The sequence below is a fragment of the Megalops cyprinoides genome, chromosome 1 (assembly GCF_013368585.1).
Source record: "Megalops cyprinoides isolate fMegCyp1 chromosome 1, fMegCyp1.pri, whole genome shotgun sequence".
NCBI lineage: Eukaryota > Metazoa > Chordata > Actinopteri > Elopiformes > Megalopidae > Megalops > Megalops cyprinoides.
In genome coordinates, this window is record NC_050583.1 from 44,805,442 (window position 1) to 44,871,960 (window position 66,519).

General features: G+C 40.5%; 3 protein-coding genes across 3 annotated transcripts; all 3 read left to right on the forward strand.

Moving 5' to 3' along the window:
* Window positions 1–11,898: 11,898 nt before the first annotated feature.
* Window positions 11,899–19,941, forward strand: LOC118784103 (keratin, type I cytoskeletal 17-like). Its single transcript, XM_036538120.1, has 8 exons — window positions 11,899–12,415; window positions 13,519–13,601; window positions 15,182–15,338; window positions 17,178–17,339; window positions 17,878–18,003; window positions 18,398–18,615; window positions 19,187–19,209; window positions 19,713–19,941. The coding sequence occupies exons 1-8, from the start codon at window positions 12,074–12,076 to the stop codon at window positions 19,808–19,810; spliced, it is 1,209 nt and encodes a 402-aa protein (XP_036394013.1). The 5' UTR covers window positions 11,899–12,073; the 3' UTR covers window positions 19,811–19,941.
* Window positions 19,942–33,110: 13,169 nt separating this feature from the next.
* On the forward strand, window positions 33,111–44,683 carry LOC118787180 (keratin, type I cytoskeletal 13-like). The gene is made up of 9 exons (XM_036542687.1): window positions 33,111–33,518; window positions 35,197–35,279; window positions 35,685–35,841; window positions 36,083–36,247; window positions 41,060–41,185; window positions 41,348–41,568; window positions 42,669–42,679; window positions 43,215–43,259; window positions 44,556–44,683. The coding sequence occupies exons 1-9, from the start codon at window positions 33,111–33,113 to the stop codon at window positions 44,681–44,683; spliced, it is 1,344 nt and encodes a 447-aa protein (XP_036398580.1).
* Window positions 44,684–54,320: 9,637 nt separating this feature from the next.
* On the forward strand, window positions 54,321–58,044 carry LOC118775597 (keratin, type I cytoskeletal 13-like). The gene is made up of 8 exons (XM_036525590.1): window positions 54,321–54,847; window positions 55,724–55,806; window positions 55,942–56,098; window positions 56,194–56,358; window positions 56,617–56,742; window positions 57,057–57,277; window positions 57,372–57,418; window positions 57,744–58,044. Exons 1-8 carry the CDS (start codon window positions 54,431–54,433, stop codon window positions 57,848–57,850), a joined length of 1,323 nt encoding a protein of 440 aa, XP_036381483.1. The 5' UTR covers window positions 54,321–54,430; the 3' UTR covers window positions 57,851–58,044.
* Window positions 58,045–66,519: the final 8,475 nt, after the last annotated feature.

A 66,519-nucleotide genomic window follows, 5' to 3' on the forward strand; every position in this document is an offset into this window, starting at 1 on the left:
CAAGGTAATGATGTTGGTAGCCTGTGTGTTGGCTATTTAGCATGCTAGTTAGCTAGCCAACAAGTCGCCTGACTGAAAATGAACAAACTTTTGAACCTGTTCAAAAGCAAACGCATGTTCGTGCGAGAGTGTCTCAAATTAAACTACTACCATACTGGACTTTTTCAAGCCAACTAAACGTTTTCCCCAAACTTTCCATTCTAGTTTATTATCACTTCATTATCTCTCCTATCTTTTATTTTATTTTGCAGAGCACTGTGTCCTGTAGTCATGGAAAGGTGCTATACAAATAAAGATAATCTAGTCTATTGCTGAGGGAGAATATTTCTGGTAACTGTAATTGAAATAAAAATATAAAAATGTAATTTGTAGTTACACATACTTGGAAAAATACAGTTGTTAGTCTGTTTTTATGGACAAATAACTAAAATCTGTTAAGGTAATTGTTCATTAATATGTTCAGCTACTACTATTATTAAGCATTACCTGTGCTGAGGGAGATACACAGAACTAGCGCATTAAGAGCTGTCTTCAGCTGACTAGCGGTTTTTCGTTTGTGGGTGGTTGTATGCCAAGCCTGAAGAACGAACAGCAGCCTCTATTAAAGGCGATTCTCAGAACCACCCCATTATACAGCTGAAGATTAAAGAGTAGACCATGTTTTCAGCACATGCAGGAGCCAAGTAAGTAAGTAAAAAAATACTGGGCTTATCACTTTTTAGCCTCAACTTGTTATAGGGAACGCCCCACCAAACAAAGCAATCAGCAGCCACTTGTGCAACACAGCGTGCCAATAGAATGAAACCTAAAAAATGCACACGTCTGATATATGTCAAATGCTTCAAGCCTCCTACTAACCAAAGCTAAAAGTGCATTTTGCTTCAAGGGTATTAGGTGAAATGGTGAGACTACGTAATTGCTCTGTAATTTGAAAGTATCCCAGAGGTCACCAAAGACTGCTCAGTAAAACACTGCTCAACTGATGAGTAGTGTATCTATATGGAACTTGAAATTAATTTTACATTGCCTGCATCAAATTCTGTTTTTTTTTTTTTTTTTTTGAAAATATAACCACAGAGATAGTATTTAGGTGAGTGCACCACATCATGACTGCTGAAGCATATTCAGGTTAGATTTAGGTGGAACCACTTTCCCTTTTAATTTTCTCATGGAATAACGTGCATTCATTGTTAGAATTATAATTTTGTAAATTTTGTATTTTATGCTACTTTATGGCAACCCTGCACTTGTGGGGAATATAATTTGTGTTTATTTATTCACAGCTTAATTTCAGAGACTGTGACAACAGCCTTCAAATGTGTGTAGACACGCCCATTGAACTGCTTTAGTTAGGAGTGTGGTTGAATGAATTCAATGTGATTCATGATGACTTGTTATTAACTACTGATGTTTAGAAACATATATCAAAGAAACAGATGTTTCCTTGATCACACTGTGTCACACAAAGTCTGAGTGCATATATTTCTTGAAGACCGCTTCTTCATTTTATTTTTTTTATACTACTTTAAAAAAAAAAAATACATATACTTACCACTGTGTAACCTTTATTGAACCTACACCCAGTCTCAACAAAAGCTGTACATTGTGAGCTTGACAAAGCAAATATGTATGATAAGGCTGCTATTGAGAAAACACTTGTTACAACCTTACAACCTACTTGTGCAACCATGCATAACCTGGTATAATGGGCACAAAACCTGGACTTCATTGGCAAACAGTAATATAAGATGATTCATCTTTTACTCTTTTTCCTATATCTGGTTGGGTTTGTCCAGAGAAAACCAAAGGAAGCTTTCAACCCACATTGTCTCTTCCCAACCTTTAAACATAGTGGTGAATCTGTTATTGGGGTGCCGGCAACCGTTATTACTCTGCAAGGTAGAATTACATCAATGATTAAGAAGGACTTCCATATTCCATTATGATAACAGTCCTATACACACTGTTAAACTGTGTTGTATTTTAACAGGGTGTTGCTTAGCATTGCAAGGATTCATGTAGGGTCATACGGTGATCACATGATTGTTTGTTATTGTTTTGTTTTTTGCCTTGGTTAGTTTTGCAGGTGTATTTGCTAGTCCAGTTAGCCAGTTGTTGAGGCCTCTCAGCTGGGTGCTCATCCACTTGTTAATGAACAGCTTCTTACTGGGTGTGTCTGTGCTGTAGCAGCAGCCTTGTCTCAGCCTGGTTGTACAAAGACTCAGTTGTACAAATACAAGGGAGTCCGTTTATGGGACTCCATTGAGAGAGGCCACTGGTGGAGGCCCTGCCATGCTTGCTCATGTACGGATGGTGGTGTCCTTGTTTTTGTAATGTTTCATGTAATTTTTTTGGTTGCACTTTGTGCTTGACTTTAGGAATCACTCTGGATAAGAGTGTTAAAAGCATTGCATTTTGGTCTGTATAAAAATGTCTGCTGACAAAAAAACAGGTAAAACAGTTGAAAACTTGTATAACAGCATTCCAAGAAGGACTGAAGCTGCTCTGAAGGTAGAATGCAACTAAATACTTACAAAGAGAATGTTTTAATAGGTCAGTATGAAATGATGTCACAGGATTCTTTAATGTTATTGTATCTGGTGTTAACACATTAAATAGCAAGCAGACATTTTACTTACAAATCACTTGTGCTGCGAGTTCAGTCACATGTGAGCAGCTCATTATTCCATATAATCATGCTAGACCCTTACAGTCATTTGGTAGCAGGCTATCTGATTGTCCCCAAACTTTCAAACATTAAAACAGGCCCTGAAATCACAGAATGACTTGTTTCATCATGTGTGGGAATTACACTCCCTAACTCACCGTTTCATTCCATATTAAAAGTGTATATATTACACCCTTTCTTGTAGTAACAGTATCTTCCAGGGCATGATTTTATCCCTAACTGTACTGGCACAGGTTAGCTACTACCAGGGTTCATTCAAGTCACCTAGGGCTGGCTGATTGTGATATTGTAAAGTGATCACACCCCTGGAATCAACCAGTTACTACATGGGAGCCTATGGGTTCCCTTTTTCTCCTCCTTCAGTGCTCACCAAGACTGGACACAGCTGGGATGTTGGATCAATTTCAACACCTACCTTGGTCTACAGCTACACAAGGTACCTTGTCTCCAAACATGACAGAGAGGCCCTGTTCGACTCCAGTTCTTTGATCCACATCCGGGGGGGGGTTCTCTTTTCCCTCACTAATTTATGAGTTTTTTAATACCCACACAAGAATAAATCACTTATATTATATATTGCTAAATTTAGCTGTAACCCACTCCATTGGAACATCTCGCAGTGAGAAACAGATTGGACAAGATGAGAAAAAAAAACTACGGATCTGTAGTTTACACCATTGATTTTGACTGACACCTGCTGTTGAACTAATTGCACAAACCTGTAAAAGTGCAGGTTTTCCAAAGCCAAGGGTGTCTCCTACTGGATGAAAAATATTACTACATTATACGGATTACTGTGTAGATACATGGTAATGTTAGCTTTCTATTAATATTACAAAACCATGCTTACCAAAACCAGGGTGGCAAAGGGCGAGCGATTCAGGAAAAAGGTTTAGCTTTAGCAGTTCGACAGAAATTGAGCAGATGGTGAGTCACTACCCCGTATTGCATCCTTGCATAAATGTATTCAGGGTAACATAATCTCACTGTCAAAACCAACCCCTGGCAGCCAGATAACTAAAGTCCAGACAGAAGGATGTGGTGCAGCACACAGTGGTGGTTTATTTACATGGGGCATGTGAAACGTGTAGGATAATGTTTACAAGACATAGTTTAACACTAATAGCTCCATACAAAATTGCAAAAGAAGGACTCTGGTAAAGCTGTATTAATATTCCCATAAATGGACAAATTAGCAAAGACATAGTTTCCGAAAGTGATAGTGTGGTCCTCTTGCTACTATAGTGTCTGACTCTTCTCCTACTGCCCACCTGCCAGACATCAACCAGATTATAAACTCTGTAAACCGCACCAAAAGGACAGGAACTCAGTATAAATTAGCCGGATCCCAAGCACTGTGTAATGCCTTATCCAGAGACCTCTCTACCTCTCTACATCTGGAGGACCTGCGGTCATCCAGAAAAAAGACACAAACAACCTGCAGCTAAGACAGTGGACTAATGTTGCACATGATCAGGGTTGGGGAGTAACGGAATACATGTAACGGTGTTACGTATTTAAAATACAAAATATGAGTAACTGTATTCCATTAGTGAAATTTCACATGTTCCAAACTGCGATTACTCCAACAGTATTGCACTATGCATATTATACATTAAATTGTTAAGCTACTCCTTTCTCACTCACAATGTATTTAGGGTGGCTCGTGCCTTTTCTAACTCATGTTGTCGTGTAATGTACAGTTTTTGAATTAACATTTACAATTCTGAAGAAACTGCGATAAAATGCCCTTAGATTTAACATGGGGGTGCCAAAATGTTAGCCACAACAATGCTAAGTGAACATTCTAAAAATAACCATTCAGAACCTTAAAAATTAAAAACAGTATTCAGAAAGTAATCCAAAGTATTTAGATTACGTTACTTACCTTGAGTAATCTAACAGTATATATCACAAATTACATTTTGGAATAAGTATTCTATAATCTGTAGTGGAATACATATTAAAAGTAACCCTCCCAACCCTGCACATGATACAGAAAGGTACAGGACCTCCTTCTAAGCCATCTTACATTGTAGCACAATATCCAGTAATGAAGTTATTGGCTCGAGTTAGTACTGTTGTAGTTAGCAGTGGCAAATTCCTGACTCTCATAGAGCACTTTGTCACTAAGGTGCTGGAATGTTGCTGGGACCCCCTGCAGGCCATAAGGCATTGGACAGAACTAGAATAATCCTAATGGAATGTGATCAGGTGGTGCAATTAAGGAGTGACAGGTACATACCAGTAACCTTTGTTAAGAGTGAAGATATTGACCGTTTCCCCATCTTGTTAACGGGATCATCTAAGTGGCATAAGGCAGCTGTCTGGTTGTCTTATTGGGTCTCCTAAAGTCGATGCAAAATTGTATCGGGCTATTAACTTCAGCACTGTGACCACAGGATTGCTCCAGGCTCTTGAAGATGGCTCAATCACCTGCATACAAATCATCGTATTGACTTTCTCCGTCATGATGATTTGCATGCAGGTGATTGAGCCATCTTCGAGAGCCTGGAGCAATCCTGTGGTCCCAGTGCCTACGAGGACACCTGGGGGAAAATGACTGACACACAATTTGAAAGCCATGCAGGTGCAAATGTGCTTCGGTAGCTAGAAAGCTAACCAGCTAAGACGCATGTTTGTAAAATAAAAAGTCTAGTAAATGAATTAGTGTTCAGTTAACATTTATCATGGTACCACTTCACATGTTGTTGGGAAAATTGCTTAACACATAAAATGTTTGTTATTATCATTAGGGTTTACATTTATGTGAAGGAGTGTCTGCATTGTTTTCATCTTGGATTTCCTGGCATGTTCATGCCACTGGCTTCAGATCAGCATTTTGAGTTGTTTCTACCTGTAATGCCACTAATTGTAAAGCCCACAATTTGCAGAGTTGCTTGGAGGGTAAAAGTGGAAGTCACAACAAACCCTTCACCCTTGCTTGACCTCATCTCCTATAGTATTTTGCCATGAGTGCAAATGGTGGACAGTGCACTCCCACCAGGAGAAGTTAACCAAAAAGGGCGTGGGAGGCAGATTAGGATACAACTATCATTAGAACTGTGATCTGATTTGACATATTTTTCTGTCTAATCACTGCAGTCATACATGGCTCTGACAGCATCTGCCATTTGTGCTCTAATTTTGGTGACCCAAAAGTGCACAGTCTTTTAAAACATTGCTAAATTTTGCCTCAGGAGCTTCATATCTTTCTTAAGACATTGTGTGTCTCCCTGGTACTGGCGGAATTGTCACTCATTTAAATACCTCAAGATTAGTCAGTGCCACTCATTAACCAGCGGAGGGCAACTTATTAACAACTTTAGCTAACATTTGTCACAGCTGTATATGAACTTTGACTAGCTCAGATTTAGATACTTTCCAGCAGTTACTTATTGACAAACAAAATAATGATAGCATAATTCCATTAAAAGTGTTGGAGTCCAACCTATTTAGAGGATTATTGTGGGTTACTGTAGCGAGAGAAGTGGGGTGACTACAAGTGTGTGTGACGCTGTCAGTAGCAGGGAGACTAAATTAATTTAATTTAATTTTTCCCCAGCAGTACACTGATGCTTTTTATATATGTTTGATTTTTGAGGTAGTGCCTGCTTTTCTTTTCTATATGTAGAAAAGGTATAAAACATGAATTTGTAATGTACTGTTTCATGCAACCTGAGAAGCAGTGGACCTCACATTCACAATGCTCTGCATTTTTGCAGTACCTGTTTTACAACACATTTGGTCACCATAGAAACACCCCTTAGGTGGCTGTGTTGCATCACACAGCTATGTGTTGTGTAGACATGGCACAGGGCAGATTTACATGCAGTGATCAAGATCTGGATATTTCTACACCATCACCACCACATCTGAACCATCCTCACTCAGACCCAGACCCAAAACTTTCTGATAACATTACAAAAATGCCATGACAACAGTACATTTTAGCTGGGTCAAATCAGTGCAAGTTTATTGTGCACTGTGAATATTAAATTTAGTGGGTACTAAACTAGTGGCGTACATGTGAATATATATTGTGTGTCTATCTGTGTGTACATGTTTCTGTGTCATTGGCACATATATGAAGGCTCTTTGAGTTCTGAAGTTGTGTTATATAAGAAGCAGCTCTTATATAATTGCTGCTCATGTGATATTCATTGTTACCTGCATGAACCTGTGTTGTGTCACTGAAGAGGATATCTCGACTTAATTCTGTCAGCAGCTGCTGACAACAATGCCACACTCCAGCATTTGTATCCCTGTCCCTCTCCAGAAAGGTTGTCAGTCTTTATATACTGACTTTGTCAATGAGCCGGTGCTATCACACTGTTCTGTTTTGTTTCTTTGTTAATTCAAACATCAATAGCAAGCAGGACAGACTTCAAAAAACAAACTGACAAATTGACTTCACTAGACACATCAATTAAGAGCTCCTATGAGGGATTCCCTCCAGAATTCCTCAAATGAGTGTCACAACCAGAGGCGTCGTTAGGTCTGATCATTCGGGGCTATAGCCCCAAACATTTTAAGCCTAGCCCCGAGTAGTTCCGCCCTGAAAAAGGAGGTGTTTATAGCAAAACAACAGACAGACTGTGTAACAGAGAGGAACTTGATTTGCAGCATCCGAAGGTGTGAGAATATTTATTCATTATAAAGGTCGATATAACCTCCCCAACCTATCGATGCCGATCTCTCTTCAAAAAAAAAAACAAGCCCCAGGCAAACTTGACTTGGCCCCGAATCTTTTCAATAGCTAGAAACGTCCCTGGTCACAACATTTAAAATACTTTTGAACATATAAACACATATGTAAATAATATCATTTGTCATGGCAACTTTCTATAAGTCCTACATAGAGAGCATTCTGTCATTTTCAGTCCCCTGCTGGTTTCAGTCCCTAACTGTCAACAACAGAAGAAAATGCCTCCAGAATACAGAACACCTGGAACACTTGTTGAGTCTCAAAGAAACCCGACAACTTTCCACGAACAACAAAACTTGATAAAAACATAGGCCATCCTTTTACATAAGACATACTGCCTCCACCCAAATACGCTTGGGATGCCATCTGTCCTTCCAGTGTTTTTGTAGGAGTAATTACTTCCAACAAGTCATTTCACAGCACAGCACTTGAGACAAAAAAAATAGGGCCATTGGCTCCTGAACCAAAACTTTTCAGATAAGTTTTATGAGCCAAATCTCCATTCAAATGTCAAATAAAAAAATAGAAAATTTCCAACAAACTACATACTTACTTTTTGTATTCCTAATTCTTTTCCTAGATCTGTTTCTCTTCACAGTATCTGTTTTGTCTTGCTCCTAAAGCTGTGGTTTAACCTGCTTCTCTGTCCTTATGACACTTTACTGGCAGCAACTTCCATAAATATGGTTGTTGACTATGTACTGTAATCTTTTTTTTTTTACATTTACCCACTGGATTTTCAGCCAGTTCCACCAGCTATTTAAACGTCAAGAATACTTGGCCAGTCAGTGTAGGTTTTCTTGTACCTCCTTTAGCTTTATGAAAGCCAGCATTTCATGCAGGGCTTGAGCGCTTTGAGTGAAGGTCCCCTGAGCTGATTCTTATTATATCCTCCCACAAAAACCCACAAAAACTTTTCTCCACCTTCTCCACCCTCCTCTCCCCTCCTCCTCCTCCCTCCCCCTCTCTCCTCTCTGCCAATGATTTTAGAATTCGCTTTGAGGAAAAGGTGACCAGCATCCGGGACTCCCTCGCTCCCTCAACAACACCCTTGATCACCACAACCAACTGCATCAACCACCTGTCCTCTTTCATGCCGCTCAACGATTTGGATGTGCTTCAATTAATCTCAGACCACCATGCCACAACCTGCTGCTTTTGACACAGTCAACCACCAAATGCAAATCTCAAAGCTGTCAGAGATGGGCATCTCTGGGACCGCCCTCTCTTGGTTCAAGTCCTACCTGACTGATAGATCCTCCCAGACCTACTGAAAAGGTTCCGCCTCTGCACCCACCCCTCTCACTACAGGATACCCATAGGGTTCAGTACTTTTCTCTTTCCCTCCCTCTATCCCCCAGGTCAACGAAAGGATTTCCACATGCCTGGCTGACATATCCAAATGGATGACATCCCACCATCTGAAGCTGAACCTCAAGAAGACAGAACTGCTCTTCATCCCTGCTGGTCCTTCCCCCCTGCAAGACCTCTCCATCACCATTGATGGCACCACAATACCATCCTCTCGATCAGCAAAGAGCCTGGGTGTCATCCTCGACAACAAACTAGACTTCAAGGAGTACATTGCTCGATTCCTTCTCCACAACATCAGGAGGATTTGTCCGTTCCTGACAACATACGCCACACATCTCCTTGTCCAGGCCACAGTGCCCTCTCACCTGGACTCCTGCAACGCTCTCCTCGCAGGCTTCCCAGCCTGCACCACCCAGCCTCTGCAGCTCATTCAGAACGCAGCTGCCCGACTAATCTTCAACCTCCCCAAATTCTCCTATGTCACACCCCTGCTTAAATCCCTTCACTGGCTTCCTGTCGCAGCTAGGATCAGATTCAAAACCCTGACCCTGGCCTTCTCTGCAGTCAACAGGACAGCCCCTGCCTATCTCCAAGACCTCATCCAGCCCTATACATCCGCCCGGCCCCTACGCTCAGCAGCAGCTGGACGTCTTGTTCCTCGCACTGACAGACCGAGAGGTTGCAACAGCACGTTTCTCCTCCATTGCTCCCCAGTGGTGGAGCGAACTCCCTATCCCGCTACGGACAGCTCCATCACTCCAATCCTTCAGACGTGGACTCTATCTGGACTGACCAGTATCTCACAATACCCCCCCCCGCCCCCGACCAGTCCCTTCCCAACTCCTGTCTGCTGTCATCTTTCAGCTCCCCATCTGGATTTCTGTTTTTTTGTTACCACCTTTACTCCGGCACTCATTGCGCTGTTTGAATTCGGATCTTGTTAGTTGCCCTATACTCTGTAGCTGTATAAATCAGTTAGCACTGCATCCTCAAACAGACTTTGCTCTCAGTTGAGAACTACTGTCTCATTGTGGAACTGTACACATCCTGTCCCCGTACTGTCATTACTTACTTACTGTATGCACTTTTGTATGTCGCTCTGGATAAAAGTGTCTGCTAAATAAATAAATGTAAATGTAATGTAAATGCTCTAGATTCAGAGAGACAAAGAGCCGCATGCTCATCTGGAGCCACTAGTTGCCTGCCCATGACTTCACCTATTCATTTTTCTGCAGCAGTAGAGAAAGCGAATTGAGGAAGTCTGCCTGAACGGTCACATAATGTAGAAATGTGGAAACAGATAAATACATGAATAAATAATTAAATGTAGAAATACATAAATAAATGTAGAAATATTATAAATAAACATTTATTTATGTATATAATTGTTTGTTTACTCATTCATTCATTCATGCATTTTTAAATAAATCAGCTATCCACCTCCATAACCTATTATCCAGTAACAAGCAAGCTTTTAACATATCGAACAGAATGTGCTGTACTCGTTATTAGCGATCCTCGGTAGCACTGCATTCCGTCGATCACGCATGACCTGTAGACAACCCTGAAGAGAGCTCCTGAATTGCACAATCACAAATGAAAGTTCAAGCACTTTAGGCATGCCAAGCACATTCAGAATACAGGCTTTCTAATCCAGAAGACATTACTGACTCCAAAGAATCAAAACTGTAGACGAGGAACACCACAAGTATTCTGAAGTAATTACCTATGCAACACTCGTGGCATTACGTCATGGTTGAGTGTTTCTGCTATCTTATCAGGGTATAACAGACAATAGGTCATTTTTGTCAAAAATAACTGCATTTTTATTACATTGCATTAACCTGTGTCACTTGTAGAATTACACTACATTACATTCATTTAGAAGAGGCTCTTATTCAGCACAAGAGTAGTCATCATCAAGGACAGCACACACCCCCAACACAGTCTCTTCACACTCCTGCCATCAGGCAGACGCTACAAAAGTGTGAAGGCTAGGACCACAAGACTAACAAACAGCTTCTTTCCACAGGCCATCAGGCTTGTGAACATACACTGCACTTTCCAATCAACCTAACTCTGAACTCCAGTGAACTCCCTTACAGCGATAAGTGCAATATCATATAAAACACATCTCAGGAGCATATGCACAATGCACTCTATGTCCACTTTGCACAATAGCGCACAACTATATGTTTACATATTTATAACACACTGGTGTACATATATTTTATATTCTAGTGTTCTTTGTGTGTACAGATCTTTTTATATTTTATTTTCTACTTAAAATAAAAAAAAAATTCTTTATGGTAGTATGCCAAAGGAGGACCAGCAAAGTAAGAATTTCATTGTATGGTGTAACAACACGTTTTCACTGTGCATATGACAATAAAAGACTCTTGACTCTTGAGAACAAGTGTATCCAGTATCAAGTTAAATGAGCAATAGTGTCAAACCAGGCTGACAACACTCCCAGACCAGTGAGTGTGAGCACAACATCAACAACTGTGAGCACCACAGTATCCATAATACATCGCAATACTACACATAAAACAGGCAGCAAGTAATAGGCCTACATGTAGCAGGTGTTAAGTGGGCACTGAGGTGGAAGTCTGAAGAGGTGGTTCTTCACAGTACGTCAGACACTGGCAAGTGATTCTGCTGTCCTGAACCCCATGGGAAGTTCATTTCACCACGGGGGGACCAGTACAGACAGGCATTGCTTCTGAGAGGAGAGATCCCGTCAGGAAGGTCAGTTGTCCGAAGGTTGCATAGCGTACTGATCTGACTGGTACCCTACATACGGTTTGAAGACTGATTGTAGGTATGAGGGGGCTGTTCCATTCACTGTCCTAGAGGGACAGGTTGTAGAAAAGTCGTACAGCTGCATTCTGGATTAACTGCAGGGGTATGATGGCACAGATAGGAAGACAAGCAAGGAAGGAGTTAGAGTTGACATGTATTGCAGAATGTAGAATTGCGCACTACATGTACCTGTTATATACAACAACATTACATAATTTGTTTCTTTTTTATGACTACATCTATACTATCTAGCTTTCACTGCAAAAGAAAACGACAGATTAGCGGAGTCACACGGCATTTCATGCACTGCAGGAATGTCAACAAGCCCGTTCATCTGTTATCTCAGTCCTTAACAGGTCAGTCGAATTCTGGAGCTGGTGGATGAACAGGTTGATGTAAGGGGGCTAGAGTTAGAACGGACACGCCCCTTAAAGAACAGCAAAAAAGGAAACACCCACCTGAACAGATACCGTGTACATCAACCAAACTTTTGGTTGTATTCTCTGATCCATCATACAACACGAACGGCTTTCTTCATCCCTTTAATCTTTCTTAAAATGTCGCAGTACCCCTACATCCCGTTTCGTCGAGCGTATAGTTTAAGTGGGATTGGTTCCTCTAAGCGTATGTCTGCTTCGACTTTATCAACGCCACGGTCATCCGTGCACGGCGGCGTGGGACTTTCGTTGAGAAACGTCGGCTCGATGAGTTTTGAGAACAATGACAAACTGGCCATGCAGAACCTCAACGACCGCCTCTCCACTTACCTGGAGAGGGTGCGCTCCTTGGAGTCTGACAACGCCAGGCTCGAGCAGACGATAAGGGAGTGGAGCCAGGGTCGTCCGGTGGAGCGGGACTACAGCGATTTTGAAAGAACCATCAATGAACTTCGCTGCCAGGTATGGAGAGAGCTAAGAAAAAAAAGAGCCATGCCATGCAATCCAGTACTGAAGGTGCAGATTGAGAAAAATTCAAATAACGGTATATACTGTATACTTTCTACAAAGAGGACAGTGGCATTGTGCAAATGTACACGTTAAGGAGCGGCTCCTGTGAGTGATTGTTAATTACACGTAGAAAGACCGCGCCCCCTATCCCTTAAGTAATGTTGTGCTGAAGTTCAAAACCCAGGGATTAATAAGGTATGGCTGTGTTTTTGGACCTTACACAAAGCAACAGTGGAAGAAAGATAGACTTTACTGTACACTAGCAACTCCGATCTTAGGTTTCCTGAACTGAGCGAATAAGCACCATGACTGTGTGGTTGCTGGGAAACGCTGAACAGTCGATTAATGAGTTTGAAATGCTGATCCGTGCCCGCCATTTACTTGGTATACCAGTATAAATTCTGTGTGTTTGTTTGGGTTTTTTTTTTTTCTTTCATTTTTTTATGTCCTTTCGTGGTCTTATGAGATTGTAAACGGACTATGTGCATAACAGCAGAAGATATGAAGGGTATTCTTGTGTCTCAGGGGGAGGTGGAGATAATATTGTTGTCTACACCACTAGTTATCTTACTAATACATATCTAGGACTATGGCAACATACATCTCCCATGTGTCCATGTCAGAAAGTTCAACCTTTTTCAGTTAAAGAAAGGACAGAGTGCACATTACATAGTTCTTGCTCAGTCTACTGTTATTACAAAAAGAGGTTACCAAAATGTGACACTTTAAATGGAGTATCGATAGGGCCAAATGTGCAAAACAAGCACCGGCTGAAAAACAGGCATTGATTTTAAATTGTCATTACTATGGCAAAACATGGACTGTGACATGAATTCCTTTGCATTCAACAGAATTGTATTAAAATCTGGTTTCTTGTGATGTTTCTACAGCTAATCCTATTCATCCTTTGTCCTTTCTTCACCATCTTATTGGGCCTGTCCATTGTAGAACCATGTCCAGTTATAACCTTAAAAGAGGCATCGGATTCATTAATCTGTCAACCTGGTTGACTCCTTGTATGCCAGTTTGTAAGATGACATTGTTTTATGTTCTAGGTCAGTACTGGGTCAAGAGGCAACGTGAAGACAATGCTGCAGATTGATAATGCTCGGCTGGCGTCCGATGACTTCAGAATCAAGTTAGTTTGTGTCGGTTTTCGCAACATCTTCTGTCTGGCTTTTTCTCCTTGGAAACTGAATTGGCACTGAAATCAGCATCAGGACTGAAAAAGTGATTGAGGAGGCTTTCTGTTTCTGTTATTCTGTTGTTATTTTCAACAACAGTTGCTTTGGTAACACTCAAGTAATGTGTCAATGTTCCTAAAATGTTATACAAAACCTTATATGTAAGCAGGGCTTTTTCTATGTAGATGTCATGAACTATGCTATTGTCTTACAAGCTCTTTGAGCAGTTATTCCCAATATTAAAATGGTGCATCCAATCTACTGAAAAACATTACTTATAGTCAAGTAATATAAAAGGCATAGTCACATTTTATTATCCCCCCAGTGTCAGATGAATTTCATAATCTTCTCAGTTCCTTTATATTAGTTGAGCAGAAAACACATATTCTGCTACAGTGTTACTCAAAGCACATTCAATTTCGAACTTCCGCAGAATTTGTCAAAGAGAAAAAGACAGAGTGTGCAGAAATATATCTGTTCATCTACCCACATCACACTGACATATCTTATTTTCGGCCCTGTGCACTGCATTGTGGTAAATGTCTATGGTCTTTGGTTGAGATGTTTATGTGACGAAGTGATTTCAAAACATAAGATGCTGTGAGGTGCTAGAAGTTAGGCCAGAGACCAGATTCCAGACATTGAGATGATGAGTCCTGGTATAGGTAGAGTAATACATGCAAATATTTGAACATATAAATTTAAAAGATCTGCTCAGCAGGTGCCCTTATCCAGACCAAATCATACTCCAACGCTATACACTTTAACAGCAGGAGCATTATTAAAGCTGTTTATCTTATCAACCAAGCAAGGGTTGAACAGAAATGTTTCATCAAGGTGTTGACAACTTATGAAAAGTCTAGATCCCTAACCACTAATCCACATGTCCTACATTATTTTGAATGGCCACATGCAAAATGAGGAATTAAAATGTGAATATCTTATGTATGTATGGAAATTTATTTATTTTAAGTATGTATGGAAAATATTTTCTTATACCAAGATATTTTTCTTTGATAGTAATGTAGGACATGTGGGTTAGTGGTAATGGATCTAGACTTTTCATGTACAGTTGCCACTACTATTCTGCATTGAGATTACAAAATTGTCACCAAAGTGGTATGTTTTTTTCTTCCCAATGGTTTGTAAAAAATAAAACAAATGTGAGAAGTAACACTTAAACAACTTGACATTATTCCTAAATCATCGTCTGTCTCACTCACTCAGCTTTACTTACTCAATTATGCAAATGGTGGTTCACACTGGTTACACCAGTTATCTCTGGGAAGTGAGGCTGTAGTTGAGGGGAGCCCCCCTGTCCTTTGGAGATTATGTAAATACAGTCAAATATCTCATATTTGCCCTCTGCAACTGTGATGTTGAAGTATGCAAGACAGTCTTTTTCCTGAATTCTGTCCTTTTTAACAGAATATGTTTGGACAGATTTAGAAAGACAAAGAAAGAGAGATACTGTCTCTTTCACAAGCATAAAGCGTGCTTGCTGGGTGTGTAACATTTGTGTTGGTGTCCACAGGTACGAGGCTGAACTGCTGCTGCGGCAGTCGATGGAGGCAGATGTGATGGGCCTGCGGCGGACGATGGATGACATGACCTTAGTGCGCGCTGCCCTGGAGGCACAGGTGGAGGAGCTGAATGAAGAGCTCATCCACCTGAAGAAGAGCCACCAAGAAGTGAGAATCTAGTGACACCTCACCTCACCCTGGCTCCACTTTGCTCCTGAATAGCATATTGGCAGCACTGCTGTAATTACAACCACCAACGGTTATGACACCACCTACTAGATTATCCAGCATGTGGCTAATTGCTAACTAGTTTACGATACATTATTACATTACATTATTGGCATTTAACAGACGCTCTTATCCAGAGCGACCTACATGAATTACTGTTTTTTTTTTACAAAGTTATCCATTTATACAGCTGGATATTTTTAGTGAGGCTGTGTTAAGTACCTTGCCCAAGGGTACAACGGCAATCAAGCCAGCAACCTTTCAGTTACAAGTCCTGCTCCTTAACCGCTGTGCTAACAATAACCATTATTTTATGGTGCTGGCTAGTTTATCTGCTACTTTTTCTCTTTGTTCAGAAAAGCAAGATATATTGAGAGATTATTCATGATTATATTAAAATAGTAACATGGATTTACCCATGCCTGTAGACATCCCAGTTGAAGGTTATCTTCAGAGGCCTCACAGAGGAGATTACCCACTCTTGCAACAAAGTGGTGGTAACACTGACACTAGTGCTGACGGTGTCAACAAGCCTGATACTACTGGTAATTTCTGAGCTCAGAGCATGAAGATAAAAATTTTACTATGGTGTAAATGGGATGATGTGTTAATCAGAAAACAGAAAAGAGAGTTATTGTTTTAAAGAACATGAACTACTAATAGAGTAAAGGGATAATTTACTCCACATTACAAAAAGTCACTTCTGAACAAATTGTGTTGCTCACCATCCGTCTTTCAAAATGGTCTACACTGATGCCTTGATAAGGAAATGTGTTCACAAACTAGTAAAGCAGTGCCCAGCCATCTGACAAACAGATAGCTGGATGTAATGTTATGATTTTATTAGCTAGCTAGCTCACTAGTACTTTGATCCACCCTGTTAAAACCAAGCACATTTTGTTGCCGGTATAATGCCTTTTCTCTCTCTCTCTCTCTCTCTCTCTCTCTCTCTCTCTCTCTCTCTCTCTCTCTCTCTCTCTCTCTCTCTCTCTCTCACTCACACACACACACACACACACACACACACACACACACACACACACCACATGTAAATGCAACTACCCTGCCTTGTAAAGAGGGACAGAGCAAAGCCTGGCAGAGGCAAATTAAACAAAAAGACATTGCCAAAGCAATAGACAGAGGGAAGAGGAACAGGAATCTACTCGTACCTGACCTTATGTCTCCTAGGAAGTAATAAATATGACCAGTTCTGTCCAGCTAAGGCTAGTTAACTTATAGGTGTTCTATACAACTGGTGTTCTATGTCTACATTGTCAGTAGCTGTCTACCATGGCAGCTCACAATTTTTTAGCATGTTGTTTTTAACCCAATATTCTACTCTAATCCTCTTACTGTAAAACTCTTCTCAAAATGGTGTAACACAGCAACTCAATTCTGACCAAAGACAGATGGCTGCAAAACCCTGTGTTTATTTTGTGGAAATTTCAGAGGACAATGAAATGCTTTACATTTTCACATTATTGGCATTTAGTAGCGACTTACAACAATTACAGGTTTTTACAATGTAATCTATTTATAAAGCTGGATATTTACTGAGGCAATTCTGGGTTAAGTACCTTGCCCAGGGGTATTTGAACTAGCAACCTTTTGGTTACGAGTCCTGCTCCTTAACCACTATGCTACACTGCCGCCCCACTAACAGCGGAAACTAACACAGTGATGCAGCTTCTACTCCAGCTTTTACAGTAGTTGCCACAACTGCTGCTGTGTGAGCCTAACAGGACCTTTGATGTGACACTGCGATCTCTGTGTCCCCAGGAGGTGATGGCGCTACGGACTTGTGCAGGTGGCAATGTGAGGGTGGAGGTAGATGCTGCGCCTCAGGAGGACCTATCCCGGCTGCTGGCTGACATTCGGACCAAGTACAAACGCATTACTGAGGAGAACTGCAGGGGGATGGAGGCCTGGTACAATGAAAAGGTCAGGAGCAGAAATACATATGGGTGGAGCAATCACATAGTTGTGGTGGAAGATATTCTAAATACAGTGAAGTCAATAGCAACTTGAAAGAAGTAAACCTATTAATTGTGACTCAGGAGGTCACTGTGACATATTGCATGACAAGCCAATAACTCTGCCTTACGTTTGGTGTATTGTGTTAACTCTAATGCACAATGGTCTTACAGAGATACTTTCAGGTACAGTACTGCCACTCACAGAGACCAACATTGTAGTTTAACCATAACTCTGTCTGTTGCTATACCTAGGAGTGATTCAGGATGTATTTTTCAGCAGACTTTTGCCAAATGAGGTCCATCTAAAAGAATCTGTCATGCTAAACCTTGCTCTACCCACTTTAGAGACAGAATGCATGGACAGCTGTATTTGAAATCTGAACTTTGGAGCCAACACCGCATGTGATTTTAAAAATGTGAATTTCATGCGGCAGCAGTGTTGACATGTTTTGGGGCTGGTGTGTTTCTTATTAAAAGTCTACTTTCTCTCTTTCCATGTGTAGTTTACCAGCCTGAACCAGGTAGTGTCCCTCAGTTCAGAGGTCCTGGAGTCCAGCAAGGCTGAGCTGTCAGAGCTGCAGCGCACTGCTGAGACCCTACAGATCGACTTGAAGTTCCACCGTAGCCTGGTACAGTATATTTATTCTACCTCACACTTGGACCAATCCAGCTCCTGCTAGAACCAGCAGGATGGCTTGGCTGTTGTTAGTGTGAGCACTCCCTCTGCCGGCACTATGAAGGATAATCAGTTAAGGTCCATTTAATTAAAATTGGAGATGTAGTGGCATCAGGAATTTTACAAATCTGAATTGACAAAAGACATTGTTTTATTTGGCCTTGCAGTCTGGCAAAATTTCTTTCAGCTGCATTTGACACTCAAATCAGTTTCGTTTGAGATGAAATGTTAAATCATTATCACTATTGTGATCATGTTCAAATTGATTCATTGCATTTTAAAAAATGACTGAGTTTAAAGTATAAAGATCTTTCCCCTATAGAAAGCAATCCCTCTCTGTCACTCAGAAAGCCACTCTGGAGGGGGATCTGCAGGAGGCGGAGCATAAGACTGCACTGGAGCTGCAGCAGCTGCAGACGAAGGTGCACCAGATGGAGGAGAAGCTGCAAATGCTGAGGGCCAGTATTGCGCAACAGTCCAACGAGTACAGCAGCCTTCTGGACCTCAAAACCCTGCTGGAGAAGGAGATTGCTCAGTATAGGAAGCTGCTGTCGGGGGAGAACAAGTGAGAGGAGGAGGGAGGGAAAAAGAAAAGCTTGTGAATAATTCAGACTGTAAAGAGATTACTTTTGTCCTTAAGATGTGATGAAAGGTGCACATTGCTAGGTTGCCTGATTTTTATTGCACACCATGCTAATTCAGAACAGATGACAGCTACAATTGTAAGAGAAGACAATTTTCCACTGTAGCAATCATTTTAGTGGTAAAAATAATAAAGTTTGTTGGTATATAGGCCTATATAAAGCTTTAGTATTAATCATTAGGATCAAAATTGCATTCAGAGTCCCAGTGCATATTTTTGTGACTTATTGCTGATTGCTCTTGTCTGTGATGATAATACAAACCGTTATGTTAAAATCAAAGCCTTAATTGTGAGCAATTAAGGAAAACATTGACAGGGCCTATTTGAGTGATATGTCTGAATACATCAGTGATACATCAGTGATCAGTGACCATTTCTTGACTATGGTATGCTGTGTTCATTCTCCTCTATTCATAGATTTAAAAAGAGTAAAGCTGTCAGTATGTGGAAAATTGTAGCATGGTAACATTTTTCTTTGTTCTTTTTCTGACAGAATCATCTTGAAGGAGACAGAAGGCAAGTGCCATTTCTGCATTCACTTTCAATTTAGTTCTGAAGACAAACTACCATGTCCTTATACATGAAGCAAACATACACAGAAAGCACATTAGGTCAGCACACGGGTTTAAGACTGTTGAAATGCAATCCATCTGGCTTTTATTACTGCAACTGATGTGTAGAATGTAAATGTGCATGTGCCCCAGTTAAGGGTATAGTAGAATTATTCTTAGGGATCAAGGGGAAATAAGAAAAAAGTGGAAGGGAGAATAGGGCTCTATCTACTTCATGAAGCTGTTTAAGTCCAGGATCAGAGTGGGTACGGAGCAAAATGCATGCAATGATTCTGTATGGTTTTAGGAGCTAAAATGAATATCTGCCAACTTTGAAAATACCATGTCACATTTTCACAGATTGCATGCTACTACTTGGCACCTGTCGACCTGGGTAATAGTAGTGGTTACTGGTCAGTTGAAGGCACTTTCACACAAGGGGCTCATGTTGTTTTTCTGGTCTTGCAGAGAGCACGATGACCTGTAAGGTGAGGACTATTGTGGAGGAGGTGGTGAATGGCAAAGTAGTATCCTCCCAGGTGGAGGAAGTGGAGCAGCAAATCTGAGGTCCTCATCTTAACACAATTAACTGTTGGGTCAATGAATAAGTTATGAATCAGAGGAAACAGATCTTGGATGAGTATCTTATTTTTAGTCAAATCCCTTTTCATTGCTGGGAACTTCACTATAAAAATTCTGTTACATACTAAGAATTTTGAATAACAAAATATTTTGTTATATGTGATAACATTCATACAACATATAGTAAACAAATGTCAGTTTTTTTTATTTTGGCAACTGATGAAAACTGTAGTGTTTGAGAAGTTGTACTGCATTGGTTATTAAAGGATTACTTTGGCAGAAATGATGCATGGCTGATGTGTCACTTCATATGAGTGAAAGCTTTGTCTTGCACTTGATGTTTGTGTGGATCTTCCCCATCTAAATACTGATTTCCCATATGTCAGTTCACTCTCTATTCCTGAGTGAATATGTACCAGAAAAACTACTGATTTTGATAACAGGAGACTGCATCCTAAGGCTGCGACAGTTGTATTTTCTGTGCAAAACACCCACTTATTGTTTGTGGTCCAGCTTACAGCTGCATGCTTGTTAACTTCAATAACTGCCAGTCCTGCTTTGAACCATAAACCATGCCATTGACATTATACACATACACACACACACAAATGCATACGTGCATAAGCGGTTTAAAATTTTGAATCGAGTTGTGTCCTGTACATGACCATGTGGGAGCGTGCAGGTACTGGCTAATGATTTCATTGGCCCTTCCTCTCAGTTAGACTAGGTACTATAAATGAGAGTTGAGAATGGTGAGAAGGTAGAACAGAACTAGAAGTTTTATGTAATTTTTGCACTCCTTTGCTAAAATAATTTTAATCCTTGTTTGAACCATTTTATGTGCCTGTTTGGCTGATTTTAATCTGTGTCTTTATTCATAATAAATTAATTTCTTATAGTCTATTCCTGTTTTTAGGGACCATTATGTGTGAGAAGCAATCAGCCAATTATAGAGGCAAATAGTTACCTTACTAAAGGTCACAGGAGCAGTGCCCCACCTGGGAACCAAACCTTTCTGCTAAAAGGCTTGTTCCTTAAATCTTACTTCAAACTATTACCCAAATGTTATTTTTAATGTAGCTCATGTTTTTATGAATGTCAAAATGGCTTCAAGACTGATTTGTCTTACACGACATAGTATTGCACTAATAAGAAATGCACTGGTTACTGCTGATTGCTTTTATGCATACACCCCTATGTTCTATAATGCCTGTGCTATTTGTGTGCTCTTTGCTTCTATTAATGTTTCTTGTCTTCTGTAGCACCTGATTTTTTCAACAACACTTCAACCACAGGATATAAAAAGCTACTTGCCTTATCTTAGCTGGTTATACCTTCAAATGTGTGAGCTGGTAATACCTGTTGTGAACTTGTCTCTCCTATCATCTTTGAATGTTAAAGGTGAACAAAAACTGAAAATTATTTCTGGTATGCTGAGTTTACTCTTAGTAGCTTGAAGTTTTGCTGTGCCTCTACCTTAGACTATTCTGTTGAGATGATACCTGTATTCATTATCACAGTTGGTTTTACTGGAGATACAGCAGCAGTACCCTATATTGGGCCATGTTTTGTACTTTTCACATATGGTTTTAGTAATCCAGTGGGTTTGGAACTTCAAGGTTTTTGGCAAGAACAAGAGTAACTTAGTATGGCTAAATGAATTATTGAAACAAAACTGAAAGCAGTTGTAAAACCTAAGTAAATTCCCAAAAAAGAACCAAAAAGGGTGATATCAGTATGTCTGGAATCATGCTTATGTGAAGTAATGAATGTAAACTGAAGACACAAGAATAAACCTTTCATCATACAGTCAACATTGTATTCTAAGCCACATATCTGCAATAGTTTGGTATTAAAGTCAATACTTTGTGGCAAGAAAGAATGACATTTACAATAAAATGGTAATTTATTATTAAACATAGCATCTTTGTTGGGTGAAAGTGGTTACCTTATTGTGTTACATTATCCAGCTGCCAAATTGTGAGAAATCAACAAAAAATTGTCCTGTTCGCTATATATTTATTTGGCCCTGACTATCTAGAGAAAAGTACATGGTCCTGGTCAAATATCCAGTCCTGGGTTGTCACAATAGTTATCAGTTAGCTAAATGCATTCCACACTCTCCACTTCAGCTCATGTGTGAAATGCAGTAGAGTTCATGGCTGTCCGATCCCTGTGATTATCTCCTGAAGGAGACGCACTTGTCTATTTAAATCTAGCTCCTCTGCCAATCTGCTGAACAATCAAGCACTCCTCTGTTTTTTCTGCAACTGTGACGTCAGCTAAGGCTTCCTTCTCTGAATAAAAAAAAAGCTCAGTCTCTAATCCATGCAGACTTTTTTCTACTTTCTCATCTCTCCTCAATTCTCCGGCTCCCCCACCCCTTTGATCTCTCGGCAGATGACTTTGCAGATCATTTCAACCTAGAGATTGTAAGCATTCACAGCTCCCTCCAGTCCCCACAGCCCTCATCTCTCACTTCTTCCCCCCCAACTTGCCACCCCTCCTCTCTGTAAATTCTGCCCTCTTTGAGATGCTGATGTTGCTCACCTGCTTACATCACATCACATCAACATGTGCCCGGGATCCCATTCCTTCACCTCTCCTGCAGACTGTCGCTCCCACTCTTCTTCCATTCATCACCGGTCTACTGAATCTATCACTCTCCATGGGCAGTATGCCGACAGCCTTCAAAGAGGAGTGAGTCAGACCCCTGCTGAAGAAAAGAACTCTAGACCCATCTGATGTCCAAAACTATGGGCTGGTCTCTCTCTCTTCCCTTTCTGTCTAAAACACTTGAACAAGCTGTAGCTAACTAGCTATCCCCCTTTTTCTCCTGGAATAACCTTCTCTTCCTTTTTTGGTCTGGCTTCAGGCCTGGTCATTTCCCAGAGACTGCCCTATTCTCCATTTCTGAGGCTCTTCAATCACCCAGAGCTTCCTCCCACTCCTCAGTCTTGAATCTTCTGCAGCCGTTGACACAGTGGACCACACTCTACTTCTTTCCACCCTGGCTACGTTGGAGATCGCTGACACCACTCTCCTTTGGATTGAATCCTACCTCTCTGGAGGATCCTTCAGGGTGTCCTGGAACAGTGGGTTGTTTAGACCCTGCAGCCTGTCTATGAGTGTCCCTCAAGGCTCTGTACTCTGTCCCCTCCCCTTCTCTATGTACATGTAATCTCTCAGCCCTGTTACCTCCTCCTATGGCTTTTCTTACCACTTCTATGTGGATGACATGCAACTCTTCCTGTCGTTTCTGCCAACTGACACACAGGTTTCGGCACATATCTCAGCTTGCCTGAAAGACATTTCACAGTGGATAGTGGACCACTGCCTGAAACTGAACCTGGCTAAAACTGAGGTGCTTTTCTTCAGCTTAGAGCCTTACCACCAAGACAGTGAATAGGACCACCCCCTCATACCTATAATCCCTCTTCAAACCCTATGTTCTGTCAAGATGACTGTGCTCTGAAACTATGGGGCAACTGACTGTCCCAACCCGACAGGTTCATTCTTTTCAGACATGATCCCTGTCTGTACTGGTTTCTCAGTGGTGGAACGAACTCCCCACGGAGGTTAGAACAGCAGAATCACTGGCCATCTTTTGATGCAGACTGACCCACCTCTTCAAACTGCATCTCAGTCCCACTTCAATCCCCACCCCCTAACACCTGCTACCTCTAATGTTTTATTTTATGTGTAGTATTGTGATGTTTTTTTGATTCTGTGTTCTAGGGACTGTTGTATAGTAGTATACTTGACTTCTGTCAGATTGCACAAGTTAACATGTTGAATATCATTAAGCTCACACTCACTGGTCTGGGAGTTTTTTTAGTCTGGTCTGACACTGTTGCTAGTTTAAATTTGAACGGATACACTTATGTTCTATTGAGATGGACGTTGCTCTGGATAAGAGCATCTGCTAAATGCATGTAATGTAATGTAATGTAATATTTGCACACAGCTTCTGAAAGGTATTTCACTTCACAATACCTCCTGTCAAGGTTTTCACTGGTTAGTGCCATGTGCTTATCTTGGGTAGGCAGGATGATGCTCCTCTCCTTGTAAAGCCTTATGGAAGTGCAAGACATCATTATCATTACAATCTATCCCTCAGACATATCCCAAATCCAATCCCATTGTTATTATGGTGTTCATCTCAGTATGGTTCATTGGTGTAACTATATTTTATAATGCTGCTTTTTTCTCATGAGTAAAGTGTAATTGTGATTACAGCATAAAAGGTGTGTCCTGTGATACCCCTGTGATCTTTGTGATATCCCTGTGATCTTTGCTTATATACTAAACACAACTGGCACCAAAATGACACCATCTGTTTAGAGTGAAATTTGTTCATTTGTGGGGCCTAGCCACAGATATCCAACTTACAACTTCCATCTGTATTGTTGAGCAGTGTTGTCATTTCTAAGCTCCCAAAACACTGAGCAATAAGCTAAACAAATCTTGTGGATAAACTGGCAGGTAAATGCTGCCTTGTTATATGCATTATTTTACTCTGAATTTTGCAATGCTATTATCATTGGGAATGGTGGGAATATGATTGTGTTGGGAAACAGAGTCTATTGGGAATTGCAAATGTTTTTAGCTGAAAATTGATTGCTTTTGCACTTGTAGCACTTTGCACTTTCTACTTGTCCTTTGTCTTTTTGTGTATTTTTAATGCTTATGTAATTTTTGTTTTGTCTGAAACTTGGTGTGCTGCTTTTCTTGGCCAGGTTTCTCTTGTAAAAGAGATTTTAATCTTAATGGGACAAACCCGGTGAAATAAAGGTTAAATAAAAATTAAAAAGTCATTCATTTTAGGGTTTTTGGTCCTCCATTGAGCAGTTGATTGTTCTGTAAAATATGTTCTGTCCACAGCTTACCGCTAAAAATAGTTTTCTCTCTTGAAGCTCGAGAGGGATTGATATGAAAGGCAAACGGAAGGGGGAGCTGCTTTGTCACTAACAGTGGAGCCAGTAAATTTCCATGTTTCTCCTTTCTCTGAATCTTGGTGGGTTGTTTTTTTGCCTGAACAGCAGATGACACCAAACGATAATTTTCGACTGAATACAGACTTTTGAAATGTAGGTAGACTCAGTTGGAATGCCATTTTGCATTCTTTGTAAGACAGATTCACATAGCTAACAATTATGTTTCAATTAATATTATTATGTTTAAATTAATAATAATTTAAAACCATCTTTGTCCAACCCTCTATCCTCATTCACATTTCATATATACTGTGCAGATATGAACTGTGCTGAAGTGTCAGAATATTGTTATTTATATTCAAATTAAAATTGAATAAGGGGAATAGTTTTGATTTTTAAGAACACAATCAGTTTCTGAATTCAATCATTATAAACGATGAGTGATATTCAGATGAAATCACAAATGCCACTCAAGTGCAAAAACTTATTTCATGCAGATGTCAAGTATAATTAAAGTGTAACAAAATAGATCCATGGAAAATCAGAGATGACTGAATCATTAAGACAGAAAGCAAGTGATGTGAATGTGATCCATTCACATCACATGTATTATTATAATGGTCTGTTGAATTTGATGACTCTTTTCACCTCTATTTTCCATGTTGATTTTTAAATACAGGTATAATGATTGTGGCAGTATGAAGAATGCCTCCCTCCTATATTTCCCCAGTGATTTGTATACCTATGTTATGGACATTTGCAGTGAGACTTTCTGTGTGTGCACAGGTTTGTCAAGAGTCTATGTGCAAGAGACTGATTGATTGTCAGAAATTGTACAATACATCTGAAAACTACAAACTACACTGGTTATGTTGGTGCCATGAGAACTGGATGTTTGTTTTAATGCCTATCAGGTTGTTGAAATTGTATGTCTCTGATGCAGATCGTCACATTACCACCCCTACGCACACTTCCCAACACTAACCCCCAACCTAGAGTCAAGAGAAAGGTTTCAGTGTTTGCTAATTACTAAACTTGTGTGTTTCATATATTCACTAACTGGAATGATGATAGATTTGTACCCTTTCTCTGAATTTTTTTTTTTTTTTTGCTGCCACATGGATTTATATGGGTTACTTTGAAAAGCAAACAAGCTGACAACATGGGGCACTATTAACATGGGGAAGAGAGTGTACTCAGTTGAGCCCAGCTGCAGCAACTAGAGCACGGTTGCCTTGCAATTTGTGGCCCTCCATTGTGCGGGGTGGGCAGTAGGCCTGGTAGCAACTGGCAACTGCTGCAGCCGCAGGAGTTCTCAACTTGAACTGCGTCAAGATGGTAAAAAATAGTCTTCTCCTGCAATTTGGGGTTCATGTCTTCTTTAAAACATGTCCTTGCTAGGCAAAGTGCTGAGATCTGCAGTGCTTAATTCAGTGTTGTCTTAGTTTCCTTGATTTAGATTTACTTTATTGTGGAATCACTGATGACCCACACAGAAATCCTGGGGCATTTGTTCCTCGTTATCAAAACAGGGGCTGTCTGTTGTTTAAATATCTGAAGCAGTGGGATAGTCTTGAACATTCAGGTGTGGACTTGTGGAGATCCATCTCAGGAACAGGCTCTCCTGAAATTCTCAGGAATTGCACAGTGCAGCTATACAGTGCCAGTCTTGCAGAGGGCCAAGAGGTGGAACTAAATTTGGGACTAGGTGAAATAATAAACAGGGGAATAAGAATGCTAACTAAATAATAAAAGTGTGACAACCTCACAGTAAATTTATTGATTTTGAATTGTTTATTCACTGTTCTCACAAATTAATTAGCCTTATGTAGGTTTCAAAAATCTCCCTTTACTCTCTAACACACTGCTATAGACAACTTGGTGCCAAGCCACAAAGACACCCTGAGGAGTAACAACTTGTGGTTGCTCGAAATGATTTTAGACATGAAAGGACATTGTACACTGACATTTAAACAGATTTGAAATTACATCAAATGAGAGTAATTTTAGTAGAGTGCCTCTTTAATTGCAATTCAAAGGTCAGGTGAATAACACACCCAATGTAAAACTACCCATTTAACACATTGCTGCCCTATTGGTTGGTACTCTTTTCTGATGTCTCAGTATCTTTTCTAGGTCATGAGCTACAGCTTTAGTGGGAAAATACAACCAGTGTTTACCATACTTTTGGTAACTGATGGACTCATACTCATTTTATACATTTCAGAATGGAAGGTATCTCTTAAAAGCCATCAAAAGAAACATACATACCCATGATAAACTGCCAGTACTGTTCTTCACAAAGGAATATTTAATTTCATGAGGATCTTCAGTGATCTGAATTTTACATATTTTAACCCAGAGTTTGAGATCATTAAAAATGAATATGTTACACAGTGATAAAAATGACCATAAACTCCTGTTGTGTTGACAGATTACAAGTTTTGGTTCCTCATGTTAAAATGCATTGTGTATCAAACAACACAAGATTTTTTTTTTAAAAGTAAACACTTTAAAGCATTCTTGTTATGCGTTCTTGTTTAATGGTCTCATTTGTTTTAATGTTTAAATAATATTCCTCAAATACAAAGTTTTCTTTTTCTTTGAAGTGTATCTATGGGAATCTGAGGTGTTGCATGACAATGGTTATTATACACTCACGTCATCTCTGGGTGTGAAAGCACAGAGGGTGACTCAGCTAATTTCCCTGATCAGACCTACTGTCCTGTATAATTTCTGCAGCTCCGTCACATTCATTGCTTTGCGTGACCGTGTGAAAAGGCGAGCTTTAGCACGCAAATGATAACTGGTTATCACTCAGAGGCTCTCGGTTTCTGCCTCATTTCTCAGTATAATCCCAAAATGGCAGTCTCTTGGAACCTTACACTATAAAAAACGGCAAATCTGTCTGCAAGAAGACAATGGAAGTTCTTTAAGTGGGAGTTTACCTGCTAAACATGTCAATAATAACATTGCACTATCAGTAACAATTATGTCAGGTATTATTTTTGTTCTTAATTTTCATAATAAATGGTCTTTACAATGGAATAGGAGAGTTTTCCTTTCTATGATACCTTCTGGAGATTGCTCATACACTTGGATTACAACCACAGCAATGAAGGGTGAAACACTATATATACAGGCAGGAAATCCATCACCAAAATTGATCCAACAGTCCATTTGTTATCATAAAATGAGCAATTTAATTTTAATAGTTTATTTGAATATCAAAAGTAAATGAGATTTGAATCTGAATTTCAGTTGTAGTTGAATACCTAAAGATATTCAAAAATAAGCAGCAGGATATAATTTACACTGTACCATCCATACTCACATTTAGCTAAATTAATTGAGCCTTGAGCCTGGGCATCTTTATTAAAGATGAAATTAAAGAAATTAAAGTGATTAAATTGATTTTTATCCTTGAAAAAAATCCTAATGTTCCAAGCCCAGCTATCACAGTACAAGCAAAGGCATTATTATTGTTAATGATATGCGGACAGGCACTGACAATACTAAAACCTAACAACCTTGACTAATACTTAGTGAACAGTCATTTATTATGGCACTGTCTGCAAAATATCCTCCAAATATTTATTAATGCATGGGACCTTCTTGTCTAATGTCAGATGATCACCTACAGTATTTTGAAATTTCTCTCATGGAGAAACTTTACATTGTGTAGCAAAATGTATCCTCTGTCCTCTTGTATAAGTTTTTCTTCTGTGCTGTAAAGATGGACTTCAAAGATATAATTTGTAATTTCACACATGCATTAGCTACACTGACCAGTCTAAACATAAATATGTTTCTTACTGTACATACCTCTGTTCACATAACATATGAACACGCTGTAGCACTGAATTAGTGGTCTTCTAATAACAATTGAACCCCAACTGCACCAGTCCATGTATGCCAGAAACTGCCTCAAGGGGAAAAGAATATTCATTATCATTCCTTATACACCCACTGTAATGTCACTGCAAAATCTGCGTTCATCACCTGCCTGCCCTTACTGATGTCATGCAAATTTAAGAATTTGATGTACTCATGTTACATTATGATTAATGTCAGACAAGAAAAGTGAACAATTTGTTATGACAATGTTAACTAAAGCTTCTGAAGGCTAATTGTGTGATGTATGCAGAAACAGTGTAAATTGGCATGTCATGGCCCGGAATACTGTGCACAGACCTGTGCATTTGACTCCAGTAAAGGAGTTCCAGGACCATATGGAAGAGACTGACCATTCACATCGGAGGGTGTCAGCACTTCTGTGCCGTGGGAAACACAGGTGCTTTCCTGGCCACACCCTCTTGCACATCCTGTCTGTGAGCCTCCCAGAATTGGGTGTTCCTGATACAACTCGTCTTGCAGGCAAATTGGCACCTCTGTGTACACAGGTGAGTGAGCAAGAGACACAGAGAGAGAAAGACAGAGAGAATAAAGGAATAATGAGAGGATTAATGGATTTGTTTAGCACCTGTCAAAATTCTGAAAATACTTTCCGGTGGGGGGGGGGGCTGTGGTGGCATTTCAGCCATCACCTAGCACCTACATGGGTGATACACAGCAGCCATTTAGTGCCAATTTTGTGCTCACCACTCATTAGCTAAAGTAGAGACGGGGAGAATTACTAAATTATTAAATTGGGGATTAATAGATGGCCAAATTGAAAAAGCCTGAATTTGGGAATTGTTGAGGGTGGCAGTGTAGCATAGTGGCTAGAAGCAGGGCTTGTGACCGAACGGTTGTTGGTTCAATTCCCCGCTGGGGCACTGCTGCAGTACCCTTGGGCAAGGTACTTAACCCACAATTGCCTCAGCAAATATCCAGCTGTATAGCATGTGAAAATTGTAAGTTGCTCCAGATAAGAGTGTCTGCTAAATGACAGTAATGTAAACGCTATGTAAATTTAGCCAGGACAGTGGGGAGCCCCATATTGAAAGTACCATAACATCTTCAATTACCACAGACAGTCAGAACCTTGGTTTAACATCTTATCTGAAAGATGATAACACTAACAAAACAGTGTCCCCGTATCTGCACTTCAGGATTGTTTTCTGAAGGGGAGACTACCCCTACTGACCCACCAAACGTCACTCCCTGCAGCAACCCGCTTTTTCCCAGAAGGTCTCAGATCCAAGTACTAACCAAGTCATTGCTGCTTAGCTTCAGCCATCAGGCAAGCGACAGCTGCAGGGTAACAACCACCCATTGCCATAATAAGTATCAATTAATAGAATCCATTAAGGGCTATTGCAAACCAGTAGTTTCCCAGAGAAAACTGTAGGTATTTTTTTGTTTGATTCTCTAGTGCTATTGTCCAAAAGACTAGCAGTATCACAATCTTTGTATGAAGCTCAACAGTTATCCCTCACCTACACTGTACAGAGGGAGTTGCTGATGTGCAATAAACTGATAAACAATTCATTGCTCCTATGTTTCTGTCCTCATTCATTGTTGCAGCTCTGCAAACTCAAATATACAATGTAGAATCCACAAAGGAATGCTACTGAACACTTTGAAAAGACCCAGTCTCCCTCTCTTTATTCAGATTTACACCTTGAATGTCATTTCATGTTTTTTACTGACAGGCTGATGCTTCAAAGTACAATTACCAACAAGTGAGGAAAGACAAATAATGATATGCATGCTGAGTGTGCAGTTCATGAGGGGTAACCTCATATTTGACTGTACTTTGAACTACAGTACAGCTGCATCATTCACTATGTTCTTCCTAACCTTTCCTGGGGATGTATCATTAACTCTACCTGTACAGCGTTTGACGTGATGATTGCAGAGATTCTATATGCCCTTGTTTATTTTACATGGGCTGTGTCCTCCCTATGACCTGACCAAAGATAATGGCATGCAAATATGAATGATCCCAGAGATTGAAGTGGGTGACATTACAGACAAATAGACAATGTAGATTGACTTTGACAATGTCAATTTACACTACACTATTCAACTATTCAAAGAAGAAGGGACTAATCATTGAATGTATGGATGAAAAGAACTATATGTTCTGGAAGTATTGTGCAGAGAAATTTATGGAAAGGAAAATCTGGAAGAAAAGAATGATACCTTTCATTTTAGGGGGTAGAAAAGAATTCAATTTTTAGGAGCTGGAATACTCTAACTGCAATTCACATTCATTTAGTGCTCATGGAACTGTAGTTGGGGTATTCCAAGACAAATATTGCTCAACAACTTGACATGTTTTCTCTTGCCCTCTCATCAGTGCCAGTGTGATTACTGTTAAGGGTATATGAGTCTGAATGCCAGTTGTCTCTTCTAGCCTTCAGTAAGGTAATTATTAAGAGAGTCTGAACAGCTGAATTATAAAGGGAAAGCAATGTAATTTGTCTGCTAAATAAAGTAATGTGAGATGTTAGTCTTAATATACCCATAAAAGTCACTTTTCTATGCAAAATCCTTTCTATTTACAGTTGTTTAGCACACAACTACACAATGTTAATTGGAGTTAACATAAAGTCTTCTGTTGAAATTGACTTACAGCTGGTGAATGAAAACTCCATGTGTCTCATCCACGGATGCCACTCCTACAGTTTACGTCGAAGTTCCACAATAGTGTAAATTACTCACAAGTAAATTAATCAACAGATTAATTGTAGTAATCCCTCATCCTAGAGTGCCGGACATATTTCTGGCTTTCATTCTGTGCTCTTGATCACATAATTACATCAGTGATTCTTCTAAATGAATGCAGGTGTCAGTGCACAAACTAGAGTCTATATATTGTATGGACATAGATCAAGGAACCTATAGAAATACATGGTTCAAAGTTTCCTAGACCCACGGGGAGAGAGAACCAGAGAGAAGGACAGGTGTGAATTTCAGGGCTGATTTATGCTTCAAATTTGCGTGCAGACGTGAATGTTTATGCAAACATGGTACCGCTCTCTGTGAGCTGAAGACCCTCCATGCTTGCTACCTTTTCAAAGGACAGTAGGTGTGTATGTTTGTAAGACAGTAGGTATGTACCAACCGCCAAAATGGTTAGTTCTGACCAACTGTTACTATGTGTAAATTTGCATACCAGCCATGACAATATCCAGCATCAAATAATCATCAAACACAGCAACCTTGTGGTCAACTGCATAGCCCTAAGCATTGTTTCAAAATCTGAGAGGTGGAAAACAGGCAGTGTGACCCTCCAGCCATTATGGTGTCAATTATGGCATTTTGTTTGTGCAACAGATGTGGCTGCATTGACCATACAGAGTATAAATCAGCCCTCACTGTGACAGACATCACACAGTGTTGTTGTACACCAGCTGCGACAGAGCTATAGGAGTCAGCCTTGACCTATAAGGACACATGTAATTTAAGGCAACAGGTCAAGGCATAAGAATATTGGCTGGTGCACTCTCAGCTGCTGGTTTCACCTGTGACAGCACATCAGGATGTATTCCATGCTGATCAAACCTGGCAGTCTGAGCCATTCCTCACACAGTGCAGGTATTTTGCAACACAAATTTAGCAACTTGCTTGTACTTTACAATTCTTTTGACTTTTTACAGTAGTGTAATGAATTGGCACTTTTATTTACTATGCAATAAAAATAGACAATAGTCAAATGGGCTTCTTTTTAATGATGCCTACCTTGAATGGACTGATTTTGCATTAGTAGGTTACTGTTATAATTTAACATACTGTATATTAAATTGACTTTTTTTTTAAAGAAAGTCAAGCAAATGCATGGAAGTGTTTGCTCTATTTCTGTTTTCTCATACAAGTACCATAATATTACCTTTAAAAGAAAGATTCAAGAATTCAAAAGTAAAAGTCACATCACTGACATGCCAGCAACTTAAATTGCCTGCCCATAGCTATGCCTATAATTAAAGTGACATAAAAAACAATTAGGCTGTCTACAAAGCAGAAAGTTTGATCTGACACTAAGGTATTCAGGACACTAAAGCCCTCAGAAGAAGCGTTTATGAATTTTTGTAGAATATGATTTAACCTGTCAGGCAGCACCTTGCCGGTGGTCATTTAAGTCTGATTCCAATATTAGATGAAAAAAGAGAACAGCTTGGTACATTTAGATACCACACACCTCAGCCTGCGGGATGTTAATACCAGTGAAGCACATTAGGTAAACAGAACTTGTTGAGCAATCATTGGGGCAGGGCCTAATTTGGATCTTATGGGAGCTGTGACAGGGCTGGTTGGAGAATGGGTCCATCATGCTCATGGTGATGTATATATAGAATGGCCTCTCTGTCTCTCTGCACCAGTGCTCCTACATCCTGTCAGCCTGTCAGAGTGCTACTTTGTTCCCTCAACCTTCGATACTTCCTGAGATCCAGAGACCATGTCCCTCTCAGTCCGCTCCTCACGCCTGTCTGTGGGACGAGGATCAGGCAGTGTGTATGGGGGTGCAGGGGGTTCTGGCATCCGCATCTCTAGTGTGACCAGCCGAAGCAGCAGCCTCAGCCTGGGGAGTGGAGTTGGGGGGTACAGCATGATGGCAGTGGGTGGGGGCTTTGGTGCAGGCGGAGGAGGTGGGGGTCTGGAAGAGGCCTTGGTCATGGTCAATGACAAGCAGACCATGCAGAATCTCAATGATCGCTTGGCATCCTACCTGGCGAAGGTACGCTCCCTGGAGTCAGCTAACGCAGAGCTAGAGCTGAAGATCCGGGAATTCCTGGCCACAAAGGTGTCTGGGGGTGCCCGGGACTTCACAGTGTTCTTGAAGACTATCGCGGATCTGCAAGCACAGGTGAGGGGGGGAAGAGAGGTGGGGCCGATACCTTTTAGGACACCTCCACTTCTATAAGCACGCTTAAAAATTCTCTGTACTGTAAGAGAAATTGACACGTTGACCAAGAAGTATCCAAAGTGTCATTGCATATTCTCATGTAATCAAAGCTTTGGTTCACCATATAGTTCATGTTTCAGTAATTACGTTTTGCCACCAAGTGACCAACCAGAGGCTACTCCTTTGAGTTTCAGTGCTTGAATACAATGGTTTCACAGATTCAACAATCACTGATATTGAAAAACTTACTGTTGATTTAGGTGTTTAAGTGAACTTCAGAATGAGGACATGCTATGATATGCTTTTTTATTGCCACTGGCCTTTCCATCTTGTAAATCACCATTTGGATTTATTTTTTGCAGTTCTGAATGAAATCAGTACATAGCTTTAACTTTCATGGTACCATCTTTATATATTATACCATCTTCTATAGATGCAAAGCATCCATAATTGCAACTAACTTACCTTAGTGCATATTACTATTGCAGCTTTGCTATGATAATGATACTGCTTTCTGCTTCAATCAATGAATATGTTTGCATTTCTGATACAATTAAGTTCCTTTTAAACCAACACAGTAAAGCACAGCAGAAATGATCCATAGTGCCCATCTCATTATCAGCATACCAGTAATACAAAGAGTATTCTTGAATTTAAAGAAATCCCAAAACTTACATTTATTGGTAAATAATAAGTCTAATTTATTCTATTTTTAACTAAGTCTAACAATAAGTCTTATTTCCGCTGGTCCAATTCAGCTTCCCTGGAGATGGCAAATATAAGACTTTGGTCAGTCAGGGTGCATATGTCTTCTGTCCTCTTCTGCATGATGAATGGTCAAAAACAATACATGTACTGGTAGCCTACTTTAAATATTCCATAAGTGTGTACAAAGCTTTGCGCATTGACTTCTGGGTTTATTCTAGCTTTGTGTGTCTTTGAAATGTACTGATAATCAACCAGGCATTATTATGGGGGGTATTGGACAGCAGTCAAGGGATATGCCAAGAATGTAAGAACATAGCATACAAACCTTAAAACAAGTTGCGACGATTTTTTTCTTCCCCAATACCTCTAGACGTACTGTAGCATTTAATGTGAGAAGTGCCATTTGTTTTATATTCTTGTCATTGTGTGTAACTGTATATGCCGTAAAGAAAATTTCCACAAATCTTGTCATGAAACCAAATACCTCTGGTCTCTTGGAATTGGAATAGAAGAACAATCAGCTCTTAACTGACAGTTCACATCTAAAGGCTTAACCCTATGTGAAGACCCCAGGATGAGTATATTTTAGAAAATAAATAGCTGTTAGAGCATAAGTAAACACACTGATATTATATTTTGTGTTTGTTTAGTGCATGTACTGTACATGTACAATTTTGTGTTTGTTTAGTGCATGTACATGTACAATCTCTGGACTTCTGTGTGGCTTCTCTTTATGCCTGTCAGGCTGGGTTAAAGTTACTTTGCATCTTGACCACTTCATACATGACAGCCACAGCCAACCATAGTTATAACTACAGAAATTGCTGAGCTAAGACATGTTTTTTTTTGTTTATGTGCATCATGCAGCAGTGTGTATATGCATACTGGCCAATGTCCCCCCTTATAGCTATTCCCTTCTCTTTTGGCGCAGATTGGTGCTGCTGGGGCTAAAAATGCCATGATTGTTCTCCAGATAGACAATGCCAAGCTGGCTGGTGATGATTTCAGAGTCAAGTAAGTCTCTCCATCCTACTTCACATAACATAACATGATCACCTCATGATGTCTAGTGGTCATCGTTTTCTATAGTCCAGAAATTATATTAAATTGAAACATACATTTCTTTATTCATTAAGGGTAAGGCGTATAGTAAATATTCATTGCAGATGAATCACAATTCGGAATTTGTAGTGCGATAAATACATGTATGTTATATTGTCTTAGAAATAAGAGCAGACTATAGTGATTCTTTTCCACCATGGGTGAAAAAGACCATCGGCCTCATCGGAACGTCGGAACCCCATCAGAACATTAACAATCATTTTAAGGAAAACCTCTGTTTATGCAAGACTTGGTTGGTGCTAGCCATGTACAAATATAGCAAAATATTCCTATTAATGCTCTGGTCATGGGATCCAGGTATGAGAGTGAGTTGGCCATGAGACAGTCAGTGGAGGCTGATATCAACGGATTAAGGAAGGTGTTGGATGAGTTGACTCTGGCCAGATCTGACCTGGAGATGCAGATTGAAGGGTTGAAGGAGGAACTGGTCTTCCTAAAGAAGAACCATGACGAGGTGGGTATTGGGTGATGAGGTTGATCTGCAACTTTGCTGTTGGTACAGGATCTGCAATTCATTCACACATATATTGATCATTTCACTGCAAGTGGCAAGGGAGTAAGTACACTCTGTAATCCAATTAGCGAAGGTCCTTCAGCTTCCACCAGCCTAACTCTGAAAAATGTCCCCATCAACCCTCCATCCTCCCTGATGCATTGATAACCCCTTACCCTGACTCCTCTTCCCCTATCTTCAGGAGTTGGCTGCCCTGCGGGCCCATATAAGTGGAAGTTCTGTGAATGTTGAGGTCAATGCTGCACCTCAGCAAGACCTGGCACGGGTCATGGAGGAGATTCGGGCCCAGTATGAGGGCATCGTCGACAAGAACCGCCGGGAGATGGAGAGCTGGTACAAGGGCAAGGTGAGTGGTTTGCTGGGTCTATCAAGAAGGTGATGAGCAGAAATGAGCAAAGTGCAGACTTTGTGGTTTTGTTGTCTATATTGAATTGTCATGTCCATCACCGCGGCATGGGGGCACTACATAAAATGAAGGCACTGCTGGGATTCTTTTGAAGTTTAGAGCATTCATTGCTTTGATATAACATTATTAGGAGAAGATCTTTTTGTAGGGACATAGCCGGTCAGCGAGAAAAATTGTGATTTATGTCATGGAGCCTCAGTTATACCTTAAGTTCCAGTCAGAGCTGCTTAGATGGTGCAGAGGAGAGCTAACCATGCCATATTAGTGGTTGGTGTTGGTGAAGATGCTGAAGTGGGCCAAATTGAAGATGCCCTACAAACTGTCCGTTGTTGGGGACGCGTGAGAGTAAGGGGTAGGATTTTCAGCAGTGAGGCCGATGGTCTGTCGATTCTCTGTGAGGGCAGGGAGGAGATAAATCCTCAGTCAGTCCCTCCTGAAGTAAGGCATACAGATAGTGATGTAGTGTGGAGGATTGTGGTGGCCAACCAAATTATTTCTCTTTCCATCTCATACAGCAGAAGGCTGATGAAGGCAGCGGAAGGCAGGCTTGAACCTATTCTGGCCAAAGTGGTTAAGAAAGGTGGAGTTCCTGTCCAGGATAAGGATAGGGTGAGAGTGGAACAGCTGCTTCGGGGAGCAGTTGGGGCAGATCTTATGTTGTTGCCGCTACGGCTGAAAGAGAAAAGGAGCAATCCTCCAAACTTTCTTGAGTTACTTTCTGAGATTAGAGCCGAAGAACAATATGAGAGAACACGGCATAAGGTTCTGTTAGAGAAGAAGCTGACATTCAAAAGCCAGCACCACAGTTGTCCCACCCAGGCAGTGACAGGTCTGAAGCTGTTGCTTTGCGGAAAAAAGTGGACAGGTTAAAGCAGAGAACAAAGACATTGGAAGGTAAAGAGGTGGAGCAGCCAGTTACAGCTGCTGCCGTGAAGGGAGAGACTGCTGAGCGTAACCCTTCATCTAGACAGAAGCAGAACTATAAGAGGGATGATGACCACTACTGTTACAGATGTGGGGAAGATGTGGCCATGTTGCCTCCAAGTTATCATCCCCTGAAAATGAGACAAAGGTGATTAGGAGGCTCATATCTTCACTCCACAAAGCTAAAGACAAACATGTTTCTGACAATGACTCTAAAAGTGAAACCACTCCTTGCTCAGTCAGAAATCAGGCAGTGCATGCCATGACAACTGCCTCTTTCCCTGATTGTCTAATTGGTCCAGCGACTACCGTGCAGATTAAAGTAAACGGTCACCCCTGTACAGCAATTTTGGACAGCGTGACCATAATCTTTGAAAAATGGTATTAAAAACACTTGTCTCGTGTACCCATTCAGCCAGTGTCAGGCTTGGCTATTTGGGGTCTTAGTGATACTAGCTACCCTTACCAAGGATATGTTGTAATAGATATGCAGTTCCCCAAAGAACTCATGGGCAAACCGGAGACATTGTCAGTGTTGGCATTGATTTGCCCTGGTCCTAATACACTGACTCAGGTCCCAGGTCCCTAGGCACTAACCACTAGCTTGTTTCATAGGCTTGCTGCTCTGTGTGGAGATTCAAAGAGTGAAACTCTGGCTCATGCTATGAATGTTAGTGGCATTGGGTCTAAGAAAGAGTCTGTCTTGCCTAGCCCTAGTGAAGTGGACCCAGATGAAACTGTGGGTGTGGTGAAATGGATGGGCCTTAGTCAGTTGACCATCCCACCACAAGAAAGTCTTTGTGTACCGTGTCAGGTGGATTTTTGCCAGTCAGCACCTAAAAGTATAGTTGTAGTGGAAGCCAGTAACACCATGCCATTGCCTCAGGGTGTAATGCTTCAACCAGTCATAGCCCTGGCCGTTTCTATTGACACCAAATGTTTTTCACTCTTACTACAGAATGAAACAAAGAGAGAGGTTACCATATGTCAAGGCACTCTTTTAGGAAGAGTACAGGCAGCTGATTTGGCAAGTCCTCCAGTGGAGGGGGAGGCATCAGGGGAGATTGACCCAAGTTCAATTGATTTTGGTGATTCCCCCATTCCGACAGAATGGAAAGAGAGACTTAAGAGAAAACTGTGTAGCCGGCATAAGGTGTTCTCGCTCCATGCATGGGAGGTTGGTCTAGCCAAGGGGGTAGAATATCACATTCGTCTGTCTGACCCCCAACTGTTTTGGGAGAAGTCCAGACGTCTAGCGCCTGCTGATATAGAGGATATGCGTAAACATCTCCAAGAACCTGCTAGCAGCAGGAGTGATCAAAGGGTCCCGGAGTCTACCTATAGTGATTGCCAGAAAGAAGGATGGTAGCGTGCATATGTGCATTGACTACCGGACTCTAAATAGTAAGACTATTCCCGATCAGTTTACCACCCCTTGCATCGATGATGCGCTGTTATGTCTAGCTGGAAGCTGTTGGTTCTCCGTATTAGACTTCCATAGTGGCTACTACCAAATACTTGTAGCTATGGCAGAGGAGGACAAGTAGAAAACAGTGTTCATATGTCCTCTTGGCTTCTACCAGTTCGAATGGATGCCACAGGGAGTTATGGGGGCCCCTGTGACATTCCAATGCTTGATGGAGAAGGCTGTAGGGGACATGAATCTGCTGCAGGTCCTAGTCTATCTAAATGACTTGATTGTGTTTGGTGCAACTTTGGAGGAACATGAGGAGAGACTTCTAAAAGTGTTAGACTGCCTTGAAGAAGTAGGTCTTAAGGTTTCTGTGGACAAGTGCCAGTTCTGTCAGCCTAAGGTGAAATATGTGGGTCATGTTGTGTCGACTGATGGGATTGCCACAGACCCATCTAAGGTAGAGGCAGTCACCAAGTGGCTGCAGCCTGATTTGAAGGCATTGAGGTCGTTCCTTGGCCTCTGTGGTTATTATTGCAGATTCATTGCCAACTATTCCTCCATTGTAAAGCCATTGACTGACCTAACTAAGGGGTATCCACCAACTAGGAAAGGGAAAAAGCAGAGTGCACTAAAAGACCAGCACTACTTCAAAGAGTCTGAACCGTTTGGCTCGCGACGGACGGATGCCTGTACCTGTAAGGCTTTTTGTGAGATCATTAGGTGCCTTACCAATGTGCCTGTTAGCTTTTGTGGACCCGAGCAAGCCCTATGTGTTGCACATCGATGCCAGCCTTAAGGGGTTGGGGACTGTTTTAAACCAGATGCATCCGGAGAGTCTAAGGCCTGTCGCATTTGCCAGCAGAGATTTGAATGGTGCAGAGCAGAAGTACCATATCCACCAGCTTGAGTTTTTGGCACTCAAGTGGGCAGTGGTGGATACGTTCTATGACTATCTATACGGGGTGAAATGTATGGTATTCATGGACAACAATCCGCTCACCTACATGTTGACAACAGGGAAGCTCAATGCTCCGGGGCAAATATCACCCTGGAAAAGTCAATGTTGATGCTGATTTGCTTTCCCGAAACTGGATTGAACAGGACACTGAGCCATGGAGAAATCTTGCACAGGGTGATGTGAAGGCGATTTGTGACTGTCTGCATGTGCAGGAGCTGCGTGACAGTGATGTACGTTTGGCAGACAAACTAGGTGTTCCAGCAGAAGGTGTTCCTGAGCTATATGCTTTTGCAACTCATCTCAGTTTGGGCCAGCTAGAATTCAAGCGAGGGGATTTGCAAAAAGCGCATCTAGAGGACAGTGTGCTCAGAGTAGTTAGTTGTTTTAGGGTTTGAAGCATATATTTTATAATTGATTCAAAGAAGTATATGTAATTGAACATTTTGGTTGCAACAGTTTCAGACCAGTAACCATAATGCCATGACCAGTATCTCATTTCACAAAAGCAATCTGCAACCACATTTAAGTCTTTATTTGCGAGTTCTTGCCAAAAATATATTTCACATGCATGCTTACAGATGTGCAATAAATTTGTGAACAGTGTAGAAGTATCACAACTCTATAGCTCTCATGTCATGAGACATCAGATGGGAGCCAATGTTCTAGGACTGCATTAATACACTAGATGTAGTTATTGTCAGAGAGGGTAGTAATTACATTTGCAAATGTTATTTGTAAACTTATGATTCAGTGGTAAGTGGTAGGATTAATAACTAGTTTCATTTGGAACATCTTGATATGTACTGCATACTACTTAGGTAGATAGAAACTTAAGAAGTTATACATGAGTGGGAGCGTTCTCTGTAGACAGTGATATGTAGCTCATAGGTATTTCAGTCCTTTAGGCTATGTACCTACTTTATCTTTATTCTGGCAGGAGTAAAAAAAAGACTGCTTAAATTACATTTCAGCATTTATTGTTAACAGTTAGAGCTTACTCCAAGGTTTCTCCAGTTGGACTCTTGGGGTGTGACATGTGTGTTGGTTAATCTTTCTTTGGAAAAAAAAAACAAGGCACAAAGTTACTGCTGCCATTAGTTTTCAGACTTAATATAAATAACAGATCAAATATAATTGGGAATTGGCATCTCTTCATTAAGAACTGGTTCTACATATGTCTACAAATGTTTTTACATATTACATTTACATTACATTACATATTACATATACACATTTAGCATTTAGTACATTTAGTATTCAATTTTTTAAGATTTTTAAAAAATAATTATGTTCATTACTTTCTGATTTCACAATCAAATTTCACAATTGTCAAATTACTTAAATAAATAGCCTTTTTCCCTCAAAATTATCAAGGAACGACATCAGAATGAGAGTGAGTAGAGGATGCCCCACTTCTTTTTGTGTGACCCTATGTATATTCCCTTTGATTTTACAGTTTGATGCACTGAACCAGCAAGTGGTAAGCAGCACTACAGAGATCCAGACCTCCAGAAGTGAGATCAGTGAGCTGAAGAGGACTGTGCAGGGGCTGGAGATTGAGCTGCAGTCCCAGCTCAGCCTGGTAAGACATGGGAGAAGGAGCTTCTGCTGTACACATAAGGAAGAAGCACACTGACTAAAGAACAAAAAAGTGACTACATAGATGGCACACACAACACACACAAACTCACAGAGACACATGGAAGAGTCATGTTTATAATGGCATTGTCTTGGCATTGTGCAGAAATTGTCTCTGGAGGGTACACTGGCAGACACAGAGGCCACCTTTTCAGCCCAGCTGGTGAAGCTACAGGCACAGGTCACAATGCTGGAGCAGGAGCTGATGCAGCTGCGATCTGAGACTGAGAGGCAAAGCCATGAGTACAAGTTGTTGTTGGATGTTAAAACACGCCTAGAGCTAGAGATTGCAGAGTACAGGAGGCTGCTAGATGGAGAGGCCTGGGGGTGAGTACAGTAGCCTATATTTGTGTGTGTGTGTGTGTGTGTATGTGTGGACGCATGTGGATCTGTGTCTGTGCATGTGCCTAGAAATACTTTCCCCCTGTTTCTGCATAACAGTATGGTGGTGAGAATTTAATTCTTATGATGTTTGCCTCAAACACTGGGTCTCAAAACTGTGTCCTGTAACTCAGATCTCAAGAGGTGGTCAAGACAAAAATTACCACATCAGCTGTGATAGTGGAGCCTCCAGTCGAAATCTGTGGTGAGTCATTTTAACAGCTGTCCATTAAACATGAGATGATTGATACATACATCACACATACATCTGCCAGCATTCACAATGAGCAGCATAAATAAACACTGGCTTCAGTGGGATGGCATGAGACAATCTGTCAATGTAGCCATTCACCTACCTGTATCATCAATACTTCTGGCATTGATTATATACTATATTGAAACAATCTGTCATTTACAGTCTAGAGGTTTTGTTTCTACAACCCTTTGTTATATTTTTATAAGCTATCTGTGAAAAACTAGTCTAAAGCCTGAGAGCTCATGCTGAAGCCAGCTGGACTTTTTCTGTATTTTTTTCACTGACGCATGAAAAGGGGAAGCATTAGGAACATTTTTTTTTAAATAATATGTTTAGATCCTGTAATGTCAATTATTTTTAGTTCTTGCATGTTAAGTAGTATAATCAGCGATGGCCAAAGAATCCCCCTATGCTTTTTAGTTAGTTTCAAAACCAAGCAAAAACAAAATGTCTTCAACAAGTGTAAGAAATGCTCTATTAACTTCAGTTTCAAAGTATGGAAGTAATTTGTATTCTGAATTCTTTTCATGAAGTAGTAGTGGGAAGATGCAAATTTAGTAGTCAATATGTAATTGTTTCAACAAAATTTATAATTGAAGAGATATTGGTAAGTAGGCTGAAATGATACTTTACCATTTTTATTTAATGAAGAAGATTACATAAAAAAGAACAAGACCACTATAAACAAAACCATTATAAACACGAAGAAGGTTGATTTTAATCAATCAGTTTAACTCAGAAGTTAAAATAATTCCTATAATCAATCAATTAACTTTTATTTGCCTATCAGGGTTGGGCTGGGTTGGTACATGGATCAAAGATATCCTGGTCAACCACGTTGCTGCTAGAAGTGGTGTTGATGAACCAATAGGGGGCAGTCTTCCTCCTGGACCTTACTGGAAAGTAATGCCCCAGCAAAACAATGGGGACACTGTGCTATGGAAAATGCTGTCTTTGCAATGACACTTTAAAATGCAGTCCTGACTCTCTGTGGTCATTTAAGATCCCTCAGTACTTATTGGAAAGAACAGGGAGCTACCAAGTGTCCAGACTAAATTCCCAGTCAGGCTCTTACAGTTTAGCCATCTGGTAACCCCCCAGGTTTTTTGACTAAACACTTCCCTCCCCAAAAAATTTCCTCAGGTTGTCATAGTAAAAGAGAAGTTGTTTGCAATCGACCGTAAAAGGGGTAAAATAAATTAAAAAACTAAACCAAATAAAAAATATGAATAAAACATAAACAAATTAACAAAATAGAGGAAAAGTGAGAACAGAAGTCAAAAATTATTCCCTAATGCCTGACACAAAATGCAATCGAGACAAACTTGTTGCCTAGATGAAAAATTTGTACTAGCTGCACTTTCTCAGTTGCAGAGCCTTGGTGTTCTTCTTTGTACTATTTAGATGCCTGCACTGTGAAACTGCAAATATAGTACTATTAATATTGTTGAGAATTCAGTGTTGTACCAGCCATATTACCATGCACTGAACCGAAAACTAACATTTGAATTACTTCACACTTTGATATTATCCAATTCCAGCAGTACTTGCTAAACAGTAAAAATGACCCAAAAACACCCTAGAAGAGAGGCCCAAAAAACAATACCAGCCCTATTCATTTATTTTCTTTGCAGTTTTTCAATCACCATTTGCCTATAGACGTTAATATAGGTCCAGAACGTGAAAATTGACTATCAAGTGCAGCATAAGCAGGACTTGGATTGGTACAATTGGTTAGTTAAGAGACAAAGCAGAATCTAATTCTTTCCCAAACCACATATATGAACATAATTTGGTGATCACTACTGATGTTTGCAAAGTAATCCCTGTAAAGCACACATAAATAGTGACTTAGGTAGTTATTTCATCAAATAATTTACAAACAACTGTCCAAGTAAAATGAGATACTTTATCAGGATAATAATTTAGAAGGTATTACTGTAAAAATACATCCAGGCACTACCACTAACAGATTGTCTGTAATAAAAACTACTATACAAACCTGACCTGTACGTTAACAATCATTATGAGTGGGTGTGACAACTATGTAGATCACTATTGAGTTCTGTGTGAGGCAGTTTGCAACATTATTGCCAGGCACCTTTCTAGTGTAAATTGCATATGACTGATGTTACCTGCTGGATGGTTTGAGAAGTTCATGAGGTTTGGCTCTTAAAACTATGACTAAATACCCTGGGCTATAAAGACTACTAAATATTTTTGTAGAACATGAGGCCCACTGGTTGGGCCCTTTGTATGTATTTTCTGAAGAGACACATACTTTACTTTTCCCTGTGTTGACAGTAGGGGTATGTGTATCAGCTTGGTTGTACAGGATTATGATAGTCAAGAATTTCAGCATGTTTGGACTGGTAAGTATGAAAGTACTTAGTGATAAGTAAAACCTGCCATTTGAACAGAAGGTTATTATTTGGAAAATTCTGTTTTTTGTGTTCAGGAGGTTTTAACTTTAAGCTAGGAAACCGAAACAAAAGAATTAACAGGAAGTTGCTGAGCAACCGAAACTTAAACAGAAAGGCAATGTGCAGATACTGCTGCTTTCAAGGGTTTGCATTCTCCATAACTAATCCCGACATTTACTTCTATAACTACATTTGGGAAAAGGTTGTCTCTTTGTCTGAGGACAAACTTATCTGTGTTCCAGAGCCAGAACCAGACCCTGAACCTGAGATCACACGTTCTCGCATTGTGAAGACCATTGTGGAGGAGCTTGTGGATGGAAAAGTGGTCTCTTCTGAAGTACAGGAGATCCATGAGAGTATCTCAGACACTGTTGTATCTTAGATCACCTAGCTAACAATGACAATATCACAAAGTTGCAGTCACACTTGGCAACACAATGACACTGTGAGAGCATCACATACTATCTTAGTGAAAGGGGGTAACACATCCAAAGTGCTGGTAGAAGGATAACACATGTGCAACCAGGCTCTTAGAACCTGCATTTGGGTATTTTTTTAATATAGTATTTTAAACACTGAGCTTCTCCTTGGTGTTTAGCTACTATTTGCTTTTACTTAAAAATGTATACAGAAAAGATTTAGGCTGATATGTCTTTGCTTTGCCTTTGACTAACTAAAATGGTGAAAAGTACATAAGATGGAACATGGAACACAGCTGTTTGGCAACACCAGATGTGTCCTCATGCATGTATTCCCCAGTTTTTATGTGATTATTATCAGCAACCGCCCATGTCATCACAGGCTAGGTGTGTTCTTTTGAGTCTGGCATTGCTTTCCCTGTGGTCAACAATTAGGTCTCATCATCACACAGTTTAACACCTTAAAATGCCATAATAAGATTAAAAGTCACTATGCATGCATTTGAAACAAATCTGGTGGAGTAGTACCAGTGGTAGTAATCGGCTTTGCATTTGGTAAAGGGTTTTATTTGACAATATTTGGTAAATGGGCACAAAGCTGTAGAAAACTGTTCACTGAGTTTATGTAGAAAGAGCTCTAAACAATAAAAATAAAACTACACTTTACACCTGATTCCTATGTGTTTATTCTGTTCAGTTGCTGGTTTCAATAGATTTCCTTTATCAATGGAACAAATAACGACGGTATATCTAATATGAAACTGTTGGGGTTGAATGTATACACACTTATGTATATTGCAATCTTATGAATATACAAATATGTAAACCCCAAATCTCAAAATACATATATGGCAAGTCACACAAATCATGTATACTCTCCAAGTCAGTAGATAAACACTTGCAAAAATAGATCTATTTAAACGGATTAAAACATTACAGGTTACATAAAAGAACTTCAACAATGGGTAGGATTACTTGTGCTTGTTATTACATAACAAATTGCTTGTTAAGATATAATTTCATGGTTTATAGTAACTTGGCCTCACTTTGATTTCAGTAATTTTAATGAGATACTTATATTTATACAGATATATACCAAACATTTTACATGACATGTTGTGAGGCAGAGGATGTCAGCACATGCTTCACCAACCAATATCAAATCAGTAGGGAAGGGGGTTGGAACACATGAACTCATGTTCTCAGGAAGTGAATGTGGGACCACAGCCACACAACCATCAGCCAGCCAGACACTGCAGTTAGTGCAATTAGGCTCCAATTAGGCTCCTTCTTATGGGATGGATGGATTGCTTTTTAAATAGTGTCATTCACATCCATGTCATTAGAGTGAAGGGGGAGTGACTCATCACAACTAATTTACCAGTGATGTGCAGAGCCAAAATGCTCACCACATTGCAGCCTAGGTGGACAGCCTAGAGGGTTAGCCAATTAAACTAAAACATTGCAACATGCCCAGATTGAGTCTGGTTGGGTATTGCCCAGGACACCAGGGAATCCCTGCTCTCTGTGATAAGTGCCATTACATCTTTAATGACAATAGTGTGTCAGAACTTCTCATCCAAAAGATATGTTTATAACTGACAAATTGACATAATGACTTTCAACAGGCACAGATGATTTATTTACCTACAAACTTTGGTTTGGGCTATATATATATATAGCACTCAAATCAGGCGCTGCAGATTCATATGGTGATCCTCATCTGACATGAAAGGAAGAGTAAGAAATGCAGGTAACTCCATGAATCAGTCCATGCTGGCGAGAGACAGTGCGTTTGGGAAGAGACTGTCGCTGGAAGCACTCCTGAACCATCCGGTTGAAGTCTGAAGCAGAGAATCATGCGCAGGGAAGGTATGTAACTTGCCAAACCTGCTTAATCAATGTAAACAGCAGTAGAGAAGAAGTTTTCACGGTCAATCATTTCAGTTCAGCCTTGTCCAGGGGCTCAGACAGTGCCTGACAGAGAGCCATCAATACCATGTCTAACTGCCAGGGTGGCAGCTGTGGACCTCTCTGTGGACAGAAACATCCTGGTGGCTGTTCCCTACAGGATGCCTCCATTGTGGGCTAGCCCACTAAAATAATCATCACAAACTTTCCATGAACTACCAATTCCTGCAGAAAACCTATCCTGATATCTAGCCTGGTACATCACCTATAGAAGCAAGTACTCCGCAGACAGTGGGCTCCAGCATTTTGCAGTGTGTCTAATCACAATGTCAGTAGCACCAGACTTATGCATGTGCTCTGCCTGTATCAACAGGTACAATCTGGGAGGAGAACCTCCCTGAGATTTCTGTATCATCATACAGTGATGCTTGAAAGTTTGTGAACCCTACAGGGGGTGGTCATTATTTTCACATATTATAGCAAAATAACCATACTAATAAAATAATACAAATAACCAAAGGAATGTGAGAGTTACTCATTGGTGAAGAAAGGGATTATGACCTGCTTTGGCTTCAATTCCCAAACTTGGGCTCAAAGGTTTCATATTTGACTTTCACCATATTGAGCCCACTCAACCAAAAATGTTTGAACTGCTGCATATTACAAAAGCCTGGCTGAAGCCTGAGGAGAGAGGGCCATCTGTGCTGGACAAGATTGTGCTGGACAAGTTTCTGAGGTCCTAGCCCTTGGACATGGAAAGGACAGTCAGCCAAGGTAATCTGAAGTCCCTGGACCGCATTGTAGAGTTGGTCAGCAAGCCACAACTGAGATTCTTCAGACCTCCTGATCTGAGTTACCCCCAACCTCAGCAGAGAAAAGGATGCCAAAGAGAACCAAGGAAGAAGGGAGCTACCAGGGGAAGGACAAAGGAGATGTAGAAGGCCTCTATTTGACCCTGTGGCCTGGAGATGCTATGAATGCAAGGAGAGCCGAGGCATATTTCAACAGCTAACAGAGAAGCTGAATTAATGTGTAATCTCCTTACCTCTTGTTGGCACATGAAGGGGCCCCACTGCCTCTACTTCTCATAAAGGAGGTGGTGGGGGGGTGGATGCTAGAGCTCTCCTGGGCACTGGGAGCATGGTGACACTGGTGCAGCCAGGGCTGGTAAGGGTAAGACAGGAGGGCCCCACAGACATGGTTTTGGTGTCTTGTGTACATGGGAACACTAAAGAATGTCAACAGGTGTGTGTCTGCGGATTCCATTCAAAGGTGTTGCCAGATTAAGGTTTAGATGGTTCCCAATTTACCTGTGCCCATTTTTTAAGGAAGAGACTGCTCGAGGATGATCACCCTGCACTAGAAAAGATAAAAACAGAAGTGCAAAGTTACCCAACCTGTGCGCTTCTGAACCAGTCTCTGAGAGGCTCTGCTGAGCCAAGTCCAAAGGATGGGTCTGATGACGGATGGAGAGGAGGTGCTTTGGTGTCTGGGAAGAAGGAGTCCAGCATCCAGCAGAATCACTGGGGACAGTTCGGCACCATCCAGCTACAGAATCCAAAACTCTTTTGTGCCTGAAGCCATGTCAATGAGATTGAGGGGAAAAAGCACCTGGGGTAAATCAGTTGAGAAATCCCTGATTTATTATTATATACCACCTCCTATATTATAGGATACTGAAAAACAAATGTGAACAAGACCTGCAGTTAGTGCTGCAAAAGAAATGGGCTTTGCTGAAATCAACTACACAGTAACAACAGACAAATGCAATCCACAGCTGCCTTTTCCTAAGGAGAGAAAAAAAAATACATATCTGTATAATGCCATTGTTATGTTTTCATCTTGATGTCCTTTCCTTTGGGTGTTTCCGCTGAAGTACATCTGATAGCATTTGCAAGCATGAACTGAGCCTGAACCAGACAGTCATTAGTTTTCATACACCTACGTGTCTCCCAGGAGGGAGGGTAAGAAGATAACAACCTTGATGGGTAAGTACCACACCTTGTCAGTTGCGAGTCAAGTCACCATGGACATATTCAGGCAGTGTCATTAAAATCTTCTCACAGAAAAAGGAATCACAGCTCCTACAATCCATTAAGAAATATCTTAAGAATAAATGTAATTTATCACATAGATACAATGAAATATGAATTCATTGACGTTCAAGATCATGTGACTAACAGTCATGAATAACAAATGTTTCAAAATGATTTCCGCTGGAAATCAAATCAAGAATTCGTTGCAATTTGAAAGACAATAGTCAAAAACAATGGGCATAGACTGATCTTTGTGTTGGCCAGAGGTCAAATCAATTCTTGCAAATCAGAAATAATTTTCAGTGGAAAATGAAACTGGATGAAATATTGTATTTCTTAAATGGACAGCACACTTTGTAAGTCATGTGGGTTGTTAATATGTTGCCTCAGTTGAGTGAATGGATGTTCTGAATGTTTCCCAATGATTCATTTTTACACCAGTGCATCTTTATATAATGGAAAAATACAGATAATAACCTTAGAGATAATTTATTATTGTGTTCTGTTTTTTTTTTGTGCATTTTGTCATTTTATTTATTTCAAAAAGATATATTACTCATATTTCCCTTTTACTTGAAAATGACTTCTGGTTGTGAATTTGTTTTTCAGTTATGACATGAATTGCAATTAGGAGTTGTATTGTTTGGGAAGTAGGTAAGCATACCACTTACAACTATAAAAACTGTTCAAACTGAATCAAAATGTGCTATATAATTAACCTCTCAGCTGAAGTCTAGCCAACACATACCATTTTCATGAATGCAACTGCTGATGATACCCACTCACAGACATACAACCTCCACAGTGTGCTTCTTAGTGATAGGGTGGTATCAAACTTACATGTTGCATTATGCATGACAATCTAAATGTATAATAATTAACACCCAAATGCTGCCCCTCCTTTTTCATTAGTACATATAATGTCCCATTAGCGTCAGGGTTTTAGAGACTTCTACACGCAATAACCAGCAGACATCCTTGTAACTGCCTTTTGGGTCCTGTTGCCTGCTGCTTCCCCAATCTTCCTCCTAACTAATGCTTGACTGCTTACATAAATGTTGTGGGCTGTGCAGTTTACTGACACACTACAAAGCTTCCATGAAAAGTCCATGCATTCAGTTGAAAATGTTTCCACATATATCATATTTCAATGAGTCCATCATGGCTGGGAGGAGTGCAATATTAAAGGGGCTATTAGCAGTAGAGCTAGTGTCCATCATAGGTGTAACGTTAGCATCCTCCACAGAGAGGTGGGGTTTTGCTGCATGCACTTCTACCTGTATCGGTTTTTGCCTGACCTGACAGCATTTTGATGGGTTTCAGCAGATAAAAACACACTCACTCAGCCAAGAATACTAACCACTAAGTGGTAATTACACTAAACTGTGTTGAAATTTAATGAATTACTCACAGAGCAGCAATTTTCTCACAGAGAAGCTGGGAAATGTCTTACATCTTTTGTGCACAAGTAGTTTCTCCTTCCCATCCCTCTGATCTGCCCATTCAGTTTGCCTGGTACATAGTTAATCAAGTCATTTGTACTGCAACTGTTTGTGTGTAATGTGATGTCATTATTTTGCAAGATAACCATATTTAAGTCTGTTTTCTCTCCAGAACCCTTCCACACAGGCAAACGCTGTAATCCTACTCCAGTTGGAGTAAATCATGTGCTGTTGGACACTGGACAGCCAAAGTCAAGTGAAAATAAACATAGAAAACCAAGTTTCTTTACATCTGAATTCAGCCCATTTGATAACCTCGCACAATTGTCAATAAAATCTTGCTTTAAACACAGCATAGTATGCACTCTGTGGTCTGAAACATGAAGGAACAGACTGCAAGACTTTCCTTAATAAACGTTTGACTCAACCACTGTGACAAATTAAGTTTGGCTACCCTAGGTACCTTGCTAGACGGAGGTTCAAATTGCAAAGTATTACCTCTTGCAAAAAGTTGGCATAGGTTGAGGGTGAGGCATGAATGAATGCCCAGGTCTTATTTATAAAGTATAGGATTGACAAACAAATTGTATCGAGTGCTTTCAGTTAGACAAAGCAGCAATTAAAGACAACACCTGTTTTCCAAAGACCTGAAGGCTGCATAATCTGTTATAATGAAAATAACCTGTAACCCTGCAATGTAGTTGCTCCAACTAGAGTCAAGGTTTAGCATGGAATCTCACAACCATAGAACCAAAACGCGATGACAGTACTTTGTGTAGCTAGTATGTTATCCAGTGGTTCTGTGACACTTTCCTCCATATCTGTCCGTAGTGTTGTCATGCTGTAGATGCATGAGGCAAGAGGACAGCAATATATCTATACAGTCGCAGTAACATTTTCTATAATTGAAACAGTAGATGGCTAGTTGGACCACTGTATCAATACAGCAGCAAATGAAAAATACTAATCGGACAGTATACAGTGCCATGAGAGAATTTACATAGTTGCCCAAGTATTTAGGACCACTTTGCAAGCTAGCTAGTATGAATCATTCACCAGTTCAGATCACAGGCATCATCCTCTCCATCAATGTTCAGGTGCTTCAGCCAGTTCCTGTGTAGGAGGCCACAGTGCACAGATGGTATCATAAAAGTCCTCTAAACTCAAGTTTAGGTAGTCTCCTATGAAGAATTCAACAATACTTTGAATTATTTTCATTCATATGGCTGGTATGCAGTGGCGTTTTTGGCATAGAAATTCTGGTGGGGCACCAATTAGCTTGTCAAGCCTATCAGTAACGACTGTGAGCCTCAACCTTGCTAGTTTGACTCCGTGATGAAACCCTTATAACACATTATCACGCCTAGCTGCTCACCTGCAAAATACAAGAAAGTAGCCTACCGGGGGAGCACAGATGGGCCTATCATTTAAAATAAATTATGTTTACATGTAAGTCGGGAGGAACATTCATTAACGTGCTACTCAATGTCCGACTCCCCTTTGTGAGGACTATTTAAATTCCACATACATACCACACACATAGATTCCGCTTGGAATCCCAGCTCAGCTTTTTCAGGACCCTGGCCACATACTGTACATCGCCAAACAATCTCTTTTGCAATGCAATCATTGACCTTACACGCAGGCTAAATTAAACTCCTGAAATGTCTTTAAAATGCGATGGACATACTCTGGACAACGAATGTATTCATTTTGTGTACAAGTCTACAGTAATATTGCTTATTTATTTACCTATTAATCTTGTGTAGCCTACAATGTTTTATGCATGTAATACCGTAAATCATGCATTACCAAACGGGGAGGCTAATACAATAGATAGCCAACACTGTTCAAGCTGAGCACACAGCCATAAAGCTCAATTACTGACTCACCTCACTACTTGAAAAGGAATGTGGCTCGGCGCTCTTTCATGTGTGCAAACCTTTCGATAACCCTGCTGCTGAAGTCCGTCAGTCCATTAATGTATTCATTTTCAATTGATAACATGGCATTTTTTTCAAAGTGCTAGCTGTTAGCAAGGGTTTCTTCTGGAACCACTTCGGATTATTCTTTCTTCCTTGGGTGATATTAATATTTTCTGGCTGGTGGGATCCCAAAATTTTGATTGGCAGCTTCTCTTCAAAAGGCAGAGAACTGAACTGGCCAAGAGGTTTTCAACTTCATTCATGGTGGTAGGCTATTTCAAAAGTTACAGCTATGGACTGCTACAGCTAGGCTACTATGAGAGTCTAACGCAATCTCGTATCAATAACGCGATCGTAAGGAGACAGCTATTATAGCTACAGTTAGGAGAAGATCTACAGCTAGCTAGCCAATTGACACATAGCTATGATTTCTGCGCCCTGCACTTGACCTTTGGCGTTACCAGTCGTGGGGCCGAGACAATCAGGCCCCACAGGCCAACATAGAAAATCCGATATGACATGCGCAGAAGGGGTTCCCTGTCATACTGTCAGGGCCATGGGTCATGGGGCTGGCCCCACTGACAGATACTTGCCAGCATGAAGCGCCTTATGGTACAGTACATTGCACAAACAATTTTTATTTCTTTGAGTGCATTTTAAAAGAGATATTACAAATAATATCTATGAATGGTTGAGGTATTCAAAATGAATTTTATTAATTGAACTGCTGTCCCTGAGAAATAAGAAAGTCCATGAAAGAACTCAATACCGCCATCTAGTGGTGGGGCCGAGTCCCATCGGCCCCTAATGTAGAGCCGCCCTTGCTGGTATGTACAAAAACTTCCAAGTTGTCTATTGTTTTTGCTGTTTTATCTAGCCTATTTCATGAATAATGTGTGAGAAAACTTTGAACTAACTGCACAGTGCTATTTTTAAAAACAAAATTATGTGACAGCATACTGACATTTTTAACTTGTATCATTTCATGCAGGAGTATTGAAAAGGCTCACCCAGTTTCCAGAAGTGTTTTATTTTCTCAGTTTACATAACTGAAGTTACTGTCTTGCAAATGCATTATGCAATGAGGACTAACAACTCCATCAGCCACCAGGCTCTGGGTATGGGGGTATGTTTTTCAAGGGTAATTTAAATTTACCACACAGAATTGTGTACCATATATGTAAAGATTTGCAGATGCACAAGTCTGAATAATAAAAAAAAACACTCAGCACCCTTGAGTCTAGGACAGCCCCTCAGTGTTTATTTGACCTAAAATGGTATTGTAAATAGCTTTTCATAAATGAATAATACTACTTACTTAACAAGACAACGTGACCAGAAGTCCAGACCTCTTAAGGAGCAACAAACAATACACCACAGATCACTTGGTTGCAGAGATTGATAGAGTAAGACTATTCCTCAGTCTGTAATATCCCACTCTATTATATTATATATCAGAACCTATTAGTGCACATCTCTGCGCAAGACAAGACAAGGACAACTTACTTGGCTCATGATTAGTGAATAAAAAGCAGCAACTCCAAAAGCACAGCTTCCCCCTGCTGCTTGACACAGGCACCTATTCTTCTGTCTGGTTTCTTTTTAAGGTCTATTCACCCACAAAATTTGTAATTGAATCGCCCATATAGAAGTTCAGGATTGCCTAGACAGAGCTTTGAATGGGCAGAGATGAACCAGAGATAAAATAAAATAAAATCTGTCAACTATTGCCATTTTCACAGAGCCTACTTAATTTTTTTGTAGCATGTAGGCTAAAGTAATTTCATAATACATGCTAACAGGTTTTATTATATAGGTTTTATGAAGAATGGATTTGCATATTTAATGCTCCAATCATAGCTGTAATTATGTTTTTCTTAAAAAAAAATAATAATAAAAATAATATATATATATTACGTTTATGTCCCACCAAGAAACAATTACGTACTTTTAGTATTTAGGCCTACTTATTTAGATCATTTAGAATTATATGGACTGTCACTTACACACTTGGTTTGCTGTTCGGGGAAAAAGACTGTCTAACTGGTATTTGAAAATCTACACATGTGTGACTCAGATACACCCTGCCACATAAACCTGTTCTTAAAATTTCAGCTAGCCCTAAAAGATGGACGTCATGCATCACGTTCGCTCATCCACGCCTAGTAATGTTTTTTTTTTGTTTGTTCTTTTTCCAGGGATCAAGCGGGGACACACCTGTGCGATGTGTGCTCAATGCCCATCAAGACAAATAATCATTTCGAAACACCCCGAAGATATTAACCACTCCCTTTCTGTCTTTCGGCTATAAATATTCCCCTACCTTTAAGTGCTTTGCCATCCACCGCTGTCTGTTCCATATTACCAGAAGACAACCCTCCACAGTCCGCACGACCATGACGAGCTCGATGTCAGCCCGAAGCTTTTCCAGCTCCCGCCCGTACTCATCCCTGTCCCTGTCAGGGGGGTACTCCCAGCGCATCTCCGGGGCGCGGGCACCAAGCGTGTATGGAGGAGCAGGGGGAAATAGCGTTCGCGTCTCCTATAGCGCTGGAACCAAAAGCGGCTTTGATCTGGCCAGTGCCCTCGCAGGTGGGTCCTCAGCTGTCAGCGATGTTGGCATCTCTGTCAACGAGAAGGCCACCATGCAGAACCTCAATGACCGCCTGGCCAGCTATCTGGAGAAGGTTCGCTCCCTGGAGTCTGCGAACGCCCAGCTTGAGCGGCAGATCCGGGAGTGGTATGAGAAGAAAACCCCGGTTACCAGGGACTACAGTAAATATGAGAAGATCATTGCAGAACTTCGTGGAAAGGTAGGTACATTTATTTTACTTTGAAATTAAATTATCGTTACTTATATGGTGGTGATACAGGCAGGGAGTGAAGACGCGTTTAATTGAACTAGAGTTTCCCGTTGGCATTTATTATTTCCCCCGTTATTTCTCTCGCCTTTTAAATAGAATTGAGACTATAATTAACGGAAGTTAAACAAAGCAACATTTTACAGTAACTAGGAGAATACATAAGTTTCAAACTGGTAACTTTCAAAACTTCAATGAAGTGTGTTATATAGACAGGTGTTATATAAACACCTACCATTTGGCATTTAATTATTGTAGCATTTAAGAATTGAATGTTTAAATCTTGTGTCTTGAGGAAATCAAAACAAAGAATAGTTTGTGTACAGCACGTGTATTGATGGAAAAGTTGTGTGTGTGTGTGTGTGTGTGTGTGTGTGTGTGTGTGTGTGTGTGTGTGTTTGCTTGTGTGTGTGGATGGTGGTGAAGGTCATGACATTGAAAGTATGTTTATTTTGCCCTTAATTTATGTATGTGGGCTACTGAACAAACCTGTTTCACTATGCACCATACTTTAGATTCAGGGTATAGTATTAGATCCTGAAACAAACTCCTCATTGAGCAAGTCTTATTGTGGTAAACAAGAAATGCATTGCATTAAGTGAATGAATGTTAATATATATTTTTTAAAACTTTTACATTTGCCTGGTAATGTAGGAATGCTACTACTCTAAAAGTCACCACTTTTGAATGGGGTTTCTTTTTTAGCCTGTGGTCCTGTCCAGCCATTTAGTTTTCATTCTTTGTGTATTATTAATCACCGCATGATATGTGATTGAAATGAATGTGCACTGTAATGCATCCTTTCTTTATGTTTCTCCTCTTTTTCAGATCAGTGTTGCCAGTATGGACAATGCAAGAATTATACTCCAGATTGACAATGCCAAACTTGCTGCAGAGGACTTCAGAGTCAAGTGAGTATAGCCTGCAAGATAAAATATACCATTGTTTTTTGGGGCTTATTTGGGCATACCCTCAGCTTGACTGAATTAATTCATGCCAGGGCATCAGTGTTGTGAGTTGCACATGTTAAATGAGATTTTCTTTAGGTTTGAGAGTGAGCTGGTCATGCGACAGTCAGTGGAGGCCGATATTGCTGGGCTCAGAAAGGTTCTGGACGAGCTGACCATGACCCGGTCAGACCTGGAGATGCAGATTGAGGGCCTGAGAGAGGAGCTTATCTTCTTGAAGAAGAACCATGAGGAGGTAAGCTCTCTGGACTTTTAAGATGAAGTGTTGCATTCAAAATTATGGAAAGAATCTCTGTGACTGACCTTTTTTTTTGCCATGGTTCTCTCCAGGAGATGGCTGCCCTGCGGGCCCATATGAGTGGCAGTTCTGTGAATGTGGAAGTGGACGCTGCACCTCAGCAAGACCTGGCACGGGTCATGGAGGAGATTCGAGCCCAGTATGAGGGCATCGTCGACAAGAACCGCCGGGAGATGGAGAGCTGGTACAAGGGCAAGGTGAGGAGCAGGCCCACTGTCTGGCAGTGAAACAATTGGCCATGGTCCTATTATGTTACCCTGGAACATTTGTAACTCATTCCAAGTCTAAGAATGGGGCTCTATATTCTCCTTAGTCTTGAATTACTATATTTTGGTAATGTTAATTGGAGATGTAAACTCACAGTAAATTAGTCATTATGGCAACTAGGTCTGAAATTTCTCTGGAATGAGTATTCTCCTCTCACACTCTCACCCTTTGTCCTTTCCTCCTTGCAGTTTGATGAGTTGAACAAGCAGGTGTCCAGCAGCACAGAGCTCATTCAGACATCCCGCAGTGAGATCACTGAGCTGAAGAGGACGCTGCAGTCATTAGAGATTGAGCTGCAGTCCCAGCTCAGCCTGGTAAGGACCCTTTCAAGTTTGCATCTAATGTTGATAATTCAGGCTTCTCTCCGTCTCCGTCCTAACAGACCTTTAATCAGAATCAAAGTATCATTAACATCAATCTCAAAACTGTCACCAGCTTTCTCCAGTACCTTGAAAATGGCTTTGAAATAACAATGATAATTCTTAATGCCTTGAAACATTGACATTGACATACGCATTGAACCATTTTGGCCCTTTGTTTATTCCACAAGCCCAAGCGAAGTAAACACAATAAACCGTAATCTATGGATTTCATTGGTTTTTTTGACTGATCTTGTTCTTTTCCACAGAAATCGGCACTGGAAGGAACGCTGGCAGACACTGAGTCTCGCTACAGCCTCCAGCTCAGTCAGCTCCAGGCAATCATCAACAACCTGGAGATGGAGCTGTCCCAGGTGCGCATGGACATGGAACGGCAGGCCAATGAGTACAAGATGCTGCTGGACATCAAGACCCGGCTGGAGATGGAGATCGCCGAGTACAGGAGGTTGCTGGATGGAGAGGATGTTGGGTAAGGGCAGACGGGCCTGCTAATGAACACATGCGCTTTCTTTTTCTGTGCTAGAGATGTATTTTTTTCTTCTAAATCTGAATTTTCTTTTCAGGAGATCTGCCATCACTACCAAAAAGGTTGAAGTTGTTGAGGTCAAACGTAAGTTTCTGTGGTTCTTTTGATTACCATTGTAATGCCATACTAACTTAAATGCTTCACATCTGGGTCCTGAAATGTTTTCAGTAATGAAGCCTGTTTCAACTTGACATGGTAAATCTCAAAACTGCAATGATCATAATATACTATAATGCTCAATTACATAAGTTGTATTACAATATGTTCTACATATGATTTCACCATAATTTCATGTATAATTCTGAATTCACCTATTTGTATGAGAAAGCTTTTTCGATAAATACTGCGAGGTGTATGCTTAGGGTTCAACCCGTGTATTGACTGTCATACTTTTGGATGTTTCTTAAAGCTGATCCAGTCGTAACTAGGAAGGTGCGGACAGTGATAGAGGAGGTTGTGGACGGCAAAGTGATCTCTCGCTCTGAGGACGTGGACGTGAAGGTCGTGAGCAAGTAAAGACCCCTGTGCCTGACTCCTGATGGTCCAACAGATGTTCTGCAGTAAAGGCTACGAAACTGCTTCATAACAACACTGACAAGTTTAATGAGATGAGATGAGACTGTAAAGTGCAGTGGAATTCCAACTATGTACTAATTTGCCCATTGATTGTTCATCTGTTGCAAAATTAAAAAAAAATGTCTACAGTGGTACATCTGTGTCCAGCACCATTTTTCATGTCATTGTCACTTCCATTATCTTTTCTAAGATGACTGGTGATGTGTCTGTGTGTGTGTGTGTGTGCTGGGGGGTGTCTGTCGTTCAATCCCATAAATTTGCTTCTGTCACCTTTTATTAAACAATTTGTTTCTTAAGTATAATTTTAGTCTCAATATCCCATTTTAATGAACTACTGTGTCCTTACCCTTACCAACAATGTCCTTACCCTTACCAACTTTTTGCACACCTTTACATTTCCATTATAAGCTTCAAGTATAGTATTCTATCTAGTTCAGACTAAGAGGTTATTCATCACCCACCTGCTTTCCCATTTCTATTCCCACATCCAATCAATATAAAGAAATATCCTTTCTGATCAACTTTCCAACAGGATTAGGGAACTGTTTCCATATCAGTCATACATGAGTCATGCACCAATAGACAAGTATTTAACCCACAGCAACACTACACATCACATTTCCTTCTTAAAACCATGTCAGGGGGTTTTAACCATATCTGAACAATACACATCATGTTTCAAACTAAATACAGAACAGTTGGAGAACAGACAACTGTGGATGGTAAACATTTATGGTTATGACAACTACAAAAAAATTTAGCACTGGCAGAACATAAAGTGCTGAATATTTTAAAGTGCTTAAGCATTTCATGAAAATGCATATCTCATAATTGCCCATAGGTAAGCATTGTCATGGATTACTTTGCCCTGATCTGATTTTGTATTCCTCGCATTCCTGGCATTTGCCTCCTTGTACTTTTGATAACTAATACTTTAAATGTACCATCAACGTTTCCAAGTTCACTTTTAGCACAGGCTGAGCCCTGTTAAAAACCGACCATGTCATTTGCCATAACGCAGCCAGTGCCTGCGTGTGAGTGAATCAGAGGCATACATGTGTTTTCCCCTCAGTACTTTGACACAGCTGCACAGGTAGTTGCTGTGAGACGAGCCTGTTGTACAATTGTATAACAACAAAATATACAATCACAAACTGTGTTACATAATGGGGGGGGGGGTACAAAAGAGTATTATCAAGGCATAAAAGTATTAAAGCATCAAGAATTTGACTTTATGCGGGCAGTAAGTAAGTAAGGTTCATTTTCCACCAATCAGTACTACCACACATGGAATATCACAAACCATATTGAAGATGTGACTAATCTGAGCCCTGCATTCCTAAGAAACTATACTATTTACATTTACATCTACATTTATTCATTTGGCAGACGCTTTTATCCAAAGTGACGTACAAGAGAGTTACAGTACAACACAAGCGAAAAACCATATGGAGTCAACAATATTAGAGGCACTGCATGACATTGTGAGCCTCAATTCCAGAGCAAGCTCAACTTTCCAATAAATGTTGTGTGATGCCCCAGCCCTTATGTAGGAGTGTCGTCAACCTGTCTGGATGTGTTTGAACTATGTGCCGCTCCTTGTTCAAGAACGATGGAGTGACAGTGAAGTGTGCCACTCCTATGATAAATGTTAAGTAATCACACTGTGACCAATAAGTACTCCTCAGCCCTGGGGATACAGACTGCGTCAAGTACCATGTCAGAGACAGATTAAGATGTCTAATGGTTTTCCATGTTACATTACATCTTTCTGAAAAAAAAAAAAACAATGTTTGAGTATTGTTTATGTGCAAGTACATTTTAAACTATGTTTCAAAAATTGATAACATGTCAGAGACTGGATAAATGTATGTGCATTAACTTATATTTTAGATTTTCAATTCATTACCATTGGTTCAGAAAGGTTTAATACTATTGGATCATGCTGTATCCTGTTTGTTTGACGAACCTGGTTTCATCCCTTTACTCTCATAGGCAAATAAAGTGCAGCCAATCCAAAAAGTATTGTGGATATGGAAGTAAGGATACTGACAAATTTGCTCTCAGTAATTTTCTTACAGTTAGTCTAAAGGGATCCTGTAATGTTCGGTGATACATAATCATTGAGCACAGTGCGTGAATGTGACTGATACTGTCATATTGGTGTAAAAGAGGAACCTAACCTTCCCTTTGGTTATTTAATACTGACTCTCTCAGCAGAAGTAAGATACTAACTGAATGAAGTTTCATGCTCTATACCAAACACTACATAGCTGGCCTTTATTTTGAATGTTTTCCTGTTGCACTATTAAAATTATTGTGCATCAGCCTGAGACATGCAGCATCTCAATGAAATGTAAGCATTTCACATACTGTGCTTACATAGTTTGAGTTTACCAAAGTATAAGTGGGGTTGTGAAATGCACAGAATGGATGGTATCTCTGCTATTCATGTGGGAGGAACCAATGCTCAATGTACCAGTGCATTCCTGTGGTACCTCATGACTAACGTACTCTACAGGTATGCGTTCCTATGTGAAAGAATTCAGATAATAGGGATGCTTCATTTGTTTTGCGACATTTAAAAGTCATGCTGATTGTGTTTAAGACTACTAAAATGGTGCATTTGAATATTTTGACTAGATTTAAAATGGACAGTCTTTTGAGCTAGTCTAGCCAGTCTACATGTGTTCCCTGTGTAAATGCCAATACTCAAATCATGATCAAAATGCTACAGTTGCGGATGCAAAAGTTGTGAATAAACCATACAAAATTGCTTTACTGGGTCTTGAAAATGTAAAGCCTGTTGGGATCTAATTATTTACTGGTAACTGAACTGGTCAGTGCGATCAACTTTTATCAAGGTTATTAATAAATGAACTATGGAATATCCTGAGTGGACTAGTTGGCACAGTGTTTGCCGGAGTGCAGGCTGAGTTGCTCGGATGTAGAGTACATTTACATTTACATTTATTCATTTGGCAGACGCTTTCATCCAAAGTGACTTACAAGTGAGGTACAATACAACACAAGAGTAGTAACATAGAGGTCACCCTACAATCAGCTCCCACTCCACTGCAGTGTGGAGGCACTGCGTGATCTGTATCATGAAAAATAGCCATTGGCTCCATGTGAGTGTATCAGAGGGCTGCATGCATCTTAGTTCAGCACTCTTGCATGAGAGCAGAGGCAGCTGTGCCAAAATGAGTGTAGTATGCAATTGGCAATTTTAAAACAGATTTGCACGAAGGGGAAAGGGCACTTTAACAAGAAGAAAGATGGGGATGGAATGATCCAATATTATTGGAACTGTGTTCATTGTTATGTCCCCTTTTCTCACTGCTGCTGTCCTCTAATGTGCATTGGAGTAGTCCTACCCATCAGCTCAGGTGGCAGGGCATGTAATATATAACAGGCCAGAAACCTTTTGTGTATTACTCAATTTTAAGTGCTCCAGGCTTTGTGCAAATTGACAAGGGAATGGAATCATCTGGACTCATCATGCCAGGACAAGTGGGGAGATGATCTTCAAAAATACTACATGCATCCCTACAAACACCAAGCCCTAATTCACAAACAGTCTCGCCAATTCACTGGGCCAAGGATGCATACCTGCGTGCTGACCCCTGGTATTTGGAACATGCATTGGAGATTACCACACACCATCTGCATGTTCAGGCTGTTCTGCTGCATTCTATTCTGGCGTGTTCATTTAACTCCAGTGATCAGATGGAAACACGGCAGGAAGCTCGTTGTCAGTAATTTACATTTCAGCACTCACTTACATCCTCAAACCCACGTGTTTCGTTATGACTTGGACTCTTGCAGGAGGCACAAATCAACATGTTCTTAGTTCTGACTTGAAAACATGGGAAATACTGTGTGGCATTTATCTGGAGTAGTGCCTCTGAAATAATCTGCTTAGATTTGTTTGTTGCAAGTTGGCTGGTTTCTGATATCAATAATCTGAGCATGAGCAATATTTTTTTGCCAATTGTACAGTCAGAGAGATACTCTCAGAAAATGAAGTGGTAACTATATTAGTGTTTGCAGATAAATGTAGCATTTTATTTAACACTTTTTATTTTAAAAATATAAGAAGAAGAAAAAAGAAAATCTAAAACAGTCATATGACCAGAAATTCTTTTAATTAAAAAAAAATCCACAGGAGCATCTGTATTTGCTAAGGAATCTGTTGCTAACTGCTGGTCCAATAGCCACTGTCATGTTTGTGTAAACATTGATCAGAATGACCCTCCTAAAAAAATGCTAATTTTGCTCATGAGACAGTGTTAATATCTGAGGGCTGTTTAGAATCTGTATTTCCTGTACAGTATATGGACAATGGGTGGTTTGTTGTGTGATCTGTACATATTTGTATGCACATCAGTAACTACCTGAACACCACAGTTCTTACTTACCAGAACTGCCTGCTAATGGTATGGGCTGGGTTACACGGTATAAAGAGGAGGTCAGGACCTATTTACTAGAGTGTTGTATGACTCTAATCCTCCAATAAAGGTTTTAACACTGATGCCTGTTCAGACCTCATAAACTGTCTCAAGCAATCGTTGCCTATTGCTAGGTAGTGATCCGATAATCTGAATTAATGAAATAGTTAAAAGCAAAACCTTCAGAGAGGATATTGTCATCATCAAGTCACTCCTGGTAAAATAAATTTTAACATTTTAGCCTATAATTAAATGAGGCAACAAAAGTACATTTGGTTATGAGATATAGCCATAAATTCAATGTCATGTGACACTAATCCATTGGGAAGGGTTGGCATGTATGACAATATGCAACCAAATGCAGCAAATATGGTCCCCACAGTGATCACACTGTGTTTATTGACAAAACAAAATGATAGACTCCCCTGGGGCATAAATAACAAAGGCATCCCATACCTAGGCCTCCGGGCAGCAAAGCTGCTTTCTAGAGACACAAACAATGGATCAAGCAAAACAGTAGGCATGGAACAGACATAGGTCAAAGCCAGAGCAGTCATCCAAAAGGTCAAACACAGAATTATGAGAACAAACAATAATCACAAAGACCCTATTCACATGAACACTGGAAATTCTCTTAACCTCCTCATACTCTACACAGGTGTCAGAGATCCTTTTATTGACTCATACCTGAATCTTTTATGAGGGCATATAAGTCCAGGTTGTGTCACAGTGCATTTCAATAAAACATTTAAGAACACGGCAGAAATTTTAATATTTTCTTAAATGTTTAATGGAGCGCACTTGACTGTGCACATTTTTGTAATTGTTCATTTAATAATTATTTCGTTTAAACCTAAAACATATAGATGAACTGATTTCTCAGAGGTGTAATTAAAGTCAAAAACCCCCTTTCCCGGTATATTGTGGAATTACTGTTACATCCACAGTGTGGCTGTGTTAGTAATACCCACAGTGCTTTGCAATAGGATACACGGAAAATGCAAGTACCGGCTAAATATTATGAAATAGGCTGTCCAGAACAGACCAATGAAGAGAAGCATTACTGGGGCACCAAAGTATTTGTGATGAAGTAATAAAATGAAGATGAAATGAAAATTAAGATGGAGAAGAAACAGAAAATAAGGAATAAGGTTCCAGATGTATAGTTCCAGATCCATGTATAGTCATTTATCATGTGGCTATATGAAGTTGTTTCTGAAATTTGTATGTTTGAATGAAGTTGGATGGTACAGAAGTACTGTGAATGTTTGTATGGATTTACACGCCCCTTTTGGTTCACAGCCTCTTTGTGATTATTTCTGTTGGACATCCCAATAAAGACCTAACTCTTTATGCTCTATAAGGGTATGGGTTATGCTTGCAACCCATAACATGGCAGATAGCATACCTGCCATCTCAAACACAAAATATTTACAGTTTCCCAAGAACATAAAATTACCAGGGAAAAAGTAGTATTAGTAAATTAACAATATATTAAACACCCTGTCAGACAGACATCAATCCATCAGCCTCCTGAAGCATGTCAGTCCATCACATAAACCAAATGGCAAACACAGACACCCATTAGGGTGGTGAACACAATCTTATCATAATCCTGGGGCCTTACTGCCATATGCCATTACCCATGTGAGAGCTCCAAGGGTGAGTATCACTCCTATTTTTTCAACCCAGCTAGTTGCACCTCGATCCTTGGCAATGTATATGTGTTCTTGTGGGCAACAGGATTTAGGCAATGTTAGTTCACACACAACCACTAGGATCAGCCAGGCTTCCTGACCAGGACTATGGGCATAGCCCAGGGATTTGATCTTAATGACTGCACCCTCCAGCATTCTGTCCAGCAGGGACTGCAGCTCTGTGTACAAACTGGAGGGATTGAGGGAAATATCATTCGCAACATCTCCATTAGGGATATGATGGAACGTTGCACTACTTTGACTGGAGTCTTGTTTGGGCACTGAGAATATCTTGCTCAGCCTTGTAGCAGGGCTTGCAGTCACTGTTGCTGTTTCTGGGAGGTTGAAGGCACAAGCATCTGGATGGCACACACCTCTACACTCCATACAACCCAGATAGGGGTCTGCAGCACCACACTGTATCCCCACGCTACTGTTTGGTGTTGACACGGAACACAGCCACCAGGAGGTGCTGCTTCTCAAAAAAGAAGTCCAGCACCACATAGCCAATGAAGGAGATCTGCAGTGTTTCGGCAGCTTTAAGTGTGAGCCACATCAGCTGGGCTGTGTCCCACATCCACCAGTCACCAAACCATTTCTAAAAGAAACTAAGACTGAACACAGTGACCTGTGACCATGTATCCACTATGCATGGGACTTCCACCCCCCCACCACCACTTCCACCTGTGGGCAGGTCTGAGGGTTGCCTCTCTGGGCCCCCACTAGCGAGATCTTCTCTTGCTCCATACTGTGGCTGAGGGTTCCCATTTAACAGGAGCTGCTGAGGCATCCACTAAGAGCAGTGACTTTGTCCTGCCTGCTCACAGTCCAGACAGATGAAGTGTTCCTGGGAGTCCCACTGGAACAAGACAGTCCTCCTGCGTGAGGGCAAATAATCGGAGTCCCATACTCACCTCCGTGACATAACACCCAATGGGGTGCAAATCTGGGGCCCAAGGGCATCTGCTCTTTTATTTCTTCAACGAGGTTCAGAGCTACAAACTGAGTCTGGAGCTCCTGCCACAGCTCGCATCTTCTTATTCCACCACTCTAGTTCTTCAGCCGTCAGAGCTGAGTGGGTCTCCTTGACTGGGTAAACATGGAATACACAGCCAGCTGCCCTGGCCCCTCCCCCCAGTTCATCTTCCAGCTCCCAGGCCTTCTTACTCAGATGCCTGAATGTCAGTTCTGGTTGACGGTGCACCTGCGCATGTAACTCCTGCTTCAGCAGCCCTGTCTGCACACAAGCAGAAATTGGTCTGGCAATACTATCACCCCTGTTGCTGAACCTCTTGGCTCCTGCTCTCTCTATAGAAATGAGCTTGCACATTCACTGCAAGTAGTTGGTTGAAGAGTCGGACTCACCCTGGCAGCATAGAAATAAACTGCATTCTCACCACTGAGAGGGGAGTCTTTTTTGCAAAAAGAGCGTTCAGGGTCGCTCAGATGAGGGGTGATCATACTCTTCTGCCTGGTCTCGAGCAGCTGGATCTCTCTCTTCCCCCCACTATCTCCAATATGAAACACCCTATGTTCTTCTGTTAAGCCCTGGGCTTGCAGCATTACATAAACCTGACCCCACCATTCTCCATACAATACCCATGAACTCACCCATGAACTTAGGGACCCACTAGGTACAGGATCAAGATATTGGGGAAAATGTCCAGGGGAGGGGCTACCTCCTGGGAGGGTGGCTCTGGTCTTGCTATCCCAACTGCTGCTGCTAACTGCATTCAGCACAAATAATGAATTAGTCCTAAATTAAAGGTATGTTCCCCTATCGGTTTTGTTTTCGTAATGTGGAACAAAAATGGCAAAATGTAAGCTGCTAGCTTTAGATATAGTACTCATAATGTGCATAACTGCTTTTTAATATTTAAGCTATCAGCTGAAAAGCACATTTCAAACACTAGCACTGCTGGTTGATGGGTTTCAGAGACACCTACAGTATGTATTGTTATGTAGAAAGGAGTGAGCCTGAGCCCCAAGGTGAACTTCTCTTTATCACAACACAACTCCTGATCACGATATGTTCATTTGTGAATATGTAAACTTCTGCCCAATGCTACAAGTATCAATGGAACACAATGGGTTTGAGTATTAATTCCTTTGTTAACACAGAATGTCTGTTCCTGCTGGAGTGTCAGTGAAACACCACCTTGATTTGAGAAGTGAGGGAGTGTTAGCCTAATAGGTTACATGTGAACTTCCCATAAGTGCACTATCTTGAGGTCAATGAATGTAATGTCAATTTGAAAATGTATGCCAGTGTAATATAATAACAGTTCGACTTAAGGATTTGTTCTAAATGAATGAAGTCATGACTTAGTCTGTAAATATCAAGGATTTCGATACCTGTCATATGAATTTATTTAATTCAAAGCAGAGAGCATGTTAACTTAGCAGAGGCTGTGTGAAACATTGCACATCAGTAATTGCTTAGCTAATGGTCATATTTGTT

What these genes read in the sequence shown, in the direction of transcription:
- LOC118784103 (XM_036538120.1), top strand. Translation starts at nt 12,074, where the DNA reads ATGTCGCAGTACCCCTACATCCCGTTTCGTCGAGCGTATAGTTTAAGT. An exon ending in TGAAGAAGAGCCACCAAGAA is followed by an intron (nt 15,339 to 17,177) that starts GTGAGAATCTAG and finishes CTGTGTCCCCAG; the next exon opens with GAGGTGATGGCGCTACGGAC. An exon ending in AGGCCTGGTACAATGAAAAG is followed by an intron (nt 17,340 to 17,877) that starts GTCAGGAGCAGA and finishes TTCCATGTGTAG; the next exon opens with TTTACCAGCCTGAACCAGGT.
- LOC118787180 (XM_036542687.1), top strand. Translation starts at nt 33,111, where the DNA reads ATGTCCCTCTCAGTCCGCTCCTCACGCCTGTCTGTGGGACGAGGATCA. An exon ending in TCGCGGATCTGCAAGCACAG is followed by an intron (nt 33,519 to 35,196) that starts GTGAGGGGGGGA and finishes CTTTTGGCGCAG; the next exon opens with ATTGGTGCTGCTGGGGCTAA. An exon ending in AGAGCTGGTACAAGGGCAAG is followed by an intron (nt 36,248 to 41,059) that starts GTGAGTGGTTTG and finishes TTGATTTTACAG; the next exon opens with TTTGATGCACTGAACCAGCA.
- LOC118775597 (XM_036525590.1), top strand. Translation starts at nt 54,431, where the DNA reads ATGACGAGCTCGATGTCAGCCCGAAGCTTTTCCAGCTCCCGCCCGTAC. An exon ending in TGAAGAAGAACCATGAGGAG is followed by an intron (nt 56,099 to 56,193) that starts GTAAGCTCTCTG and finishes GGTTCTCTCCAG; the next exon opens with GAGATGGCTGCCCTGCGGGC. An exon ending in AGAGCTGGTACAAGGGCAAG is followed by an intron (nt 56,359 to 56,616) that starts GTGAGGAGCAGG and finishes TCCTCCTTGCAG; the next exon opens with TTTGATGAGTTGAACAAGCA.